This window comes from Neoarius graeffei, chromosome 18, assembly GCF_027579695.1.
Source record: "Neoarius graeffei isolate fNeoGra1 chromosome 18, fNeoGra1.pri, whole genome shotgun sequence".
NCBI classification, from domain to species: Eukaryota; Metazoa; Chordata; class Actinopteri; order Siluriformes; family Ariidae; genus Neoarius; species Neoarius graeffei.
This window is the reverse complement of record NC_083586.1, coordinates 6568465-6640553: the sequence shown is the minus strand read 5'-3', so window position 1 is coordinate 6640553 and position 72089 is coordinate 6568465. Positions and strand designations below refer to the sequence as shown.

The 72089-nt window shown below is 42.6% G+C and overlaps 6 protein-coding genes across 7 annotated transcripts; 3 read left to right on the top strand and 3 right to left on the bottom strand.

Annotated features, from left to right (window-relative positions):
* Positions 1 to 32327: 32327 nt before the first annotated feature.
* LOC132865881 (histone H1-like) lies at positions 32328 to 32954 on the top strand. The gene has a single exon (XM_060898394.1). It carries the CDS (start codon positions 32328 to 32330, stop codon positions 32913 to 32915), a length of 588 nt encoding a protein of 195 aa, XP_060754377.1. The 3' UTR covers positions 32916 to 32954.
* A 361-nt stretch (positions 32955 to 33315) lies between these two features.
* Positions 33316 to 33887, top strand: LOC132865902 (histone H2A-like). Its single transcript, XM_060898411.1, has one exon. The coding sequence runs from the start codon at positions 33413 to 33415 to the stop codon at positions 33794 to 33796; it is 384 nt and encodes a 127-aa protein (XP_060754394.1). The 5' UTR covers positions 33316 to 33412; the 3' UTR covers positions 33797 to 33887.
* A 373-nt stretch (positions 33888 to 34260) lies between these two features.
* LOC132865893 (histone H3) lies at positions 34261 to 35154 on the top strand. Its single transcript, XM_060898403.1, has one exon. The coding sequence runs from the start codon at positions 34361 to 34363 to the stop codon at positions 34769 to 34771; it is 411 nt and encodes a 136-aa protein (XP_060754386.1). The 5' UTR covers positions 34261 to 34360; the 3' UTR covers positions 34772 to 35154.
* A 263-nt stretch (positions 35155 to 35417) lies between these two features.
* LOC132866573 (histone H2B-like) lies at positions 35418 to 35898 on the bottom strand. Its single transcript, XM_060899389.1, has one exon. It carries the CDS (start codon positions 35877 to 35879, stop codon positions 35505 to 35507), a length of 375 nt encoding a protein of 124 aa, XP_060755372.1. The 5' UTR covers positions 35880 to 35898; the 3' UTR covers positions 35418 to 35504.
* Positions 35899 to 36413: 515 nt separating this feature from the next.
* LOC132865922 (histone H4) lies at positions 36414 to 36820 on the bottom strand. Its single transcript, XM_060898427.1, has one exon. The coding sequence runs from the start codon at positions 36800 to 36802 to the stop codon at positions 36491 to 36493; it is 312 nt and encodes a 103-aa protein (XP_060754410.1). The 5' UTR covers positions 36803 to 36820; the 3' UTR covers positions 36414 to 36490.
* Positions 36821 to 56547: 19727 nt separating this feature from the next.
* On the bottom strand, positions 56548 to 58032 carry LOC132866572 (THAP domain-containing protein 1-like). 2 transcript variants are annotated; one of them, XM_060899386.1, is made up of 2 exons: positions 57812 to 58032; positions 56548 to 57007 (listed from the first exon to the last, which is right to left on the bottom strand). In XM_060899386.1, exons 1-2 carry the CDS (start codon positions 57987 to 57989, stop codon positions 56673 to 56675), a joined length of 513 nt encoding a protein of 170 aa, XP_060755369.1. In that variant the 5' UTR covers positions 57990 to 58032; the 3' UTR covers positions 56548 to 56672. The 2 variants fall into 2 exon arrangements, with proteins under 2 accessions (XP_060755369.1, XP_060755371.1); XM_060899388.1 differs by having other exon boundaries at positions 56548 to 56977.
* Positions 58033 to 72089: the final 14057 nt, after the last annotated feature.

The following is a 72089-nucleotide window of genomic DNA, read 5'->3' as shown; positions in this document are numbered from 1 at the left end:
TGAAGTTAACTTGACTCACTTTGTGCAGCTGTGAAGCTATCATGAATCATTTTGGGCAGCTATGAAGCTAACATGAATCACTTTTGGCAGCTATGAAGCTAAAATGAATCACTTTGTGCAGCTATGAAGCTATCATGAATCATTTTGGGCAGCTATGAAGCTAACATGAATCACTTTGTGCAGCTATGAAGCTAACATGAATCACTTTGTGCAGCTATGAAGCTATCATGAATCATTTTGGGCAGCTATGAATCTAACATGAATCACTTTGGGCAGCTATGAAGCTAACATGAATCACTTTGGGCAGCTTTCACCCAAAAACAAATCACTTTGTGCAGTCATGAAGCTAACATGAATCACTTTGTGCAGCCATGAAGCTAAGATGAATCACTTTGTGCAGCTGTTAAGCTAACATGAATCACTTTTGGCAGCTATGAAGCTAACATGATTCACTTTGTGCAGCTATAAAGCTAACATGAATCACTTTTGGCAGCTATGAAGTTAACATGATTCACTTTGGGCAGCTATGAAGGTAACATGAATCACTTTGTGCAGCTATGAAGCTAACATGATTCACTTTGTGCAGCTATGAAGTTAACATGATTCACTTTGGGCAGCTATGCAGGTAACATGATTCACTTTGGGCAGCTATGAAGCTAACATGAATCACTTTGGGCAGCTATTAAGCTAACATTAATCACTTTGTGCAACTATGAAGCTAACATGAATCACTTTAAGCAGCTATAAAGCTAACATGAATCACTTTGGGCAGCTATGAAGCTAACATGAATCACTTTGGGCAGCTATGAAGCTAACATGAGTCACTTTGTGCAGCTATCACCCAAATAAGAAACACTTTGTGCAGCTATGAAGTTAACATGATTCACGTTGTGCAGCGATGAAGCCAACATGAATCACTCTGTGCAGCTATGAAGCTAACACGGATCACTTTGTGCAGCTATGAAGCTAACATGAATCACTTTGTGCAGCTATGAAGCTCACATGAATCACTTTGTGCAGCTATGAAGCTATCATGAATCATTTTGGGCAGCTATGACTCTAACATGAATCACTTTTGGCAGCTATGAAGTTAACATGAATCACTTTGTGCAGCTATGAAGTTAACTTGAATCACTTTGTGCAGCTATGAAGCTATCATGAATCATTTTGGGCAGCTATGAAGCTAACATGAATCACTTTTGGCAGCTATGAAGCTAACATGAATCACTTTGTGCAGCTATGAAGCTATCATGAATCATTTTGGGCAGCTATGAAGCTAACATGAATCACTTTGTGCAGCTATGAAGCTAACATGAATCACTTTGTGCAGCTATGAAGCTATCATGAATCATTTTGGGCAGCTATGAATCTAACATGAATCACTTTGGGCAGCTATGAAGCTAACATGAATCACTTTGTGCAGCTGTGAAGCTAACATGAATCACTTTTGGCAGCTATGAAGCTAACATGATTCACTTTGTGCAGCTATGAAGCTAACATGAATCACTTTTGGCAGCTCTGAAGTTAACATGATTCACTTTGGGCAGCTATGAAGGTAACATGAATCACTATGGGCAGCTATGAAGCTAACATGAATCACTTTGGGCAGCTATTAAGCTAACATGAATCACTTTGTGCAGCTATGAAGCTAACATGAATCACTTTGTGCAGCTATGAATCTAACATGAATCACATTGTGCAGCTATGAAGCTAACATGAATCACTTTGTGCAGCTATGAAGCTAACATGAATCACTTTTGGCAGCTATTAAGCTAACATGATTCAATTTGTGCAGTTATGAATCTAACATGAATCACATTGTGCAGCTATGAAGCTAACATGAATCACTTTGTGCAGCTATGAAGGTAACATGAATCACTATGGGCAGCTATGAAGCTAACATGATTCAATTTGTGCAGTTATGAAGCTAACATGAATCACTTTGTGCAGCTATGAAGCTAACATGATTCACTTTGTTCAGCTATGAAGCTAACATGAATCACTTTGGGCAGCTATGAAGCTAACATGAATCACTTTGTGCAGCTATGAAGCTAACATGAATCACTTTGGGCAGCTATTAAGCTAACATTCATCACTTTGTGCAACTATGAAGCTAACATGAATCACTTTTTGCAGCTATAAAGCTAACATGATTCACTTTGTTCAGCTTTGAAGCTAACATGAATCACTTTGGGCAGCTATGAAGATAACATGAATCACTTTGGGCAGCTATGAAGCTAGCATGATTCACTTTGTGCAGCTATGAAGCTAACATGAATCACTTTGGCAGCTATGAAGCTAACATGAATGACTCTGTGCAGCTATGAAGCAAACATGAATCACTATGTGCAGCTATGAATCTAAAATGAATCACTCTGTGGAGCTATGAAGCTAACATGATTCACTTTGGGCAGCTATGAAGCTAACATGAATCACTTTGTGCAGCTATGAAGCTAACATGATTCAATTTGTGCAGTTATGAAGCTAACATGAATCACTTTGTGCAGCTATGAAGCTAACATGATTCACTTTGTTCAGCTATGAAGCTAACATGAATCACTTTGGGCAGCTATGAAGCTAACATGAATCACTTTGTGCAGCTATGAAGCTAACATGAATCACTTTGGGCAGCTATTAAGCTAACATTCATCACTTTGTGCAAATATGAAGCTAACATGAATCACTTTTTGCAGCTATAAAGCTAACATGAATCACTTTGTGCAGCTATGAAGCTAACATGATTCACTTTGTTCAGCTTTGAAGCTAACATGAATCACTTTGGGCAGCTATGAAGATAACATGAATCACTTTGGGCAGCTATGAAGCTAACATGATTCACTTTGTGCAGCTATGAAGCTAACATGAATCACTTTGGCAGCTATGAAGCTAACATGAATGACTCTGTGCAGCTATGAAGCAAACATGAATCACTTTGTGCAGCTATGAAGCTAACATGAATCACTTTGTGCAGCTATGAAGCTAACATGAATCACTCTGTGCAGCTATGAAGCTAACATGAATCACTTTGGGCAGCTATGAAGCTAACATGAATCACTTTGTGCAGCTATGAAGCTAACATGAATCACTTTGGGCAGCTATATGGCTTACATGAATCACTTTGGGCAGCTATGAAGCTAACATGAATCACTTTGTGCAGCTATGAAGCTAACATGAATCACTTTGGGCAGCTGTGAAGATAACATGAATCACTTTGGGCAGCTATGAAGCTAACATGAATCACTTTCGGCTGCTATGAAGCTAACATGAATCACTTTGGGCAGCTATGAAGCTAACATGAATCACTTTGGGCAGCTATTAAGCTAACATGAATCACTTTGTGCAGCTATGAAGCTAACATGAATCACTCTGTGCAGCTATGAAGCTAACATGAATCACTTTGGGCAGCTATATGGCTTACATGAATCACTTTGGGCAGCTATGAAGTTAACATGAATCACTTTGTGCAGCTATGAAGCTAACATGAATCACTTTGGGCAGCTGTGAAGATAACATGAATCACTTTGGGCAGCTATGAAGCTAACATGAATCACTTTCGGCTGCTATGAAGCTAACATGAATCACTTTGGGCAGCTATGAAGCTAACATGAATCACTTTGGGCAGCTATTAAGCTAACATGAATCACTTTGTGCAGCTATGAAGCTAACATGAATCACTTTGTGCAGCTATGAAGCTAACATGAATCACTCGGTGCAGCTATGAAGCTAACATGAATCACTTTCTGCAGCTATGAAGCTAACATGAATCACTTTCTGCAGCTATGAAGGTGACATGAATCACTTTTTGCATTTATGAATCACTTTGTGCAGCTATGAATCACTTTGTGCAGCCTTGAATCACTCGGTGCAGCTATGAAGTTAACATGAATCACTTTTTGGCAGCTATGAAGGTAACATGAATCACTCTGTGCAGCTATGAAGCTAACATGAATCACTTTGTGCAGCTTTGAAGTTAACATGATTCACTTTGGGCAGCTATGAAGGTTACATGAATCACTTTGTGCAGCTATGAAGCTAACATGATTCACTTTGGGCAGCTATGAAGGTAACATGAATCACTTTGGGCAGCTATGAAGCTAACATGAATCATTTTGTGCAGCTACGACGCTAACATGAATCACTTTGGGCATCTATTAAGCTAACATTAATCACTTTGTGCAACTATGAAGCTAACATGAATCACTTTGTGCAGCTATCACCCAAATACGAATCACTTTGTGCAGCTATGAAGTTAACATGATTCACGTTGTGCAGCTATGAAGCCAACATGAATCACTCTGTGCAGCTATGAAGCTAACATGAATCACTTTGTGCAGCTATGAATCTAACATGAATCACTTTGTGCAGCTATGAATCTAACACGAATCACTTTGTGCTGCTATGAATCTAACATGAATCACTTTGTGCAGCTATGAATCTAACATGAATCACTTTGTGCAGCTATGAAGCTAACATGAATCACTTTGGGCAGCTATGAAGCTAACATGAATCACTTTGGGCAGCTATGACGCTTACATGAATCACTTTGTGCAGCTATGAAGCTAACATGAGTCACTTTGTGCAGCTATGAAGCTAACATGACTCACTTTGTGCAGGTATGAAGCCAACATGAATCACTCTGTGCAGCTATGAAGCTAACATGAATCACTTTGTGCAGCAATGAAGCAAACATGAGTCACTTTGTGCAGCTATCACCCAAATACGAATCACTTTGTGCAGCTATGAAGTTAACATGATTCACTTTGTGCAGCTATGAAGCTATCATGAATCATTTTGGGCAGCTATGAAGCTAACACGGATCACTTTGTGCAGCTATGAAGCTAACATGAATCACTTTGTGCAGCTATGAAGCTATCATGAATCATTTTGGGCAGCTATGAATCTAACATGAATCACTTTTGGCAGCTATGAAGTTAACATGAATCACTTTGTGCAGCTATGAAGTTAACTTGACTCACTTTGTGCAGCTGTGAAGCTATCATGAATCATTTTGGGCAGCTATGAAGCTAACATGAATCACTTTGTGCAGCTATGAAGCTAACATGAATCACTTTGTGCAGCTATGAAGCTATCATGAATCATTTTGGGCAGCTATGAATCTAACATGAATCACTTTGGGCAGCTATGAAGCTAACATGAATCACTTTGGGCAGCTTTCACCCAAAAACAAATCACTTTGTGCAGTCATGAAGCTAACATGAATCACTTTGTGCAGCCATGAAGCTAAGATGAATCACTTTGTGCAGCTGTGAAGCTAACATGAATCACTTTTGGCAGCTATGAAGCTAACATGATTCACTTTGTGCAGCTATAAAGCTAACATGAATCACTTTTGGCAGCTATGAAGTTAACATGATTCACTTTGGGCAGCTATGAAGGTAACATGAATCACTTTGTGCAGCTATGAAGCTAACATGAATCACTTTGGGCAGCTATGAAGCTAACATGAATCACTTTGGGCAGCTATGACGCTTACATGAATCACTTTGTGCAGCTATGAAGCTAACATGAGTCACTTTGTGCAGCTATGAAGCTAACATGACTCACTTTGTGCAGGTATGAAGCCAACATGAATCACTCTGTGCAGCTATGAAGCTAACATGAATCACTTTGTGCAGCAATGAAGCAAACATGAGTCACTTTGTGCAGCTATCACCCAAATACGAATCACTTTGTGCAGCTATGAAGTTAACATGATTCACTTTGTGCAGCTATGAAGCTATCATGAATCATTTTGGGCAGCTATGAAGCTAACACGGATCACTTTGTGCAGCTATGAAGCTAACATGAATCACTTTGTGCAGCTATGAAGCTATCATGAATCATTTTGGGCAGCTATGAATCTAACATGAATCACTTTTGGCAGCTATGAAGTTAACATGAATCACTTTGTGCAGCTATGAAGTTAACTTGACTCACTTTGTGCAGCTGTGAAGCTATCATGAATCATTTTGGGCAGCTATGAAGCTAACATGAATCACTTTTGGCAGCTATGAAGCTAACATGAATCACTTTGTGCAGCTATGAAGCTATCATGAATCATTTTGGGCAGCTATGAAGCTAACATGAATCACTTTGTGCAGCTATGAAGCTAACATGAATCACTTTGTGCAGCTATGAAGCTATCATGAATCATTTTGGGCAGCTATGAATCTAACATGAATCACTTTGGGCAGCTATGAAGCTAACATGAATCACTTTGGGCAGCTTTCACCCAAAAACAAATCACTTTGTGCAGTCATGAAGCTAACATGAATCACTTTGTGCAGCCATGAAGCTAAGATGAATCACTTTGTGCAGCTGTTAAGCTAACATGAATCACTTTTGGCAGCTATGAAGCTAACATGATTCACTTTGTGCAGCTATAAAGCTAACATGAATCACTTTTGGCAGCTACGAAGTTAACATGATTCACTTTGGGCAGCTATGAAGGTAACATGAATCACTTTGTGCAGCTATGAAGCTAACATGATTCACTTTGTGCAGCTATGAAGTTAACATGATTCACTTTGGGCAGCTATGCAGGTAACATGATTCACTTTGGGCAGCTATGAAGCTAACATGAATCACTTTGGGCAGCTATTAAGCTAACATTAATCACTTTGTGCAACTATGAAGCTAACATGAATCACTTTAAGCAGCTATAAAGCTAACATGAATCACTTTGGGCAGCTATGAAGCTAACATGAATCACTTTGGGCAGCTATGAAGCTAACATGAGTCACTTTGTGCAGCTATCACCCAAATACGAATCACTTTGTGCAGCTATGAAGTTAACATGATTCACGTTGTGCAGCGATGAAGCCAACATGAATCACTCTGTGCAGCTATGAAGCTAACACGGATCACTTTGTGCAGCTATGAAGCTAACATGAATCACTTTGTGCAGCTATGAAGCTCACATGAATCACTTTGTGCAGCTATGAAGCTATCATGAATCATTTTGGGCAGCTATGACTCTAACATGAATCACTTTTGGCAGCTATGAAGTTAACATGAATCACTTTGTGCAGCTATGAAGTTAACTTGAATCACTTTGTGCAGCTATGAAGCTATCATGAATCATTTTGGGCAGCTATGAAGCTAACATGAATCACTTTTGGCAGCTATGAAGCTAACATGAATCACTTTGTGCAGCTATGAAGCTATCATGAATCATTTTGGGCAGCTATGAAGCTAACATGAATCACTTTGTGCAGCTATGAAGCTAACATGAATCACTTTGTGCAGCTATGAAGCTATCATGAATCATTTTGGGCAGCTATGAATCTAACATGACTCACTTTGGGCAGCTATGAAGCTAACATGAATCACTTTGTGCAGCTGTGAAGCTAACATGAATCACTTTTGGCAGCTATGAAGCTAACATGATTCACTTTGTGCAGCTATGAAGCTAACATGAATCACTTTTGGCAGCTCTGAAGTTAACATGATTCACTTTGGGCAGCTATGAAGGTAACATGAATCACTATGGGCAGCTATGAAGCTAACATGAATCACTTTGGGCAGCTATTAAGCTAACATGAATCACTTTGTGCAGCTATGAAGCTAACATGAATCACTTTGTGCAGCTATGAATCTAACATGAATCACATTGTGCAGCTATGAAGCTAACATGAATCACTTTGTGCAGCTATGAAGCTAACATGAATCACTTTTGGCAGCTATTAAGCTAACATGATTCAATTTGTGCAGTTATGAATCTAACATGAATCACATTGTGCAGCTATGAAGCTAACATGAATCACTTTGTGCAGCTATGAAGGTAACATGAATCACTATGGGCAGCTATGAAGCTAACATGATTCAATTTGTGCAGTTATGAAGCTAACATGAATCACTTTGTGCAGCTATGAAGCTAACATGATTCACTTTGTTCAGCTATGAAGCTAACATGAATCACTTTGGGCAGCTATGAAGCTAACATGAATCACTTTGTGCAGCTATGAAGCTAACATGAATCACTTTGGGCAGCTATTAAGCTAACATTCATCACTTTGTGCAACTATGAAGCTAACATGAATCACTTTTTGCAGCTATAAAGCTAACATGATTCACTTTGTTCAGCTTTGAAGCTAACATGAATCACTTTGGGCAGCTATGAAGATAACATGAATCACTTTGGGCAGCTATGAAGCTAGCATGATTCACTTTGTGCAGCTATGAAGCTAACATGAATCACTTTGGCAGCTATGAAGCTAACATGAATGACTCTGTGCAGCTATGAAGCAAACATGAATCACTATGTGCAGCTATGAATCTAAAATGAATCACTCTGTGGAGCTATGAAGCTAACATGATTCACTTTGGGCAGCTATGAAGCTAACATGAATCACTTTGTGCAGCTATGAAGGTAACATGAATCACTCTGTGCAGCTTTGAAGCAAACATGAATCACTATGTGCGGCTATGAATCTAACATGTATCACTCTGTGCAGCTATGAAGCTAACATGATTCACTTTGTGCAGCTATGAAGCTAACATGAATCACTTTGGGCAGCTATGAAGCCAACATGAATCACTCTGTGCAGCTATGAAGCAAACATGAATCACTATGTGCAGCTATGAATCTAACATGAATCACTCTGTGCAGCTATGAAGCTAACATGAATCACTTTGTGCAGCTATAAAGCAAACATGAATTACTTTGTGCAACTATGAAGCTAACATGAATCACTCTGTGCAGCTATGATGCAACCATGAATCACTCTGTGCAGCTATGAAGCAAACATGAATCACTTTGTGCAGCTATGAAGCTAACATGAATCACTTTGTGCAGCTATGAAGCTAACATGAATCACTTTTGGCAGCTATGAGGCTAACATGATTCACTTTGTGCAGCTATGAAGCTAACATGAATCACTTTGGGCAGCTATGAAGCTAACATGAATCACTTTGTGCCGCTATGATGCTAACATGAATCACTTTTGGCAGCTATGAGGCTAACATGATTCACTTTGTGCAGCTATGAAGCTAACATGAATCACTTTGGGCAGCTAGGAAGCTAACATGAATCACTTTGGGCAGCTATGAAGCTAACATGAATCACTTTGTGCAGCTATGAAGCAAACATGAATCACTTTGTGCAGCTATGAAGCTAACATGAATCACTTTGTGCAGCTATGAAGCTAACATGAATCACTTTGTGCAGCTATGAAGGAAACATGAATCACTTTGTGCAGCTATGAAGCTAACATGAATCACTTTGTGCAGCTATGAAACTCACATGAATCACTTTGGGCAGCTATGAAGCTAACATGAATCACTTTGTGCAGCTATGAAGCTAACATGAATCACTTTTGGCACCTATGAGGCTAACATGATTCACTTTGTGCAGCTATGAAGCTAACATGAATCACTTTGGGCAGCTATGAAGCTAACATGAATCACATTGTGCAGCTATGAAGCTAACATGAATCACTCTGTGCAGCTATGAAGCAAACATGAATCACTATGTGCAGCTATGAATCTAAAATGAATCACTCTGTGGAGCTATGAAGCTAACATGATTCACTTTGTGCAGCTATGAAGCTAACATGAATCACTTTGGGCAGCTATGAAGCTAACATGAATCACTATGTGCAGCTATGTATCTAACATGAATCACTCTCTGCAGCTATGAAGCTAACATGAATCACTCTGTGCAGCTATGAAGTAAGCATGAATCACTCTGTGCAGCTATGACTCTAACATGAATCACTCTGTGCAGCTATGAAGCTAACATGAATCACTTTGTGCAGCTATAAAGCAAACATGAATTACTTTGTGCAGCTATGAAGCTAACATGACTCACAATGTGCAGCTATTAAGCCAACATGAATCACTTTGTGCAGCTATGAAGCTAACACGGATCACTTTCTGCAGCTATGAAGCTAATATGAATCACTTTGGGCAGCTATGAAGCTAACATGAATCACTCTGTGCAGCTATGATGCTAACATGAATCACTCTGTGCAGCTATGAAGCTAACATGAATCACTTTGTGCAGCTATAAAGCAAACATGAATTACTTTGTGCAGCTATGAAGCTAACATGAATCACTCTGTGCAGCTATGAAGCTAACATGAATCACTTTCTGCAGCTATGAAGCTAACACGGATCACTTTGTGCAGCTATGAAGCTAACACGGATCACTTTGTGCAGCTATGAAGCTAACATGAATCACTATGTGCAGCTATGAATCTAACATGAATCACTCTGTGCAGCTATGAAGCTAACATGAATCACTTTGTGCAGCTATAAAGCAAAAATGAATTACTTTGTGCAGCTATGAAGCTAACATGAATCACTTTGTGCAGCTATGAAGCTAACATGACTAACTTTGTGCAGCTATGAAGCTAACACGAATCACTTTGTGCAGCTGTGAAGCTAACATTACTCACTTTGGGCAGCTATGAAGCTAACATGAATCACTTTGTGCAGCTATGAAGCTAACATGAATCACTTTGTGCAGCAATCACCCAAATACGATTCACTTTGTGCAGCTATGAAGCTAACATGAATCACTTTGTGCAGCTATGAAGCTAACATGAATCACTTTGTGCAGCTATGAAGCTAACATGAATCACTCGGTGCAGCTATGAAGCTAACATGAATCACTTTGTGCAGCTTTCACCCAAATACGAATCATTTTGTGCAGCTATGAAGCTAACATGAGTCACTTTGTGCAGCTATGAAGCTAACATGAATCACTTTGTGCAGCTATGAAGCTAACATGAATCACTTTGTGCAGCTATGAAGCTAACATGAATCACTTTGTGCAGCTATGAAGCTAACATGACTAACTTTGTGCAGCTATGAAGCTAACACGAATCACTTTGTGCAGCTGTGAAGCTAACATTACTCACTTTGGGCAGCTATGAAGCTAACATGAATCACTTTGTGCAGCTATGAAGCTAACATGAATCACTTTGTGCAGCAATCACCCAAATACGATTCACTTTGTGCAGCTATGAAGCTAACATGAATCACTTTGTGCAGCTATGAAGCTAACATGAATCACTTTGTGCAGCTATGAAGCTAACATGAATCACTCGGTGCAGCTATGAAGCTAACATGAATCACTTTGTGCAGCTTTCACCCAAATACGAATCATTTTGTGCAGCTATGAAGCTAACATGAGTCACTTTGTGCAGCTTTCACCCAAATACAAATCACTTTGTGCAGTTATGAAGCTAACGTGAATTACTCTGTGCAGCTATGAAGCTAACATGAATCACTCGGTGCAGCTATGAAGCTAACATGAATCACTTTCTGCAGCTATGAAGCTAACATGAATCACTTTCTGCAGCCATGAATCACTTTGTGCAGCTATGAATCACTTTGTGCAGCCGTGAATCACTCGGTGCAGCTATGAAGTTAACATGATTCACTTTGTGCAGCTTTGAAGCTAACATGAATTACTTTTTGCAGCTATGAAGTTAACATGATTCACTTTGTGCAGCTATGAAGCTAACATGAATCACTTTGGGCAGCTATGAAGCTAACATGATTCACTTTGGGCAGCTATGAAGCTAACATGATTCACTTTGTGCAGCTATGAAGCTAACATGAATCACTTTTGGCAGCTATGAAGCTAACATGATTCACTTTGGGCAGCTATGAAGCTAACATGAATCACTTTGGGCAGCTATGAAGCTAACATGATTCACTTTGGGCAGCTATGAAGCTAACATGATTCACTTTGTGCAGCTATGAAGCTAACATGAATCACTTTGGGCATTTATGAAGCTAACTTGAATCACTTTGGGCATCTATGAAGCTAACATGAATCACTTTGTGCAGCCATGAAGCTAACATGAATCACTTTGGGCAGCTATGAAGCTATCATGCATCACTTTGTTCAGCTTTGAAGCTAACATGAATCACTTTGGGCAGCTATGAAGATAACATGAATCACTTTGGGCAGCTATGAAGCTAACATGATTCACTTTGTGCAGCTATGAAGCTAACATGAATCACTTTGGGCAGCTATGAAGCTAACATGAATGACTCTGTGCAGCTATGAAGCAAACATGAATCACTATGTGCAGCTATGAATCTAACATGAATCACTCTGTGCAGCTATGAAGCTAACATGAGTCACTTTGTGCAGCTATGAAGCTAACATGATTCACTTTGGGCAGCTATGAAGCTAACATGAATCACTCTGTGCAGCTATGAAGCTAACATGAATCAGTAGAGTCGCAGGGTTTGGTAGCTCACAGCCTTGCCGCCGGTTCGCGGTGAACCCGGGGGAAAGTTTGGGGGAGGAGTTCGGGCAAAGTTCTTGTCAAGTACAGGTTGCTCACCTGACTTCCTCGAGGTGTGGGAAAAATTGTGCCATTATCCCGTGGAAAGCGTATATCTGACGCACATGATCAGTGTGTGTTCAGTGAGTCTGGAGTGTGTGAGACTTGCATTTTACGAGTTTCCTGCGCTACGAGTTCGGGCCGCACTTGTGAAGCGTGTGTGATGCATGTGATTAGCACGTTACAATCACTCATAACTTGCATGTGATACAAGCCAGGAGTGGGTATAAAACCAGCGTGTCTGCAGCATTCTGTATCTGTCTTTCGACTGAAGAACATTGAATAATTTGTGGGAATTTTTTTTTTAATTCAGTTTAACGTTTAGAAAATGGGACCCAAGAAGCAGCGAGCAAAAGTGAAATAACCCAGCCTGAAACATCAGAGGGGGAGGAGGAGGAAGAATTTGATGATGATGGTAGCAGCACTGGCGAGCCCTGCACGGACAGGGAGAAGTTTGCCTTCAAGCCGGCAGAAGGCACAGCACCCCGCCAGAGGGATTTTCACAGGTAAATACACATGTTTTAAAATTCATTTCAGTATCTATATGCTTATGTAATTAATATTATATATGCTGATTTTCATGTATGCTTCTGCTAACGATGCCCAGAAGTGAGGACACTGCAATCCCATCATCGCTGTCAGGCCATTGTGCCATGCTCAGTGATGAGGATCAGGACATCCCGACACCCCGTCCCACCACTCAGCAGGAGCAGGACAGCAGCTCAGAGTCAAGGTGTGTTTCAGTGCTCAAACTGTTGGGCTATTTAGTTGGGATTTTTTACAATGTAATAAAATGTGTTATTCCCTTATACTCATGTTTTATTATTTGAGGTTTGCATGGTAAATTAACATATACTCAAATAAAAACAGCAAATAAGGTGGTCTTCTTCCTTTCAACAATGCTACGCGCTACATCAGGGGTGGGGAACGTCCGGCCTCCGGGCAGTATACGGCCCACGAGACCGTTTGATCTGGCCCGCAAGATGATTTCATAATTACTTACAGGCTCACACACACACACACACACACACACACACACACACACACAAAAAAAAAAAAAAAAAAAAAAAAAAAAAAAAAAAATATATATATATATATATATATATATATATATATATATATATATATAATCAGAAAAAAATGAGACTACAATTAATAAAATTGGTGAGTGGTTGTCTTTCCAGGCCAAGGACAGGGTTCTGAACCCCACATGAACAGTTCGGGATCATGCACGGTCACGTCATTTAGCGGGCATAGACAGACTGTTTAACGATTTCACCAAAACGCACCATGGCAAGTCTGAAGAAGAGAAAGGTAGATGCAGAATGTCGTGCTTTTCAGGAAAAATGGACAAAAGATTATTTTTTTGTGTAAGTAAAAGGCAAGTCAGTTTGCTTAGTTTGTGGGGAAGCACTTGCTGTGATGAAAAAGGCTAATCTGGAGCATCATTACACCACCAAACACACCAAGCTGGACGAGCTGAAAGGACAAGTGCATGTGGATAAAATTAATGCTCTTTGGTGGAGTTTGGGCGCCCAACAAGCAACATTCACAAGACCTCAAGGTAACCAAGAAAACGTTACACAGGCTAGTTTTGTGGTAAGTGAGCTAATCACTAAGAAACTGAAACCACATTCAGAAGGGGAGTTTGTGAAGGAATGCCTTGTCGCTGCGGCGGAACTGCTCGCACCAGACAAAGTGACACTTTTCCAAAGTGTCAGTTTGTCTCGAAGAACTGTCTCCGACTGGATTACTGACAATGGCACAAGACATTGAGAAAACACTGAAGGATACCACAAGGGATTTTCAGTTTTTCTCATTCGCCTGCGACAAGACAACAGACATCACATATACCGCCCAACTCGCCATTTTTGTGTGTGGGATTACAGCTGAGTTTGATACATGGGAGGAAATGCTGTCTTTGCAAGCCATGCATGGCACTACCAAAGGTGAGGATTTGTTTGAGCAAGTTCTTTTGGTTATGAACAATTCGACCTGCAGTTTGACAAGCTAAGTGGACTGGTTGGTGCGCAGAAAGGATTGACTGCATTGGTTAAAAAAGAAATGAGTCATCTCAGTCTGGATCCAAATGAGTTGATTGTGTGCCACTGTATCATACACCAAGAGAGCCTGTATGCGCATTCCCTGAAGCTCAATAATGTGATGACTACAGTTGTTTTCACCATCAACTTCATTAAAAGCAGAAGACTTAACAGTCTCCAGTTTAAAGAGCTACTGAGTGAGCTTGAGTCAGAGTATGGAGACCTGGTTTACCATTGTGAGGTGCGGTGGCTGAGTCCTGCAGATATGCTTGCACACTTTTACAACTTGACGGTAGAAGTAAAGCAGTTCATGGAGATGAAGGGCAAACCAGTCGCTGAACTCAGTGATAGCAAGTGGCTGTGTGGTTTGGCTTTCATGGTGGACATTACCAGATACCTCTCCGAACTGAATGTTAAAGCATATATGCAGAGCCATGGCCTCACTTTCATTTATAAATGCCTTGAGACCTCAAGAATGGCACAGGAATAGTTTTAAGTGTTAACAATAAATCTAATATCGTAATTTTTATGATTAAAGTGATTTATATTGGTTGCGGTCTGAGTGAATGACCTTGACGTCCGTAATGTCACAACAGGAAGTCTATCGGTTTCATCACCATTTCCGCTATACTGAAACACAGAGCTGACTGCAACTCCGATCATCCATTTTGAGCTAATTTATCGCCATGCCACGTATGGTAGATGTGTTTTTGGCTGGTGCAGCAACATGACAGAAGGTGGATTTACGTTGCATTCATGGCCCAAGAATGTTCAAACTACAAAGATTTGTACGCGTTTTGTGAGAAGTTCACGGGCACATTGGGCGACTACGAAGTGGTCTCTCCTCTGCTCTGCACATTTTACTGAAGACTCGTACGAGACCTCTGATCTGTTGAGGAGCATTGGCTATAAGCCCGTATTGAAAGAGGGTGCAGTCCCAACAATTACAGAAAACTATGAGAAAAGGAAAGTATTTTATTTATTTATTTATTTATTTATTCATTAAAAGGAATGTGAGTTTAGTTGCACCAGTCCTCCCGGAGTGAGCCGAGGGTTGTTGCTAAAACCCAGGACGGAACGGGACGGGACATATCACTCGGGCAGTGACCTCCCCGTGGTTGTTGCTAAAACCGCTGACGTCCCACTCCGTCCCAGGTTTTAGTAATTGCCTGAGCCGAGCAGTAATGGCGGAGTACTCAGTATGAAGAAAAGTGAAAGAGTGGATCAGCCGTCTGATTTCTAAACTGGATATTGCTGCCATCTCGCCCTTACATGGAAGAAGTGAATGAACGGAGAACTGAACAAACAACTGAAAGTCAGATTGTTTCAAAAACAGTCAGCCACAAGATCAGCCTTCAAGAAGCGAGAACACAGACGGGTAAGCTACGACTCATTTGGATAAAAAAAAACAAACAAAAAAAAAACCCACGTTGTTTACCTGCATTTAGATTAATACATGTAACTTGTATTGTGTGTTTAAGTTAGCGGTATAAAATTATTTAATTTGCTTCAGAATGTGATTGTCTCAGTTTCTCTGATTCTTTAATTGGCCTTTTACATTTTATCAGTGAAAATGCATGCATGTACATGTATGTTGCATAAGTTATAACACCTATCCTGTTTTAATGAGAGTCAACCCACAATCAATGAAGTCAAATCAGTCTTAGTTGAGCAAGTCGGTAACGGTATTTCTTACTTTCATCATAAATTTTTATTTATATGACTTTGGTCTATAGCTGTAAAAGGCCTCGGCCTTAAAACCGGTTCCTGCTGTGATGCACCCAGGGCTGGCTGGCTCAGCGGGGCAGCTCCAATGACAACTTTGCAGTCGATTTTCACTCTCAAAAAAAAAAAAAAAATTTTTTTTTTATTCCCATTTATGCAGCATACAAGAGTCAAGGATGGAGATACTATCCACTCAGAAATGTATTTAAAAATAAAGGCTCTGCGTATCTCCTTTAAGCTCCAAGGTCCCAACCAGCTTTTCAGCTCACGGTTTTCAAATGTGAAATCATTTGAAGCTAAACTGAAGCTGTGGCAAGTGCAACTGGAAAGGGGAAACACTGTGCACTTTCCTACTTTGCAAGAACAAAAGCCTGCTGTGACATCTGAATATGCTGAGGAGTGTGCAAAACTACTCCAGGCCTTTGGAGAGAGGTTCCAGCTGATGAGAAGTTACAAGAAGGACCTGAACATATTTGCAACACCATTCAATGTGGAATCAGCTGATGTGCCTGACAATCTACAGCACAAAATAATTGAGCTGCAAAGCAACAATGAGCTCAAAGCTAGGTACAACTACCTTCCTCTGCTTGAGTTCTGCAAACTGTATGTGCGTCCTGAGGATTTTCCCACTCTGAGGAGACATGCACTGAAGTTTGCGTCACTGTTTGGGACAACTGACTGCTGTGAGCAGTTCTTCTCAAAACTGACCCTTGCAAAGAATCGCTTCCGCTCAAGACTGACTGACCCAAACCTGGAAAACCAGCATCGTCATCTGTACCATCTGACATCAGATGCCTCACCAAAGAGAAGCAGTTCCAGCCTTCACATTAGGTCAGCCAGATATAATAATAAAAAATTGTTAAAATATTATTATATTGTAGCATCTTCATTACATAAAATGCTCAAAGTGCTTTACATCAGTACATATAAAATCAATAAGAACACAAGACTAGAAACAGAGCATTAAAACAATAAGAGGTGGATAAAATTTAAAAAGAAAATGGGAAGATTAAAAAGGGATAAAATAGAAAGTTACACCAATAAAGTTGCTTTATTTGAATAGCATGAAAGAAAGCTAAAATAAATGGGCTGCATCTTAATTTTCAGCAGAGGTTATGGGTTAAAAAATGTAGTTTGGCCCCCACAGAATGTTATAAAACTCAAAATGGCCCTTGATAGGAAAAAAGTTCCCCACCCCTGCACTACATGATCGGTTCCTTGGTTCCTCTCCATTATATATACCCAGAGTCTTGCCCCTTGTGTCGCGTGTGCTGCATGTGGGTAGCGTGCGCTGTGTGCATGCCACACATGGGGTAGAAAGTGAGATGCACTTCTGTCTTGCGGGCCACACAAATAGCAAGTGTGGAATACCTGTGTAATACTTCTGAGGCACGTCACTCATACAATGGCCGTGCGTCACTCATGCGTCTTACTGTCATCGCAAAAAGCCCCTACTAGCCGTGCTGCTGACTTGGTTCAGGTCAAGTCAAGTTTATCTGTATAGCGCTTTTAACAATAAACATTGTCGCAAAGCAGCTTTACAGAATTTGAACGACTTAAAACATGAGCTAATTTTATCCCTAATCTATCCCCAATGAGCAAGCCTGTGGTGACAGTGGCAAGGAAAAACTCCCTCAGACAACATGAGGAAGAAACCTCGAGAGGAACCAGACTCAAAAGGGAACCCATCCCCATCCGGGCAACAACAGACAACATGACTATAACATTAACAGTACTAACATAAAGTCAGCTTCGTTGATGCTATAAACCTCCCACCGATGGAAACCCGAGCACAAAACCGTTCACGACAAACGTAGTCCTAAAGTCAGCAAGTCAACTGCAGTCCCCAGCCACAAAAGCACCACTGCAAGAGTCCAGAGCATCCTCCAGGCATGACCCCTAACTGTCCACGTGTGGCCGTCCTCCACAGGAGCGATGCGATGAGACTCCAACCAGACACAGGGCACCAGGATGGATCAGGCAGGTCCGAGGAACAGAAGAGGTCAGCATCTCCATCCCAGGACCAAAATGTAAATCAGAGGGACAGAGTTGGTGGGAGGGGGGAGAGAAAACACAGGTTGTTAGGTATGCCCAATGTCACCTGAATAAGTAGGAACAGTATACATATTGCACTGAGTACAAGTAGGGACTCCGGCAACTCAGAGGCTGTCCACATGGCAACAGATTCAGGTGAATCTGATAAAATTGTTTATCGTTTCGGCCTGGCGTCCACACGGCACCAGCGTTTTGGGTGCCCCAAAACGAGAACGGGTTCCAGAGTGGAAAAATCTGGCAATGGCGCCATTGCGAAGTTGTCTGGATGAGTAGAACGGATTTGTTTACGATGATGTCACAACCACATGACTAGAACAAGCAGCACTCTCGCTGTTTTGTATGAACCACTGCATTGCATTCACTTTTGTATACAGCTTTTCTTTTAAATAAACAAGTAACTAAACCATTTCTTGAATTTCTTTTTTTTATTGGATAAGACTGCTTTTCAAAATGTTCACACACAATATAAAAAGTTATATAAATTATATAAAAATGCTTTTCAAAATGTTCACACACAATAAGAAAATTAAGTTATATAAAACTATGCACACTAATAAAACTAATTTGTACACACAGAAGGCACGATTTCCTCGCGTAGTTGCAGCCATCTTCTTGTTATTGTTGTGTGTTTGTTCCTGAGTGCTTCACGCTGGGTGGAAGAAGGGGTTTATGTGCATGCGTCCTACTTCTTCTATTGTTCTGGTGTCTCCGATGGGACCGTCTTACAGTACAGCGCACGTAGAGGTGTGGCATGTGTATTGCATCGTTTTCAGCAAGCGTTGCGTTGCCATATGTACCTGATATTTCACTGAATCGTTGCCCATGTGGACGCAATATTTTTTTTAATAAAATCTCGTTGCCGTTGTCGTGTGGTTGTAGCCTAACTATGACAGCATAACTAAAAGGGGAGAGCCAGAAGGTAACACAGGCATGAAGGGCCCTGGGACATAAAGCAGCCACCACTACACCGTCAACAAACTCGAGTGAGGAAGCGAGTGGGGACTGACAGCATCCATACATCCCAGTTTACCAAAACACTGTCTGAGGACCCTCCAGATCTACACCTTTACCTCATAAACACCATTAACAAAAGGCTTGACTAAACAGATATGTTTTCAGCCAAGACTTAAACACTGAGACTGTGTCTGATTCCCGAACACTACTTGGAAGGCTGTTCCATAACTGTGGGGCTTTGTAAGAAAAGGCTCTAGGCCAATTTATGCTGACAACCCAGTCCTCGCAGATGGCATCGCAGATGGTGTCTGCGAAGCCCCCCCCTTTGCAGATGCTCTGCGTGCACCTCCAAAAAATTGTGACCACCGCAGACAGCCTCGCAGACAGCGTCGCAGACAAGAGGGCTCTGATTGGTCCACTCTACATCCGCTGTACACGCACTTCCGCTTCCCTACTTTCCCGGTTTGGTTTGTTTTCACGACCGCCATTTTTAAAAACACGAGCGAAGATGGAGCAGTACGAAGAGCGGTTGATCGAGAAAGTGAGGAACTACGTACATCTATACGACTCCAGTTCTAGTCATTATAAGTAACCGGAGGATAAACACTCCACTAACCACACCCACCAACTACTCCTAGCGATTTCGCGACTTCACGCCCCCTTGCGTTGTGGCGGTGAATAACATCGCACACGCCTATTACTCCCTGCTCAACGATAAATTACAACTGTCTGTGAAAAGCTATCTGTGAAAGCCTTGTCGCAAGAGCACGCAAAGGCCTTCTGCCCCCTGATTCAGCCTTCACTATACGAGGTACCAGCAGATAGCCTGTACCTTTTGATCTAAGTAGGCATGGTGGGTCATAGAGGACCAGAAGTTCACTCAGGTACTGTTGTGCGAGACCATTCAGTGCTTTAAAGGTCAATAGTCGTCCTTCATAATCAATACAAAATTTGATTGGGAGCCAATGCAGTGTGGATAAGACAGGGGTGATGGGGTCATATTTTCTAGTTCTAGTAAGGACTCTTGCTGCTTCATTTTGAACTAACTGGAGCTTGTTTATGCACTTATTAAGGATCAAAAACAGCCTTTCAGCCAACGATCCGGCATCAGTGTGGACAGGCCTGAAGAATATCACTAACTACAGGAGACCATCCCCCTACACTGCAATGAACCATCAACTGGCTGACGAGTTGAATGTGTTCTATTCCAGATTCGACAAATTCACACCTCTCCCCCCCTCAGACATTAAAGACCCATTCACACCCCCTGCTATTCTGCCTCCTCTCGCCTCTGACCCCACACCAGCACTCAAGATCTGTGAAGAGGATGTTTGTCAGCTTTTTCACAGACAGAAGATCAGGAAGGCACCTGGCCCAGATGGTGTGTCACACTCCTGTCTGAAGGTCTGTGCTGATCAACTGGCTCCCATCTTCACCCAGAGCTTCAATAGATCCCTGGAGCTGTGTGAAGTCCCCTCATGCTTCAAATGCTCCACAATAATCCTGGTTCCCAAGAAAACCACCATCACAGGACTGAATGACTACAGGCCTGTAGCTCTCACATCTGTAGTCATGAAGTCCTTCGAGAGACTGGTGTTGTCACACCTGAAGGACATCACAGACCCCCTGCTGGACCCCCTGCAGTTTGCCTACTGGGCAAACAGGTGTTAGGACTAGGACTGTTTTGGCCTCTAGAGGCCGCTGTTATTTCCTTTTCATGTCGTGTTTATTTTGGCCTCTAGAGGCCGCCACTGTTCCTGTGTCTTGTGTTTGTGTTAATTGCCTAATTATCTTCACCTGTGTCCTTAATTAGTTTGTCTATTTATACCCCTGAGTTCAGTCCTCTTGTCACGGAGTCTTTGTGCTGTTATGTTTATCTCCAGTTTCCTTTGTACTGTGTTTTTTGATCTTCTTAGCTTTTGAATTTTTGCACTTTGCTTTTCTTTTGGATTATACTCTTTGGTTTTTTTTTTGTCTTTTGTTTTGCCCTGTATATAGTGTATATAGTTTAAATAAACCTTTTGATTCTTTTTCTACTTCCGCCTCACGCCTCTGCATTTGAGTCATCCCCCTGGTGGCCTAGTGGGGGTTTGCTGGATTATCACACCAACGAACCAGGTTCGAATCCCAGCAAAACCCTAACAGAAAGACTCCGTCATGACCGACTCAGCAGAGGCTGCTTCAACTGTCTACCCGGCCAACCTTCAGGGAATTATGGCAGCTTTGACACGCTTCGGAGCGACCATGGACGCTCATGGACGTACGCTCACCAGCCAACGTGAGGCCCTCGCTCGCCACGAGGAACTGCTTCAGCAAATTGGGAAAACCCTGGCACAGCTGACATCTCTGCCTGCATCTCCTGCTCCTGATCCAGTTCCTGCTCCTGATCCAGCTCCCACTCCTGCTCCAGTGCCTCCTGCAATGCTGCCTTCTTCACCTCGCGAACCCAGCCTTCCTGCACCACAGAGGTATGACGGCAAGCACAGTGAGTGCCGAGAGTTCCTTACCCAGTGTCAACTCACCTTTGAGCTTCAGCCTACCACCTACACTACGGATCGCCGCAAGATTGCCTTTGTGATCACCTTATTAGCTGGTAAGGCGCGAGCCTGGGCTACTGCTATCTGGCAAAGACAGGGACCTGAGTGCTTTGATTTCCAGCTGTTTTCTGAAGAGATGCTTCGGGTCTTCGATCAGGCAGACATCAGTACCGACGCAGCCCGAAAGCTCATGTCCATCTGGCAAGGAGGAAGCGTCGCAGATTACGCCATCTCGTTCCGAACACTCGCAGCAGTAAGTGGATGGAACGAGACTGCCCTGGTGTCAGCCTTCCACCATGGTCTGTCTGACCCCATCAAGGACGGTCTGGCCTCTATTGGATGCCCAAGTGACCTCGAAACCCTCATCTCACATGCTATTCGTCTGGACAACAGGATGAGAGAACGCCACCAAGCCTTGAGCCCCCCCAGCCTCCCTACCTCTACCTGGAGACCGTCTACCTCCTTCAGTGACTGTCCAGAACCCATGCAAGTGGGTCGTACTCGCCTCTCCGCATCTGAGAGGGAGCGCAGAAGGAGGGACAAGTGCTGCATCTACTGTGGCAAGCCTGGTCACTTCCGAGCATCATGTCCCGAACTCTTGGGAAAAGGACCGCCCCGTCCAGCCGAGGGAGGGTTGTGACGGGGCCTACCCTCTCTCCCGGACTCCCTGGCCAAGGAATCTACATCCCGGTCTCCATCTCCTGGGGTGAGTCTGTCCACTCTTGTCAAGCTTTGATAGACTCAGGGGCGGCTGGGAACTTTATGGATATTCACTTCGCCCAAAGCATCAATATACCTACTGCACCTCTTGAAGTCCCTCTGTCTGTGTCTGCCCTCGATGGCCAAGCGTTAGGTGATGGAAGAGTCACTCAAGTTACTTCTCCAGTCTTCCTCCAGTCTCAAGGTCACAAGGAAGAAATATCCCTGCACCTGATTCCTTCACCTGAGTTCCCAGTTATTCTAGGCCTTCCTTGGCTTACTCACCACAACCCTCGCATAGACTGGGTAACAAGCCAGGTTGTGGAATGGGGCCCTGCATGCCATACCTCTTGTCTGCTCTCTAGCTCTCCTGTGTCTCCTGCCGAGCCCCCTGATCTCACCGAGTTATCTCAAGTTCCCACAGAGTACTGGGATCTCAAGGAGGTATTCAGCAAGAGCAGGGCCGCCGTTCTTCCTCCGCACCGGGCCTACGACTGTGCCATCGACTTGCTCCCTGGGACTACCCCTCCTCGTGGCAGACTGTTTTCACTCTCTCAGCCAGAACGCAAGGCCATGGAGGAATACCTCAAAGATGCCCTGGTCTCTGGGTTTATTCGACCCTCCACTTCACCTGCTGGAGCCGGCTTCTTCTTTGTCGGCAAGAAGGATGGGGGGCTCCGACCATGTATTGATTACAGGGGCCTGAATAAGATCACTGTGCGCAACCGATATCCCCTTCCGCTGATGTCCACAGCTTTCGACCTGCTCCAAGGCGCCACCGTCTTCACCAAGTTGGACCTACGGAACGCATACCACCTCATCCGTATCCGACAGGGAGACGAGTGGAAGACTGCCTTTAACACCCCGTCTGGGCACTACGAATACCAGGTGATGCCCTTCGGACTCACCAACGCACCAGCTGTTTTTCAGGCCCTAATCAACGACGTCTTAAGGGACATGATTAACCTATACGTTTTTGTCTACCTCGACGACATCCTTATCTTTTCCAAGACCGTGCAGGAGCACCGCCACCATGTCCGCCAGGTTCTCCAGAGGCTGCTACAGAATAATCTGTTCGCCAAGGCCCAGAAATGCGAATTTCATGTTCCCGAGGTCTCCTTTCTGGGATTTATTGTACAGACAGGCCAACTCCAAATGGACCCTGCCAAGACCCTGGCCGTCCGGGATTGGCCTACTCCCAAGTCCGTTAAGGAGGTTCAGCGGTTCTTAGGATTCGCTAACTTCTACCGCAAGTTCATCAGGAACTTCAGTTCTGTGGCAGCACCCATGTCAGACCTCACCAAAGGGACAGGTGGATCTTATGGCTGGTCTCCTCAGGCAGAAAAGGCGTTCAAAGACCTCAAGGACCGCTTCTGCACGGCACCCATTCTGGTTCTCCCGGACACCTCCCAACCATTCATCGTGGAGGTGGACGCCTCGGACAGTGGTGTCGGCGCGGTGCTCTCTCAACGTTCGGAAGGAAAGCTGCACCCCTGCGCTTACTTCTCCCACCGCCTGAGTCCTGCTGAGTCCCGGTACGATGTGGGGGATCGAGAACTGCTAGCGGTCAAACTGGCCCTTGAGGAGTGGAGGCACTGGCTGGAGGGAGCACAACATCCATTCCTGGTTTGGACTGACCACAAGAACCTGGAGTACCTCCAGCAAGCCAAGAGACTGAACCCTCGACAGGCTAGGTGGGCCCTGTTTTTCAGTCGGTTTGACTTCACCCTCTCATACCGCCCCGGCTCCAAGAACACCAAACCTGACGCACTGTCCAGACTGTTCTCTGCCACTAACAGGGAGAATGAAGTCGGGCCTATTATCCCTGTGTCCCGGATTGTGGCCCCTGTCCGCTGGGGTATTGAGGAGGCTGTCCGACGAGCCCAACGCCAGGACCCCGGTCCTGGGACGGGGCCACCAGGCCTCTTGTACGTCCCACATCAAGCCCGGGCCAAGGTTCTCCAGTGGGGTCACTCTTCCCCTCTCACCGCCCACCCGGGAGCTCGGAGGACCCTGGACTTCCTGAAAAGACGCTTCTGGTGGCCTAACATGGAGAAGGAAGTAAGGTCATTTGTCCTGTCCTGTGAGGTTTGCACCAGAACCAAGAACCCACGACAGCGTCCCCAGGGTCTCCTGCATCCTCTGACCATTCCCCGGCGTCCCTGGTCCCACGTGGCAGTCGACTTTATCACGGGTCTCCCTGAGTCACAAGGTAACACGGTCATTTTGGTCTTAGTTGACAGATTCTCCAAGGCCTGCCGCTTCATACCACTGTGCAAACTCCCCTCTGCTCTTGAAACTGCGAAACTTTTGTTTAATCATGTCTTCCGAGTCTTTGGTCTTCCACAGGACATCGTCTCAGACCGAGGGCCCCAGTTCTCCTCCCGAGTGTGGCACGGGTTCTGCAAGGTCATCGGAGCCACTGCCAGCCTCTCCTCTGGGTTTCACCCACAGTCCAATGGTCAGACGGAGAGGCTCAACCAGGACCTGGAAACCACCCTGCGAGGCCTGGCTATGGATAACCCGACATCGTGGAGCACCTGGCTGCCATGGGCGGAGTACGCCCACAACACCCTGCAGTCATCGGCCACCAAGCTGTCGCCATTCCAGTGCCAATTCGGGTTCCAGCCACCTCTGTTCCCGGACCAGGAGGAGGACGCGGGGGTGCCCTCGGTCAACCAATATGTGAGATGGTGTCGCAAGACCTGGAGCAAGGTCAGGAAGACCCTCATACAGACCTCCAGAACCAACCAGACTCAGGCCAACCGCCATAGAAGACCTGCACACGCTTTCCGCCCTGGGCAGCGTGTTTGGCTGTCCACTAAGGACCTTCCACTGCGGGTGGAGAACCGCAAGCTTGCTCCTCGCTACATTGGCCCCTTCAAGGTGGTGCGCAGGGTGAACCCTGTCTCCTACCGGCTCCAGTTGCCCCGGACTCTGAGGATCAACCCCACTTTCCATGTTTCCCTGTTACGGCCCGTACTGACGTCTACGTATGCCCCTGCCCCTAGGAACCCCCCACCCCCCCGCATCTTCCAGGGGCAGACTGTGTTCACTGTGAATCGCCTGCTTGACTCCCGCCGGGTCCGCGGCGGGTTGCAATATCTGGTGGACTGGGAGGGCTATGGTCCTGAGGAGCACTGCTGGGTTCCTGCTCGGGATGTCCTTGATAAAGAACTATGTTGGGACTTCCATTCGGCCCATCCGGATCGCCCTGGGAACGTCAGGAGACGCTCCTAGAGGGGGGGGTCCTGTTAGGACTAGGACTGTTTTGGCCTCTAGAGGCCGCTGTTATTTCCTTTTCATGTCGTGTTTATTTTGGCCTCTAGAGGCCGCCACTGTTCCTGTGTCTTGTGTTTGTGTTAATTGCCTAATTATCTTCACCTGTGTCCTTAATTAGTTTGTCTATTTATACCCCTGAGTTCAGTCCTCTTGTCACGGAGTCTTTGTGCTGTTATGTTTATCTCCAGTTTCCTTTGTACTGTGTTTTTTGATCTTCTTAGCTTTTGAATTTTTGCACTTTGCTTTTCTTTTGGATTATACTCTTTGGTTTTTTTTTTGTCTTTTGTTTTGCCCTGTATATAGTGTATATAGTTTAAATAAACCTTTTGATTCTTTTTCTACTTCCGCCTCACGCCTCTGCATTTGAGTCATCCCCCTGGTGGCCTAGTGGGGGTTTGCTGGATTATCACACCAACGAACCAGGTTCGAATCCCAGCAAAACCCTAACAACAGGTCAGCGGATGATGCAATCAATATGGGACTGCACTACATCCTGCAACACCTTGACTCTGCAGGGACATACGCCAGGATTCTGTTCATGGACTTCAGTTCAGCATTCAACACCATTGTTCCAGACATCCTCCACACCAAGCTCACCCAGCTCACTGTGCCCTCCTCCACCTGTCAGTGGATTACAAACTTCCTGACTGACAGGAAGCAGCAGGTGAGGATGGGGAGCATCATATCCAGCACTCAGACTGTCAGCACTGGCGCCCCCCAAGGGTGTGTGCTCTCCCCACTGCTCTTCTCCCTTTATGGACCCTTTTCAGTCACGTGACCTTCGTAAACGCGACCGCCATTTTGGACATGTAGTGAACTTCGGCTCAAATCGGTTTGAATGCGAGGAAGGCGACAAACATAAAAGAAAAAGGAGCGAGATGCAGAAAACTGTATTTACTAGTTTACTGTAATTATGATCTGGCAGCTATTTACACCGGATCCAGTGTAAATAGCTGCCGGAGCCAAGGTCCGGCCGGGCCGCGAGCGCGCACACGCCGGCTCCGCGGCCGGGCCGCGAGCGAGCGCGCGCCGGCTCCGCGGCTGCCGGTTCCGGCCGGGCCGCGAGCGCGCGCCGGCTCCGCGGCCGCCGGCTCCGGCCGGGCCGCGAGCGAGCGCCAGCTCCGCGGCCGCCGGCTCCGGCCGGGCCGCAAGCGAGCGCGCTCCAGAACCTCGGACGTTGGATCCGGCGGCTATTTACACTGGATCCGGTGTAAATAGCTGCCGGATCATAATTACAGTAAACTAGAATGGAATGTTAACAGCAATGTAATGCCTTTTCTGGTTAATTTTATTCGTCTTACCTCCAACAAAGTGGTCACTACACAAGGGTTGGTATGCCGCTATCCATCTTCTCCGTCGGTCAGCATCTACCGGGATCCGATAAAATGATAACCCTTGCCTTGTTTGTTGATGGTTACTACATCCAGGTGCACAACAATATAGTGGCATGATGGAAGTCTTGCTGAAAATAAACACTTTCTTTGCTGCCGTTCCTCAATGCTGGCTGTGGTAAACTACTGGTAGTACACATCCAAAATGGCGGCCGCATTTGTCGTGACGTCACGTGAAAAGGGTCCATACCAATGACTGCACCTCAAGAGACCCGTCTGTTAAACTCCTGAAATTTGCAGACGATACAATGGTCATCGGCTTCATCCGGGATGGTGACAAGTCTACATACAGATGGGAGGTTGAACGGCTGGTCTGGTGGTGCAGTCAGAACAATCTGGAGATGAACATGCTCAAAACTGTGGAGATGACAGTGGACTTTAGGAGGAGGCCCCCCACTCTGCTGCCCATCACCATCACCAACAACACTGTGACTGCCATTGAAAGCTTCAGGTTTCTGGGTTCCATAATCTCTCAGGACTTGAAGTGGGAGACAAACACAGTCACTATCATCAAAAAGGCTCAGCAGAGGTTGTACTTTCTGCGCCAGCTCAGGAAGCTCAACCTGCCTAAGGAGCTGCTGACACAATTCTACTCTGCCATCATTCAGTCTGTTCTTTGCTCTTCCATCACTGTTTGGTTTGGATCGGTCACCAAACAGGAGAAGAACAGACTGCAATGGACAATAAGGTCTGCAGAGAAAATTATTGGTGTCACCCTGCCCTCCATCCAAGACTTATACTTGTCCAGAGTCAGGAAACGAGCAAGTAACATCTCTGCGGACCCATCACACCCTGGTCACAATCTGTTTAATTTTCTCCCCTCAGGGAGGCTATATAGATCACTGTATGCAAAAACAACCAGACACAAGAACAGTTTCTTCCCTCAGGCTGTCTCTGTGATGAACAGCTAAAATCCAGATTCATATATCAGTAATATCACTTGCAAAATATCTGCACACTCATACTGTCATTCTGTGCTCACTGTTACTTATATATTTTTTTTTACTTATTTAAATTTACTATTCATCTTTGCACTAGGGGTGGCACAGTGGTGTAGTGGTTAGCGCTGTCGCTGCACAGCAAGAAGGTCCAGGTTCGAGCCCCGTGGCCGCTGAGGGCCTTTCTGTGTGGAGTTTGCATGTTCTCCCCGTGTCCGCGTGGGTTTCCTCCGGGTGCTCCGGTTTCCCCCACAGTCCAAAGACATGCAGGTTAGGTTAACTGGTGACTCTAAATTGACCGTGAGTGTGAATGGTTGTCTGTGTCTATGTGTCAGCCCTGTGATGACCTGGCGACTTGTCCAGGGTGTACCCCGCCTTTCACCTGTAGTCAGCTGAGGTTAGGCTCCAGCTTGCCTGCGACCCTGTAGAACAGGATAAAGCGGCTAGAGATAATGAGATGAGATGTAGTGACATTAAATTTCTTATCTTAGCAATATTTCTGAGATGAAAGAAAGCTTTCCGGGTGATTTTATCAATGTGAGTTTCGAATGAAAGACTGGGGTCGATAATCACTCCGAGGTCTTTTACTGCTGCACGTGAAGAAACAGGAAGGCCATCCAGAGTTACTGTGGAATCAGAAAACTTACTTCTAGCTGCATGTGGTCCAAGTACAAGTGCTTCAGTCTTGTCAGAGTTAAGCAGAAGGAAATTAATAAGCATTGTTTATTGTTTATTTGCACATAAAAGAAACACGTCATTTTGTTAAAACAGAGAAAAAAGAACATGCAGGGAAAGACCAGAAACCTCCAAGGGTTTTCAAGGGTTTTCCCCTATTGAGGTATTTCACTCACGTGACCAAGTCATCGAATCAGTTTGAATGTGAGGAAGGCGACAAATGAAAAACATAAAAGAAAAAGGAGCAAGATGCAGAAAACACCTTCACTATCCAGTGATGTAGGGCATTTACAGGGCGAGCAGAGGGAGAGGTATTTGCAAAAATTGAGGTTAGCAGGCTTAGAGAACGACGTTTACTTGCTTCCACCAGGATTGTTCAGTGACGTACGGAAGTACACGAAGCCCTCGTCTTTACCTGACTTCGGCCCACATGATCTGTATACCTATGTCGTTAAAAACCCATCGCCATACACAGGTATTGATCTGAAAGCGTATAAGAGTTTGGATGCCTACAAATATTTTGTGTCAGGCTGGGTAACATGCCTACATCAGTGGGTCGTCCCTGGAGCCGGTGGTAGCCATCTGATTACAGCTAAGGTTTGTTCACATTTTCATTTACTTTCGGTCCTCAGGATAAACAAAATGTTATTAAATGTCATTGAAATAACTTCTTAGTCTGTTGAGACATGGCCCGTTATAAATTTGCTGTTACCAGGCAATGACTAAGAACTGTATTATTAGGGTCGGTGTAGTTGTAGCAGTGTATTAGCAACTAGCTGTTAGCACTAGCTAATGTCAACAACATTGTAGCTGGTATGTTACTGTAGCAATGTTTACGTTCAGTCATTTGGATGACTGTTAAAACCTTTCAGTCTCAAGTTTTTCCTTTACTGTATTTACTAGTTTACTGAGCTAGCGCGCTCGGCCGAGCCGGGAGCCATCGCGCGCTCTCCGGCCGAGCCGGGAGCCATCGCGCGCTCCCCGGCCGAGCCGGGAGCCATCGCGCGCTCCCCGGCCGAGCCGGGAGCCATCGCGCGCTCCCCGGCCGAGCCGGGAGCCATCGCGCGCTCCCCGGCCGAGCCGGGAGCCATCGCGCGCTAGCTCAGTAAACTAGTAAATCCAGTAAAGGAAAAACTTGAGACTGAAAGGTTTTAACAGTCATCCAAATGAATGAACGTAAATATTGCTACAGTAACATACTAGCTACTGTTGTTGACATTAGCTAGCTTGCCGTCCAAAATGGTGGACACCGGGGCGTCACGTGACCCTGTGACGTCAGGTGAAATACCTCAATACTATGATTAATTACTGTATGGTCATAACAACTTCTGTGATTATAACATACATACATACATACATACATACATACATACATACATACATACATACATAAATAAGATCAAACAAAAGAAAAAAGTAAATCATTATTGAAATACAAGAAAATAAGGAAAAACTAATAAACTAACTAACTTATGAGATAATAAAATCAAATAACATATCAAATTAAACAGAAGTTAAAGAAAACCAAATACACAATTTAAACTAATAAGTAATAAATCATAAGTACATAGTAGAAAAAGTAAAAAAAAAAGTAAATACCAAATCTTTACGTATATAAGTAAACATAAAAAACAAGAAAAACAAACAAATCAGGAGGGGGTAGTTGGCTTGTCTATGATGTCATTTTTTATATATTTTTTGAAAGTGGGTAGGGACAAACAATTTCTTAGGGATTGACTTAAACTGTTCCATATGGAGGGGCCTCTAAACATTATTGTGAATTGCCTTAGATTAGATTTTGTCATTATTGGCCTTAAATTGTTTTGCTGTCTGGTACTATGACTATGGATATCTAAATTGAATTTGAATAAATCCTTGTAATGCTCTGGTAAATAAGAACTTTTATGGATTACTTTATAAACGAAAATGGCTGTTTGAAGTTTGTTTATGTCATATACTGTCAAGACTTTCAGATCGTAAAATAGAGTCGCTGAGTTTGCTAAGAAAGGGACATTTGATGCAATTCTCACAAAGCGCTTTTGTAACTGGTACAGTGGTTTGATGGAAGTAGTATAAGTATTTGCCCAGATAATATTGCAATATGTTAAACATGGGTATATCAAGCTGTAATACAAAGTCATAAATATTTTACGTGAAAGGCAACTTGCAACTTTTCTTATGATTCCAATATTCTTGTAAATCTGTTTGCAAATATGATCAATATGAAACTTCCATGTGAGTTTTTCAACTATAATGACTCCAAGAAAATGTGTATTAATTACCTGTTTAATGGGTTTGTCATCTATGAATCTTAGCCATTTCTATACTGTATTTCTTATTTTTTCCTGTAAAGATTATGAAATTTGTTTTATCTATATTGATGGACAACTTATTTGCCTTGAACCAGCAATTTAGCTTGCCTAGTTCAACATTTATCGTTGTTATAAATGTATCAAAATTTTTATGAGACATGAATAGATTAGTATCGTCTGCAAATAGTAATGTAAAGAGTTTGTCTGATACCAAGGCGAGGTCATTCACATAAATCAAGAACAAAAGAGGACCAAGTATGGATCCTTGAGGGACTCCACATGTTACAGTTTTATGGAATGAGACAAAACTATTACTAAAAACATATTGCTTTCTATATGACAGATGATCTTTTAACCATTGGAAGGCAAAACCTTTAAAACCATAGGAGTTTAGTTTATTGAGTAGTATATTGTGATCTACGGTGTCAAAAGCTTTAGATAAGTCGAGAAAAATTCCGACGGTAAATTCGTTATTTTCCAGCATCCAGTGTCTAATGTCCTTACAGCTGCCCAAAGTAATTTGTGTTAGGGTTATAGCTGCGCAAAGTGATAATTTTTATGGTTATAGCTGCGCAAAGTGATAATTTTTAGGGTTGTAGCTGCGCAAAGTGATAATTTTTAGGGTTGTAGCTTCACAACATGATTCGTGTTAGGATTAAAGCATCAGGAAGGAATTCCACAGTAGGGTTCACATCTCTTTTGATGTTGTCCGAGTAGAGCTCCAGGAGTGTGGAATAAAATAACCAAAAGGCTGCAGCAGAGTCTCCGCCTGGCCTAGTCTTCCTGTTGGCACATCAAATTCCACCAAATCCAACACCACAACTCGCCCACATAGACACACACACACACACACCTGACACACACACCCCTGGCCCGCAGGCGCGCGCACACTCACTCCAAAGCTGTGCTTTCCACAGCACAAAAGCGGCTCCGTTTCCAAAACTGCACACTACACTCGGACAGTGGAAATCCATCAGGGTCATTGACAGGGCTCTCCTTCCTTCCACTCAGCCCAGAGCGCTTACAGCGGCCACGCCGTTTCTCAGCCCGTTTTTACACACGGCATCGCACAAAGCGCGCAGCCCGCCGGCTCGAGCCGCACCGTGCTGTTTTATGGCCACTGCGCGACACGCTCGGTCTGTACCTGGGCCTGCTGGAGCTCGGGAGGAACGAGAAAGCCCGTTCTCGCTAAACGTGTGCTCGATCGCTTTGGATCTTGTCTTCCGAGTCTTATTTTCGCCGAGAAACGCCGTGAGAAAACACAAGTGCGAGTGTGTGACGGCAACGCGCTCACTCAGCGGCAGCGCGGTTGAGTCTCAAACGTTCTCATGAGCGCTTTTAAGCCCCGCCCCTGGCCTCCGTTTCCCACACAGCGTTTCACTCGCTTCCGTTCCGGAGCTCCGAGACAGATGGCAGAAGTCGCTCCCGCCGCCGCGCCGGCCAAAGCGCCCAAGAAGAAAGCAGCTTCAAAGAAAGCAGCTTCAAAGAGCAAGAGATCAGGCCCGAGCGTCGGCGAGCTCATCATCAAAGCGGTTTCTGCGTCGCAGGAGAGGAGCGGCGTGTCCCTCTCCGCCTTGAAGAAAGCTTTACAGGCCGCCGGATACGATGTGGAGAAGAACAACTCCCGCGTTAAAATCGCCGTCAGGAACCTTGTGAGGAAAAGCGTCCTGGTGCAGACCAAAGGGACCGGTGCGTCTGGCTCTTTCAAGCTGAACAAGACGCAGACCGAAGGCAAGAAAGCCGCGCCCAAAGCCAGAAAGGCGGCCGCTAAGAAGCCCAAGAAGATAGCGGCCAAGAAACCCGCCGCCAAGAAGTCTCCTAAGAAGGCGAAGCCCCCCGCCGCCGCCAAGAAATCCACCAAGAGCCCGAAGAAGGCGAAAAAACCGTCGACCCCCAAAAAGGCTGCCAAGAGCGCGAAGAAAACAAAAACTGCCAAGCCCAAAGCCGTAAAGCCCAAAACGGCCAAGGCGAAAAAGGCGGCCCCCAAAAAGAAGTAAACATGCTTGTTTGACTGTTTTCTTTCCCTAAACGGCTCTTTTAAGAGCCACCCATGTTTTCGTTGAAAGAGCACTATTCCATATTCACTCGTGATATCAGATGCTGCTGATTGTTGTGGTGGAGTTGATTCCTGCTTTACAAAACGGTGACAGGAGGGCGCTGGGAGAACATGAACTGAGTCAGGGCTGATGGAAATAATAACAATTTACATTTCTATACATCGATATATAAACTTTATAATATATATGCCTATATTCCCTTCTTTCCTTTTTCATCTCTCTCTCTCACACACACACACACACACACACACACACACACCCGTGGGATGATTGTCACGCAGGCTGACGCTGGAATTTGACAGCATGTTTGTGATTGGTTTTTCAGCCACAACGATCTTAACCAATCAGAGAAGAGCCGTGTTGTCTTTATCACAGAGGGCTCGCGCTGTAGCGATTTTTATTTCAGAGTTGTTCCTGTAACAGATCTGAGCAGCAGAATGAGTGGAAGAGGAAAGACCGGCAAGGCTCGAGCCAAGGCCAAGAGTCGTTCATCCAGAGCCGGACTCCAGTTTCCCGTGGGCCGTGTCCACAGGCTCCTGCGGAAAGGTAACTATGCCGAGCGTGTCGGCGCCGGCGCTCCAGTTTATCTGGCCGCCGTGCTGGAGTACCTGACTGCTGAGATCCTGGAGTTGGCCGGTAACGCCGCTCGTGACAACAAGAAGACTCGCATCATTCCCCGCCACTTACAGCTCGCTGTGCGCAACGACGAGGAGCTGAACAAACTGCTCGGCGGAGTGACCATCGCTCAGGGTGGTGTGCTGCCGAACATTCAGGCGGTGCTTTTGCCCAAAAAGACCGAGAAGGCCGTCAAGACCAAATAAACTCCCCCACTGCTGCATTCGTCAGTCCCCAAAGGCTCTTTTAAGAGCCACCCATCTATGCTCAAAAAGCGCACTTTTTTAAATCCTTTCCCAGGTTTTGGGGTATTTCATAGCTCTAGCATAGAAGGAGTTCATAAGCAATATAATCATGTGGTGTTAGTAGTAATGATGCATTTTATTTATAAAGCATTTTAGTCGTAATAGTATAACACTAATAATAACAGTAGTGTGCTGGCTATAAAGGAAGGCTGATGGGTGAAAATAGATTATGGCGGCGCTGTCCGTGCGGCGATTGAACCTACAAAACGCGCTAAGCTGCGCTGTTGGCTCTGCGGAGCTGCGCGAGCGGCGATAAATTAGGGACGGGTGTGGCTGTGTTTCAAACTGTGTCGGCGGGAAAAGACGGTCCAATAGCGAATAGGTGACGCAGCGCGTTCTCTCCAATGACAGGCGACCGCGTTCAAGACGCCCAATGAGCGCAGGGCGCTGTTAGAGTTGAAAAAGCCAGCGTCCGCCGGTGCCGTTTATTCTGTTTCTCATCTGTGAAGTGCAGAGCTCACCGCCATGGCAAGAACCAAGCAGACGGCCCGTAAATCCACTGGTGGCAAGGCGCCCAGGAAGCAGCTTGCCACGAAGGCTGCCCGCAAGAGCGCCCCCGCTACCGGCGGCGTGAAGAAGCCTCACCGTTACAGGCCCGGCACCGTGGCTCTGAGGGAGATCCGCCGTTATCAGAAATCTACTGAGCTGCTCATCCGTAAGCTGCCCTTCCAGCGCCTGGTAAGAGAAATCGCTCAGGACTTTAAGACCGATTTGCGCTTCCAGAGCTCGGCTGTCATGGCACTGCAGGAGGCGAGCGAGGCATACTTGGTCGGCCTGTTCGAGGACACTAACCTGTGTGCCATCCACGCCAAGAGAGTGACCATCATGCCCAAGGACATTCAGCTGGCACGCCGTATTCGCGGAGAGCGCGCTTAAACGCGGACTCCGTCTAACGCACACAAAGGCTCTTTTAAGAGCCACCTCACTGTCTCACAGAAACGAGCCCGTCTCCATCCCCTGCACGGAGCACCGTTCTGTTTGAGCTCACGGTTCGAGTGGAGTCGGAGCAGTGAAACAGAACAGCTGTTAAGACACAGTGGCCAGAGTTCTAGAACTCCTCGCCGTTTGACTGACAGGTTTTTGTACCCGTCCTTTTAGATATTGTGGTGTCTGAGCGCCGCTTCAGTAATCAGAAGAGAAGCAGAAAGTTTTCTCCGCTGCTTGGAAATGAGCAAAGGTAATGTTGTATTTAATAATTGGTCTATGTGTATCAAGGACAAAACCTTGTACTTATTTCAATACATTTCTCACTTTACACGTTTTGTGTTTTTAACAATGGACATTGTCACAAGTCAGATTTCCATTTATCCGCAGATACAAATAAAACATTTTAAATAACTCAGTGCAGCACCCATATAATTTTTACTCGGTTATTTTCGCTTTGTAAGTAAAATAGCTCCTTTCATACTCATTGATGGAGGTCGGTTTTCCTGATGTGGCAACTTTTCTCGCTGTATCTCCCGTAAATATATTTTTATTCAATTCTGCATTTATTATAAAACAAGGGAACAGCACACAGAGAGAGAGACACGAATTTGCTCTTCTATGAGAAAGTGGGTGGCTCTTAAAAGAGCCGTTGGGTTGCTGAAGGCGGCAGCAGCAGCGCGCTTTACTTGGAGCTGGTGTACTTGGTGACGGCCTTTGTGCCCTCGGACACGGCGTGCTTGGCCAGCTCGCCAGGCATTAAAAGGCGCACAGCGGTCTGGATCTCTCTGGAGGTGATGGTGGAGCGCTTGTTGTAGTGAGCCAGACGAGAGGACTCACCGGCGATACGCTCGAAAATGTCATTGACGAAGGAGTTCATGATGCCCATAGCCTTAGACGAGATGCCGGTGTCGGGATGAACCTGCTTCAGAACCTTGTACACGTAGATAGCGTAGCTCTCCTTCCTGGACTTTCTGCGCTTCTTGCCTCCTTTACCAGCCGCCTTGGTCACGGCTTTCTTGGAGCCCTTCTTGGGCGCGCTTTTAGGTGGCTCGGGCATGGCGCTGCTCCTCGGCTAAACTGTAAGAGAATGAATAAGGCCCGCCTCGCGGCCGCTCTATTTACAGGTCCGCAGTGTAATTAGACACGAGGCAGGAACATATTTTATTGGCCAGAGTTCCAAACCTCCTCATACGGGGCGCCTCCTACCGCTCCGCCCACTTCCTTCCCCTCCGCCTCGCTTTGTCTCCCTTCCCGCCGTTTTATATTCACAGCACTGATGGAAGAATTTTATAGATAAGAATTAATTCCATTCTTATATTTCTATTACCACCATCTGAAGCGTTTCTCTCTCACACACAGCTTTCATATAGAAACGGTTAAGTATTACTGATGTTACTCGTGTCTGTACTTTTCTGTTCTCTGCTTCATTTTAAATAGACTTTATTTTCATTCAGATTTGCATCAAACAATACACATTAGAACGAGATTTCGTTGCTGTGGCTCAGTGTAGTGCAGAACGAAACAGCAAGTATATTACCTGAGAATTAAAAAAAAAAAATAAACACACACAAAGCTTTTCTTTTTTCCCCTCTCTCATACACTCTCACGGAGAAAAAGCTCTTTGTGGATGTTTGGGTGGCTCTTAAAAGAGCCGTTGTGTCGGAGCGTTTAACCGCCGAAGCCGTACAGAGTGCGTCCCTGGCGTTTCAGGGCGTACACCACATCCATAGCGGTGACGGTCTTTCTCTTGGCATGCTCCGTGTAAGTGACGGCGTCGCGGATCACGTTCTCCAGGAACACTTTCAGCACACCGCGGGTCTCTTCGTAGATCAGGCCAGAAATGCGCTTCACACCGCCACGGCGAGCCAGACGGCGAATAGCCGGCTTGGTGATTCCCTGGATGTTGTCGCGAAGAACTTTCCGGTGCCGCTTAGCGCCTCCTTTTCCGAGCCCTTTGCCGCCCTTTCCTCTGCCAGACATCGCGCTGCTCTCTCCAAGTCAAGCCGCTCAGTTCATGTCACTGCGCAGCGCCCACAGCCTTTATATACTCTCTACAAGACCGAGTTGAGACCCGGAGTGGGCGGGCCTCAGGCCTAAGAACAACGGTCCCGCAGTAAAACACATTCAAAAAGAAACAGAACGCCACAGCTTTTCACTGGCGAGCGCATTCTTCATCCTTTCTGTGCACAGAAACATTATCATTCACATTATTTTTTACGCCGTTTTGATCGGCTGAGCGAACTGCAAACAACTGCCGACAGATCATGGTCTGCTCATGCGCAGTTACTCCCTGTCAACAAACAAACAAACAGCCATCACTGTAATGAGGTTAGTAAAAGCACTCTGTGTTTGTGCAACATTGGCGTTCCCTTTTGAGCCCGTCTGTGGCTTCAAGGCCCGGATTCTAAACTCCTCGGTCCACTACAGCTACAGGTCACAGAACGCAGAACATCGCCTTATTACTCGGCCCGGCACTCAGCTCTGATCCACACCGATGTCTGTGTACACTGTTAACAGAACCGATGCTTCACCACACAAGTACCCTCGAAAAAACGCTGCCTTGTTTTTCTTCCTCCCCCAACCTAAACGCTGGGTCGAGGCTGTGGGGTCATATTCTTGGGTTATTTTAACTCATTCTGAGTTGCTTTCTATAACCCAGCTGCTGGCTTAGTGGTTGAGGACAGTCAGATATGATGCAATCTACCCAGCAGCTGCGTCCATTTAAATCGGTCGTTATAGTATTTGTGCTACATTACAATTTAAAAAAAAAAAAGCTATTCTTCCAACTGTCCTGTCCAGTATCTTTCAAAATGCACTGGAAAAGGGCTGATTTTGGAGGGCAGTAAACAAAGTGCTTTCAGCGGATCAGCAGAGTGGCGATCCACAGGCAGAAGGGAACCGACAGGGAAGGGAATGGACAGTCAATGGGACAAGGAGCCGCAAGCCATAACCTGCTGTTTCTAAACTCTTTCCCCTGCTGATTTTCAGCGATGATTGTGAATGATCTGATTAATTAATGTAAACAAATAATGGTTTGTTTGTGACGACCATGTTGTGTAGTTTTAACAGCTAGGCATTGTCCAGTGTGCTCAGGCACGGTCACTTCTAATCTTGCACAGCTGTTGGGCTGCTGTTGAGTCGAAACACCCCAGCCGCTGGGTCACACTACATTTAAAAGCACTGTTTTTTCCCCCAATGAACAGTCTTTGTGCCCGGGAAGACGGCGACTGGCAAGGGGGCAGTTTAAAGCTACACAGGTTAAGGGTTGTAATATTATGATGTGCTTATGCAAACTCTCCCTGCTGTAAAGGCAGCAAAATTACATGGAAAAATTTATTCACAGTTAGCCAGTTTGCATGGTGATAGAGGTGGTGAATGTCAATCCTTATTCGTATTGACACAGATATCATCAAATATTACGACATGTTGCTGCTGCTTTTCTTCATTGAGACAGACATGTTGATTTTGTTTTTGACAGATGTGTGTTTTTCCTGCAGCCTTTGTATGCATATAAACGGACAGCTGTGTCAAAAACAAACTTGCAAAATAGGAGCTTCATGAGCTCACAGATGGTTTTGGAGGTAAGCGTGTAATTGTTGGAAGTTTCTGCAATGGAAAACTACAATACTTACATTTAATAACAATAGTATACCATATAATACACAGTAAAATGTGTACTGTGTGTCTGTGGATAAGGGCTGGGATGGCAGTGGGTTAGCTGTATAATTTGTGCCATTATAAGACCCACAACATACAACTACTGTTTTCTGTGTTTCAGGTGAGGCAGTAGATGAGAGTTTTCTTCTTTTAGATGAGGGCCCCATTGCGAGTCTCATTCCCAAAATTGGCCTCCGATCACAATTTCTAAAACATTACAGAGAATTAGTCAGTAACTAATGTCACCACAGCAAATAGCTCTACTGAATATGTGAATAAAACAGCATATGTTGGTTTTCGCTGCAAAACACGGATGTGCGGTGCACAGTGCCAATTAGGCATCTGAATATTTTCAGTGTTGTGAAAATGGCTGTACCAGAACTTTTACATTGATTAGGTTGTCCAGAAGACACCTTCTTAAGCATCATTCTCAAACTGAACACTGTCTTCATAGGATATCAAATGATCCAGTATCGCCATTTCAGCTCCATGATACTGAGGGTATATACTCCTGTGTTTAGCCAAAATGGGGGAGGGGGTGTCCCTGACACAGATGCCCTGATACAAGGGATTGCACTCGGCTATTCAACCCTGCACATGTGACGTAGTCAGACGGCAATCATAACATGCCAATTTCAGTTTCCAAGTGGTGCCGTCCCGCCTGGGACTCGATGCAGCATGCGTTATATGAAATGGAGAGAACTGTTTCTCCAGCGGTTACAATCCTGCATGCGTCCCTACAGGCCTGTACAAACCAGCCATCAAAAAAAAAAAATTGGAAAGGCCCATTTGTATGTGTTTAATATTCTGTTATTGATTTTAATGTACTTTTTGAAACTGTACTTTTAATATACTCTTCTGTTTTATCTAAATGTTCTGTTGTGAATCTGGTACAATAAAATTAATATCCTGCACAATGTGGTCAGATCATTATGGGATTTTGGCACAGGCCAGAGTCTCCAATATAGCTGTAAACACATACAGATTGAACACGTTTCATTTGCTAGTGACTGTTAATAATGTATTATTTATTATTAATGATTGTTTAATTATGATTAATCAATAAACAGTGAGAAGAAAATAAGCCAATAATAAATAACTCATTAATTGGCTAATTTTAACTCAGTACTGCAGTCAATATAACCAACATATTGGGTTGAAACAAGAACCCAACCAGGATGTAAATTTAACCTAATGGTCTTTGTTCAAGTAACCCGACATTTCGGTTAAATCTTTAACGCAGCCTGACGGGTTAAATGCATAACACAGCATTGTGTCGGTACAGTATTTACCCAGTGGCTGTGGTAAAACCAGGGTTGTTGTTTTTTTAAATGTGTGTTTTGTGTTTTTTTTTTTTTTTTTTTTTTTTTTTTTTTTTTTTTAGTACATGTCACTCAGAAATGCTACTGCCTTGTCTAAGGTACAAGCTGGTGTATCTGTATCAAAGACAAAATATTACCCTTTCTTTATTTTGGTACATTTTTCTCATATATTTATTTTATTTATTTGTTTGGCATTTATGACATTGTTATAAGGGACATTTATATCAAAATATTCAAACATTTTTATGTAATAATAATAATAATAATAATAGGTCAATTAAATAAATCATTGGAGGAAGATTAAAAAATAATGAATTAAATAAATCTTTTTTTGTTTTGTTTTGTTTTTGGGAGTTTACAGGGAATTTGCTTTGGTGGTTGGTGCTTGAATGGTTAAGATAAAATAATTTAAAAATAGACAAAATAGTTATATAAATGTCAGTGAACATGCCACTAATTTATCTAAGTTACCAGCAGCAGCACAGAAAGGAATGCAATAACAAATATCAGACCTTACTTTATCAGCTCTCACAAATGCAACATTTAATACAGAATCTATAAAGTTCTAAATTCGCTGCATTTTCACCAACACTAACCTCATTCTTACACTCCAAGTTTCATTTACAGGGAAATCTTATTCATTTCACCAGTTGGGCAAAATAAACCGACATGCAGAACATCAAACCCATCTATCAAAATAAAGCCAGCGCTCTAATGAACACACTCAGCACTGTCTACTGCCAGGCCTTTTCTTCTCTATAAACACAATGCTCACAGTAAATGGGGGTTTAAGGCCCATCATCTTCCCAATCTGGGTTACAGTAAATGTATATACAGCTACACTCTGTTTTGACCAGATCGATGTATTTATTTAGTTTTGTGATTATTTATTTTGATTATTTTTGATCTAACTACTTAATTTATTACATGTCTACAGTATTCCTCAATTCACACTCCAGTGTTGATCAAACTGCCATGCAGTACAGTGGGTTGAACGCAGGCCTTAATACACAATGGTGACAAATAAACGCACGCTCTTCACATCTCTCATGGATGGATGGGAGCGGCATGCATCCATATCCTACATTACAATTATTGGATCATTTCATTATTTCAACTGATTTATTGACTGAAAATGCAGCGAGTCAAGTTTCCAAATGTGGCCACATGAGGGAAACCAACAGCCATCCAGTACAAAATCAGTTATTATTATCTCATCTCATTATCTCTAGCCGCTTTATCCTTCTACAGGGTCGCAGGCAAGCTGGAGCCTATCCCAGCTGACTACGGGCGAAAGGCGGGGTACACCCTGGACAAGTCGCCAGGTCATCACAGGGCTGACACATAGACACAGACAACCATTCACACTCACATTCACACCTACGGTCAATTTAGAGTCACCAGTTAACCTAACCTGCATGTCTTTGGACTGTGGGGGAAACCGGAGCACCCGGAGGAAACCCACGCGGACACGGGGAGAACATGCAAACTCCACACAGAAAGGCCCTTGCCGGCCCCGGGGCTCGAACCCAGGACCTTCTTGCTGTGAGGCGACAGCGCTAACCACTACACCACCGTGCCGCCCGTTATTATTATTATTAAATACATTTTCTAACAGGCAACAAGCCTCGCACTGATAAGCCCCCCCCTCAGCTATTTCCTACAGATTTATTGATGAAACGCTGACTTTAATCAACAAAGGGAACGTGCACTTCCTAAACTTGGCCACACGATGGCAGTCAAGAGCCATGCAAACAAACAGCGCTAACACACCCATTATTATTTACATTATTCATCAATCTTTAGGGGGCGGCACGGTGGTGTAGTGGTTAGCGCTGTCGCCTCACAGCAAGAAGGTCCGGGTTCGAGCCCCAGGGCCGGCGAGGGCCTTTCTGTGTGGAGTTTGCATGTTCTCCCCGTGTCCGCGTGGGTTTCCTCCGGGTGCTCCGGTTTCCCCCACAGTCCAAAGACATGCAGGTTAGGTTAACTGGTGACTCTAAATTGACCGTAGGTGTGAATGTGAGTGTAAATGGTTGTCTGTGTCTATGCGTCAGCCCTGTGATGACCTGGCAACTTGTCCAGGGTGTACCCCGCCTTTCGCCCGTAGTCAGCTGGGATAGGCTCCAGCTTGCCTGCGACCCTGTAGAAAGATAAAGCGGCTAGAGATAATGAGATGAATGAATAATCAATCTTTAGCATTTCTCCTAGTATTTCCCTACTTAGTTAATTTATTATTATTATTGTTATTATAATTATTATTAGATGTGTTTCTACATTTCTCAGTATATAGATGTTAAACCAGATTTGTCCTCAGGAGCGAGCTACAACTAGTAGCCGAAGGTCCAAAATAATTTAATTGTTTCTTCATAAGCATCATTTTCATTTTTCCAAAACTTTCCACAATATTCTCACTGTTCCTAACAAGGCAGTCTTTTGGAGATGTTCTATTTTAATACTCATGTCGATCTTTTTCATCCATTGTCCTAACTTATTCAGTTCATTCTATAATTAGGGGTACATGTCATGTCCACAGGTTGTATTTATCAATTTTATGAAATATTCAGGGCGGCACGGTGGTGTAGTGGTTAGCGCTGTCGCCTCACAGCAAGAAGGTCCTGGGTTCAAGCCCCGGGGCCGGCGAGGGCCTTTCTGTGCGGAGTTTGCATGTTCTCCCCGTGTCCGCGTGGGTTTCCTCCGGGTGCTCCGGTTTCCCCCACAGTCCAAAGACATGCAGGTTAGGTTAACTGGTGACTCTAAAATTGACCGTGAGTGTGAATGGTTGTCTGTGTCTATGTGTCAGCCCTGTGATGACCTGGCGACTTGTCCAGGGTGTACCCCGCCTTTCACCCGTAGTCAGCTGGGATAGGCTCCAGCTTGCCTGCGACCCTGTAGAAGGATAAAGCGGCTAGAGATAATGAGATGAGATGAGATGAAATATTCACTTCAAAAAATTTTCAATTTTACATTGGTACACATTCTTTTTTAATTTAATATAAAACGTCAGCAAGTTCCACCGTTTATTTTGCAGAAATTGCGTACACTACATTGGAATTTTTTTTTGTGCTGTCCGATTTGTTAAAGGTCAAGGTTTGCTCTCCAAATTAACAGTAGGATGCATGTTTTTGTATATTATTTTCATCATTTTTTGTTGAAAATAACCATTAAAACATGATAAAGGTGTATTTGACTCATGACTATATATTCAATTTGCATGTGTCTGAGAAATCTCTGTCAACGGTGTTAGCCATTGGCAAAACCCCTTTAACTCAGCAATGGTTTGCTCCAAAGTCACCTGTCCAACAGCACGTGATGTCACTTCCTTCAGTGGAGGAAATTTTAACTTTGCGTGGTCCGTCTTTTCTCCTCCTCCTCAATATTTCATCAATATTATTGTCTGCACATAGAGTGGGTTAATTGCTCAACAACTGTGTTATCAACATGTTCATGTGCACTTCATTTAGATATTATATTTACAACACTGTAGAGAAAGATTGTTTAAACAGATGTTGATCAAGGTCATGAGGTGACATGTTAGCACGGGTGCAGATAGAGGGTGGGACAGGTGGGATTCGTCCCACCCAGATTTAAATTCACCTCGTTCGGTCCCCCCCACTTATAGGGAGGAAAAAACGTCTATGCTGTCTTTCTTTGCATAAGGTAAACCTCACGGAAAAATCAAAAGACTAATTAATTACCATTCGGTTTATTGAGGTGCACAGCAGTACATACATAGTTGCAACAACTCACATAAAACAAAACAAAGACTGATATTTGGTTGGTTGAGCTGCACAGACTGCACAGGTTGCGAGCTCAAGCTTGGTTGCTATGGTTACCCACAACAAGTTTGACAGGCATATCGGGGACAGCTCCTAGTTCAGGACCCCAACACGGCATGATGAAGGGTGCCAAACCAAAAAGGCAGAAAACGATTGCATCGTTTTTTCAAAAAACAACGACTGTAAGTAAACTGTGCCTTACTTTATCATATCACCTTGCAATTTTTTGATAGTCTGTTCAAAGTAATGTCGTAGTGAAAGTAAAATCGTACGGAGTAGAGATGCCTTTCTGGTAGCCTCCTCCTTTCAGTGGTAGCCTGTAGATACAGTGCTCAGAAGGCAGTTTTAAGGGCATCAGAGTATATTCCTCGCACAACACATGTTGGGGTTGGGGGTGGGGTTGGGGTTGGTTTGCTGGCAGATTTGTCCCCCCCCAGTTCAAAGAACGTATCTGCGCCCCTGCATGTTAGCACCTAGCAGCTAGCACAAGGGCCTAAAATGAAAGAAATGTCGTGTTACCCATCAAGTGTCGGTGGAGTGGAAGAACATGTCTGCTTTGGCACAATCAGCTCATCAAAAGAAAAGGGCCCCGCAGCCATATGGACCCATCTATCCCCAATACTTGACCTGGTCAAGGCTTCCTCTCCCAATGGGACTGTGGTACACAGTCAGTTTTTCACAGTTTACTTAGTTTCATTGAACTGCTATTTATTTTACTACACGAACTATGTTCAGAACACTCGTGTTTTTTTCTGCTTGTTTGGGGACTTCTGTTCGCACTCATATTGGGGCAGCTGGCATATAGCCATGGGGCTATTGTTTACACCAGGGAACCGCTGCTAGCACTAAGTAACACCGGATGCTCTTACATGCACAAAAAAAACGCACACCAACATCTGGCTCATAGACACTCCTGCTCTGCAGCTCAGCATTTAATCCACTGTTTGTTTTGGGTTTTTTTTGTGGCTACTGCCTCATAAAGGCGAAGCGAGGCAGTAGCCACTATGTCATCGTGCTGTAAGAATGAGTGTAACAATAGCAAAACTTCGTAACCAATCAGCACTTATCCTGATCAAGTTCGATTACCCGTTCTACTTCTTGATAAACTTAAGAACCAATCAGAACCAGAAACGGAATAAGAGAAACCTCGTCATAACTTCGTAGTGTCATAAGATAATCGGCAGGTAAAAAGATAAACAAAATTCACCTCGTGGTTCACCAAGGCTACTGATTCAATATCGAGTAAGTGGTGTTCATTTTAAGAAAATTTACCTTTTTGATTAACACGGCTTTTGTTTGGTCCTTCTGAAAAGTCAAATGACAGGTTTTGTAAGTTTTTTTGAGCTTTTTGGCAGATAGATTGAGAAGGCGATATCAAACTTCTGCTATTTGCTTTAATTTGTTAATTGTATTTTTTATTTCAGTCTTTACACTCCACTTGTGAAACAAAATGTGCTCAATAGTTCTAAATAATTCTTTGAAGACAATTCATGAACAAGTGCTTTCGTACTATTTTGAAAATAGATCAAGTTCACAGCACTGTATTTAGAACAAAATACACTAAACAAAATTGGTAACCAAAACACTCCAAGCCCTGATGCTGCTCACAGCTTGGTGATGCTTTCAAGAGATGAGGCGAGTAGAATTGATAACATGTATTGAGGTATTTCACCCACGTGACCAAGTCATGTGATGCAGCCATTTTGGACGGCACGCTTAAGTCCTTCAGTGCAAGGTGGTATGAGATGGTGGAGACCTTTGCACATTTTAACAAGAAAGTAAGCTGTGATTCGTGTTAAATGGGATCTGTCTTTTATCACAAACACTGTACCCAGCCTTGGTATGGAGCCAAGGTTGTCGACAGAAGTCAACAATTTGATGAAGGATGACCCCAGCATTTTGAAACGGTACAAGGTAGGCTATGTTCACAACACTGTCTTGTTACTCGGGGGATCCGAGATCCCCTGAAACAGACATGAGATCCCTTGAAAACATGATTTGAGAAATGTTGGGGGGTCTCTAAAATATTGGCAAAATGATGTTTATTGACATAGCAATCGTGTGTAACGGGAAGCATTTGCATATCCGAAGTGTTGTGTTTACATGACAATGACTGCTGCAGCCAGGTTGGTTGATGAGTAGCCTGACTGTTTTTTTTTTTTCTTTGCGTGTGGTATCATTGTTGATGCGAGGTTGTTTTTGGAACATGCCAATGCGGACACGATTTCCCCTGATGAGTTATGACATCAGACGCGATGCGTGTGTGGAGGTGTGGAGTCCGGGTGATATGTGCGTAAGATAGACTTCTCATGAGTTTGGAGATCCGTGCTCTGAGACAAGCGCAAGCACCCCCCCCCCCAAGGGAAAAAAAGGGACCCCCCGACAATATCGGCATAGTTCGAACAGGGTAAACAGAGAAAACAGAAAAAATTAAATGATTTATTTTAGGGGGCTCATTCGTCATAAAAAAGATACAATATTTTGTTTTTCAATTTACTGGTGATTTCTGGTGCATTACTGACTTCATCTGCAGTATATTATTTACATTCGTAACAAGAAATTGTACTTGAAAAAAATTGGTACAACAGGGAGAATGCAGAGAATTTTTTTTTTTTAAAGTTGTTTGGACACCATGCAGTAGGTGGGTGTGGGGGTTGTTGGTTAGAGACATATAATTTCCAGTGTACTTTAATGTCTAATTAATCATAATATTTTAAGGGCACCATTTATTCTTCTGTAATGTTATTTTATGTTGTAGGAGAAGTTGAGAGAGTGGGGAATTGATGACCCCTACCTCTTTCCTCCTGGAGTCTTCACTGATATGCTGAAGTGTAAACAGGTGCCTGACTTTCAGTACCATGATTTATACCACTATGTGGTTTTCAACCCTTCACCATATTCAGGCCAGGCCATGAAAGCATACAGAAGCCTGGATGCCTACAGCTATTTTGTAGCTGGCTGGGTTACAGGACTCCAGCAGTGGATTGTGCCTGGCAATGGAGTACACCTTGTTCATGCCAAAGTAAGTGACAAGTACTTGTATACTATCTATCTCTTGTCTTGGGTTAAATGTGTAATGTTTTATTGTTTTTTATACTGTTTTAGTGGATGGATGATGGATGGATATTGAATGTGTTTGTTTTTTTCTGGAATTTTAAATTACAACACTTGCTGCTTTGCCTTATTATTCTAGATCAGGCCCTAGTTATCAATAATTTAAATATTTGAAAATAATTTCTAAAGTTTGTCATGATTCATGTGTGTCTATTTAATTAACTGATAAATTGCTATGAAATATTTTACATTTATAGGTGACTCATTCACAAAGACTATCAGAACCACCTCTTCTTCCATGGATTGCCATGCAGAATGATGGGCAGGTTATCTTTGGCCACTGCACATGTAAAGCAGGACTTGGAGAAGTTTGTTCTCATGTCGCAGCCACCCTGTTTGCATTGGAATCAGCTGTCAAACACCTGAAGAACAGAACCTGCACTGATGGTCCCAGACAATGGGGACAATCTTCAGATGTCACAGGTGGGAGAGCGATATTCAGTTCAGGATGTAATATTGACTTCACCAGTCCTGAGAGGAAGCGGAAACAGGCCTGTATGGAGTTATACAATTCCAGACTACCACCCCCTTCAAAGTCTAAGAAGACATCTTCCATCCCACTCATGACACAGGATGAAAAGGAGAACTTTTTAAAGAGGTTGTCCAAGTCTGGTACCAAGAGTGCTAGACTGTCACTGGAGGCAGGCTTTAATGACAGTTTAATACCAAGGACACTACAGCTCAATCTTCCCAAACCCCTATCTGAGCTGTATGATCCAGTCTGTCTAGGCCTGTCATATCCTGATCTGTTGTTGGAATGTGAGGCAGCATTTCAAGTGCTGAACATAGATGAAAATCAGGTATGTTTAACATAAAATTTGTAAATATGTGTATCTGGAATTTAAAAGTCCAGTTATTATTTATAAGGTGGGAGGTATGAGATTTCGAAACTACATTGCATTGGTTAATACCTTCCCCCTCCCCTCCACATGCACACCAGCATCAAAATGGATGGATAATACCCCCACCCTTTTAAAGTTATGAATAATTATGTCCAAAATGATTTTGACAAGGGATAATAAAGTGTCAATGAATTCTATATCAAATAATATGTATAATATGATACTATTTTCAGGCATCTTCCGTTGAAGAAGAGACTAGAAAACAAGCCAAATCCAAGCTGTGGTTCCAAATGCGTGCTGGCCGAGTTACAGCTTCCAGGTTCAAGGCAGCTGCAAGAACAGATCCAGCCAACCCATCCAAGTCTCTCATCAAGCAAATCTGCTATCCACAGGCCTATAAGTTCACTTCTGCAGCAACTGAGTATGTTTCAGTATTTTCTATTTTATTTTTGTCTAATTACTTTTAATGTTTGAAATTGTTTGAAGATGCTAAATACAAATGTATATCCTGATGTATATCCTTTCTTTTTTCGGAAGAACCCCGAGACCGGAAGCTTTCTTTTTTTCTCCTCCACAAGCGGAGGCCATCTGATCTGCTTTAATATCAACAGATCTTCATTTAAGGGTACGTGAATCTTTTCATCATGGCACACCTTCAGCCTGTTCAGTGTGCTGAGTGCAGGATGTTTAGTCATTCTTCCTCTGTCACTAGCGATAGCTTTATTAGCTTTACTTGTGATAAGTGCAGATTAGTTAGCTCTCTGACGGAGAAGATTTCAGTGCTAGAAGCGCGTGTCCAGGCTTTAGAGCAGGTTAGTGAGCGTCAGAACAGTGTAGTTTCTGTTAGGGAAAGTCTGGACGCCCTAGGTGGAGTTAGCAATCCCCCAACTCCGGCATTAGAGCCCTTACAGCGGGGCGAATGGGTGACGGCTCGGCGGCATAAGCGTAGAGCCAAAGCTACCGCTGAGGCTCGCCCACGGGAGCACCACTCCTCTCTGCGTCACGTGCCGAACAGGTTTGCTCTCCTTAGTGATGCACCCACTGAGAAACCTGAAAGAGCTCTGGTTATAGGGGACTCTATCATACGGCATGTGAAATTAGCTCAGCCTTTAGGGGCACCAGCAGCTTTAGTCAGGTGTATACCGGGAGCCAGGGCGCCGGACATAGCAGGTAATCTTAGGGTCCTAGGCAAGCACAGGTTCTCAAAGATAGTTATCCATGCAGGAGCTAATGATATACGCCTTCGTCAGTCTGAGGTTACTAAGAGTAACTTTGTAGAGGTGTTTAAATTAGCGAAGGCGATGTCCGATGCTGTAGTATGCTCTGGCCCCATCCCAATGCGGCGTGGCGATGTAGCTTACAGCAGGTTATGGTCGCTGAACTGCTGGCTGTCCAGGTGGTGCTCTGAAAACAGTGTGGGCTTTATAGATAATTGGGCTAATTTTGAGGGCACTGCTGGCCTGTTAGGGCGGGACGGTATCCATCCCACTCGGGAAGGTGCTGCTCTCATTTCCTGCAGCATAGGTCATAGTCTCAGAACAGGCCTAGTTAATTTCTGACAATCCAGAGCCAAGGCCAGGGAGCAGACGAACAGGCTAAACCGACTGTCTGCTAGCTGCACAGAGTCGTCACTCAGGGCCCACTACATCGAGACTGTGTCTGTTCCCCGAGCTCAACAAAAAGGTAGAAATTTTCAGAGAGTTTGTTCCAGTAACCTAATCAATATAAAATTAGATCAGACTGACTGTACAGCTGCTGCCAGCACCTTTGATCTAAAGGTGGGGCTATTAAATATTAGATCTCTTACATCTAAAGCGCTAATGGTTAATGAACTCATTACTGATCAGGAGTTTAATGTACTGTGTTTAACAGAAACATGGATTAAGCCAAATGAATATATAGCATTAAATGAAGCGAGTCCTCCTGGATACAGTTATATACACCAGCCTCGTCTAACTGGCAGAGGAGGAGGCGTCGCGGTTATTTATAACGATTATCTAGGTGTAACACACAAACCTGGTTATAAATTTAATACATTTGAAGTTCTTCATACTCATATAATGTATGTAGCCTCAAAAAATAAGTCTACCCAGTTAATTCCATTGCTTATTATTTACAGGCCCCCGGGGCCATATTCTGAGTTTCTTTCTGAATTTGCAGATTTTATCTCAGATTTGGTTATTTCCTTAGACAAAGCTTTAGTTGTCGGAGATTTTAATATTCACTTTGATAACCCAGAAGACCCTTTAAAAACAGCGTTTGTGTCCATCTTAGATTCAGTCGGGATTAAGCAGAATGTCATAGGACCGACCCATAATGGTGGTCACACCCTTGATCTAATACTAACATTCAGATTAAACGTAGACAATATAGTCATACTTCCACAGTCTGAAGTTATCTCAGATCATTGTCTCATCTCATTCAAAATATGTCTGAGTAATAATATATGCACCTCACCACGCTACTGTATTAAACGTACTTTCACGTCAACTACTGCACAGAGCTTTATAAATGATCTCCCAGAGCTGTCAACTTTGATTGGGTCACTGTCAGCCCCTGCAGAACTCGATCAGGCAACTGAATGCTTAGAGTCAACATTCCGCCATACTTTAGATAATGTAGCTCCTCTAAAAAGGAAAATGGTCAGAGACAAAAAATTAGCACCCTGGTATAATGATGACACTCGCACATTAAAACAGACCACTCGAAAATTGGAACGTAAATGGCGTCAAACAAAATTGGTAGTGTTCAAATTGGCGTGGAAGGAGAGCTTCCTGAAGTATAAAAAAGCTCTTAGTGCTGCGAGATCAACATATCTCTCCTCCCTAATAGAAGATAACAAAAATAATCCTAGATTCCTATTTAATACTGTAGCAAAATTAACCAGGAATAAGTCCACTATCAACACATGCACACCTGCAGTATGTAGTAGCAACGACTTCATGAATTTTTTTAATGACAAAATTGAGAATATCCGACAAAAAATTCAAACTACTAATTTAAGGTTAGACAATGAAAGTGACCTTGTAGTTAACAATATAACTGTATCAGATCATCAGTTAGAATGTTTTACTCCCCTAAAAGAAACTGAATTACTCTCATTAATCTCTACATCAAAAGCCTCAACTTGCGTACTAGATCCCTTACCGACACATCTATTCAAACAGATAATGCCTGGAGTAATTGAACCGCTTCTAAAAATAATAAATTCTTCTCTTATGATTGGCTATGTACCCAAATCCTTTAAACTAGCAGTTATCAAACCCCTGATTAAAAAACCTGACCTTGATCCCTGTCAGCTGTCCAATTATCGGCCAATATCAAACCTCCCCTTTATCTCCAAGATCCTTGAAAAAGCTGTGGCACAGCAGTTATGCTCATATTTACATAGGAATAACATCCATGAAATGTATCAGTCAGGATTTAGACCTCATCATAGCACAGAGACAGCACTGGTTAAAGTAGTAAACGACCTACTGTTGGCGTCTGATCAGGGCTGTGTCTCGCTACTTGTGTTGCTTGACCTTAGTGCAGCATTTGATACCATTGATCATTCCATTCTTCTGGATAGACTAGAAAATGTTGTGGGAGTTAAGGGAATGGCCCTCTCCTGGCTCAGGTCTTATCTAACTGATCGTTATCAGTATGTCGATATAAATGGTGATATTTCTAGACGTACCGAGGTAAAGTTTGGTGTTCCACAAGGTTCTGTCTTGGGTCCACTGCTTTTTTCTCTATATATGTTACCTCTGGGCGATATTATTCGTAAACATTGTATTAGTTTCCATTGTTATGCTGATGACACACAGTTGTATGTCTCTGCAAAACCTGATGAGAGACACCAGCTTAATAGAATTGAGGAATGTGTTAAGGACATTAGACACTGGATGCTCGTTAATTTCCTTCTGCTTAACTCTGACAAGACTGAAGTACTTGTGCTAGGACCACATACAGCTAGAAGTAAGTTTTCTGATTACACAGTAACTCTGGATGGCCTTTCTTTTTCTTCACGTGCAGCAGTAAAAGACCTCGGAGTGATTATTGACCCCAGTCTTTCATTCGAAACTCACATTGATAACATCACCCGGATAGCTTTCTTTCATCTCAGAAATATTGCAAAGATAAGAAATTTAATGTCATTGCATGATGCAGAAAAACTAGTTCATGCTTTCGTTACCTCCAGGTTGGATTATTGTAATGCCTTACTGTCTGGATGTTCCAATAAGTGCATAAACAAGCTCCAGTTAGTTCAAAATGCCGCAGCAAGAGTCCTTACTAGAACTAGAAAATATGACCACATCACGCCTGTCTTATCCACACTGCATTGGCTCCCAATCAAATTTCGTATTGATTATAAAATACTACTATTGACCTTTAAAGCACTAAATGGTCTCGCACCACAGTACCTGAGTGAACTTCTGCTCCTCTATGACCCGCCACGCCTACTTAGATCAAAAGGTGCAGGCTATCTGCTGGTACCTCGTATATTGAAGGCTACATCAGGGGGCAGAGCCTTTTCTTACAAAGCCCCACTGTTATGGAACAGCCTTCCAAGTAATGTTCGGGAATCAGACACAGTCTCAGCATTTAAGTCTAGGCTGAAAACATATCTGTTTAGTCAAGCCTTTTGTTAATGGTGTTTATGAGGTAAAGGAGTAGATCTGGAGGGTCCTCAGACATAGAGTGTTTTGGTAAACTGGGATGTATGGATGCTGTCAGTCCCCACTCGCTTGCTCACTCGAGTTTGTTGACGGTGCAGTGGCTGGCTGCTTTATGTCCCGGGGCTCCCTCATGCCTGTGTTACCTTCTGGCTCTCTCCTTTTAGTTATGCTGTCATAGTTAGTTGCCGGAGTCCCTGCTTGTACTCGGTGCAATATGTATACTGTTCCTACTTATTCAGGTGACATTGGGCATACCTAACCACCTGTGTTTTCTTTCTCTCCCCCCCCCACCCCCACCCCAAATCTGTCCCTCTGAGTTACATGGAGTCAACAGGAAATCTTTTGGTGGAGACGGTGGGGACCTCGACTGGCTATCGTAGCCTGCAGGGAATCGGCCGTCAGACATTCTGTCGCATGTCCCAGACCCGGTGAAATGTAACTGAATTGTCTTGGCCAGGCCTAAGAGTCCCATCTGCATCTCATCATTGCTGAGGAGTGTGCTCCCATCACCCAATCAAGCATCCAGCCAGAGCAGGTCATGATATATTTTTTACCATATTAACATGCCATTGTGCGTCATGCCTGATGTAAAGACTCTCGTCTCTGCGAGCCTACCACACAGATTTAATACTTGTCATTTTTAGGGCATACCTAACAACGTGTTTTCTTCCCCCCCTCCCCCATCTGTCCCTCTGAGTTACATGTTGATCCTGGGATTGAGATGCTGGCCTCTTCTGCCCCTCGGACCTGCTTGATCCATCCTGGTGCCCTGTGTCTGGTCGGAGTTTTATCGCCCCACTCCTGTGAAGGACGGCCCCATGAGGACAGTTGAGGGTTATACCTGTTAAAACTGTTAATATTATAGTCAGGCTGTCTGTTGTTGCCCAAATGAGGATGGGTTCCCTTTTGAGTCTGGTTCCTCTCGAGGTTTCTTCCTCATGTCGTCTGAGGGAGTTTTTCCTTGCCACCGTCGCCACAGGCTTGCTCATTGGGGATAGATTAGGGATAAAATCAGCTCATGTTTTAAGTCGTTCAAATTCTGTAAAGCTGCTTTGCGACAATGTTTATTGTTAAAAGCGCTGTACAAATAAACTTGATTTGATTTGATTTGAAATGTATAGGTTTTTGTTCTGTTTTACAGAATAACAAATGTAATGGATTATGAATGGGACACAGGAAAAAAGGTTGTATTGTATACTGTTTTGGTCATAGTGGATATTTCAGTTTTAAATGTTTGTATTCCCAGTATAAATATGGTTGGCGTGGGCACAGACCAGATGAATTTTTTTCCCTCACAATCAGTATAAATGTATTTTGACCAAAAATTTTCAATATTTTGGACTCTCTTCCCTCCTGTAAAAATAGGAACTGGTTTGCACCCCCACACCATGCATATTTGTAGAAATACCTTTAGAGCTTGCAATTATTCTGTGTAGTGGCTAATTTTTGTTGTTAGTTATTCTACGGCCATGCTCAATCAATTGTATGTTTATATACAGGTATTTTTGTTCCATGTTTAATAGAGAGTGGCCTATATATCTTTTAACATTAGAATGTGCTTATGCTTTGCTTAAAAAGCCAGTCCTTTCTGTTTTCTGCTTTTGTCTATTTAATCTGAATATAGCTCATTAAACATGTAGCCTAAGAAATTGTATTAAACAAATTGTACATATAATGCAAATATATCTAAATTACTGATGTAATATGCATTCATTCATGCTCCTAGTTTTTGTGTGGAATGAATTAAACCATATCACTTTCATAACATGGCTCTTCATATTGACTGAGAGAATTATGGTGGGACTGAACTAAAATTTGATTCATATTGTTACAGATGGGGATGCCAGCATGAAAACGAGGCCAGGAATGTCTACAAAGCACATGTAGCCATGCAGCACAGAGACTTCATGGTGGAAGACTCAGGACTCATCATCAATCCTGATTATCCTCACCTTGGTGCCTCTCCAGATGGGAAGATAAAGTGTTCCTGCTGTGGGATGGGGATTTTAGAAATAAAATGCCCTTATTGCAAACGTGGTGACACGCTTGAACAAGAAGCAGAGGACAAGGATTTTTGCCTTCAAAATATGGGTGGACAGATATCTCTAAAGAGAAACCACATGTATTTTTACCAAGTTCAGGCTCAACTTAATATCAGTAGCAGTGAATATTGTGACTTTGTGGTTTTGACACAAGACAATACATTATTTATAGAAAGAATTGTGAAGGATGCTGATTTTTTTCCAACAGGCTTTAGAGAATGTCACTTCTTTTTTTCAAATTGGGAGTATTGCCAGAATTACTGGCAAAATGGTACACCAGGTCCACTGATCTCCCTGCCCCCACACCTGGTCCTAGCGCCACCAAGCATGTGTATTATTGCCAAGAACCTGAACAGCGTACAATGCTGAAGTGTCAGTCAGGATATTGTAATGTAGAAGTTTTCCACTTAAAGTGTTTGGGGTTAAAAGGCCTTCCCAAACGGAAATGGTTGTGTCCACACTGTAGAAAGGTAGCAAAAGTCAGTAAGCCCAAGGCACTGAGATAAATCAAATTCATAGGAAATGCAATGTCTGTATTATTTTCTAATTTAATATGAATAAATTGACTTGTTTATATAATATTCATGCCAATAAGCGTAATCTGCTATTAATCTAAACAAACATTGATTTTATTTCTGAGCCTGAAGAACATGAATTTGAGACTTGTAGTGCATACACTATTCACAGACCTTGAAACTGTCACAAGACAGCTGGTGTCTGTCTCGATCCTGTCAGCTGTGACATATGATAGCTACAACTGTGGTTTCTTATCTTTCTTGTATACATAAACTCTGACATGAAATACCAGTAGTTAAATGTGATAAGTTAACTAAGAACAGATTTATTTTAGGTCTATTAAGGCAAAGGTGTAGTATTATGATTCCTATGAACCACATTAATTATTAATATACTGTACAGTTATATACAAAACTAATGGTTATTTACATCTCAGGAATAAATTAACATTTCATTGCCAATGCAGGTTTATATACAAAACCAGTCTATTCACAACTGAAGTGTTTTACATGAATAATTATACATTTTTTTTTTTTTTACAAATGCATTCAATTTTATATTAATATGTGTATATACAACAAATTTTCACTACATATAATTTAAACCATCTTTATTTGAACATTAGCCACACACCCTTATGACCAGTCTTAGTTTCTAGTGCAGGACATATATACAGTAGATATAAATTTCAGCAAACATTTGTATTTTTTACATAAGTGACCAATTACATACAGGATGTACAGTCTTAAAATACTTGGTCAAGAATGTGTTCCAACCACTGACAGTGCTACATGTATCTGGAGATATAATTAATTTTCCTTTGTTGAAAGATACAATCACACATAATGGGTTGGGATATATTACACAACATTTAACATTAATTTTAAGAAATTTAATGAAATTTTTATAACAATACTGAAAACATGGCGTGTACTGTCATAATACCACTGTAACTGTTCTTTAAATGGCACCATTACATTTTTCTGCCTAATCAAAGGGAACTACAGATTCACTGCCATTTACCATAGCACAGGCTACCCTAACTATTTTGTCCAATGTTGTTAGGTTTACCTCTGGGTCATTCTGAAGAAGTGTTATGGGAATAGTTCCCTGCAACATGGTATACTTTTGTCGGGCAACACCAATAACTCTCTCTACATGAATACGAACTGCAGCTAATCCCCTAGTTTTCTCAAGGTCCACAGATGCTAACTGTTTTTTACCACTGGTAAAAGCTGGAATCTCCAGTTTAGCACAATACAACCCCACCTGATCCTCAACATCAAACCCCCTGTCTGCTAGCACTAAATCTCCAGGTAACAAATTCTGTAGAAACTCACTATTGCCAGTAATATGTACATCTGATGTACGCCCACCCCAACCCTTTGATATAAATGTAATAACCCCTTGTGGTGCAATAGCTATAAGATATTTCATTGTATTGTGTGACTTGTATGAGGAATATGTTTGTGCCCTTGCCTTTAAATCCCTTGGTTGTTCAATCAAAACAATCAATAATACATACACAGTGCTTAAAAGTTTGACGAAATGTCATTGGAAGGGTTTTGCGCAGTTGCTCACGTTCAGGCCATGATACCATTAATGGGACTAACCTCACATTCATAATATTAATAACATTCATGAACACACGAGATACAGTTGAGGTGCTGACACCAAACATGTAACCTAAAAACTGTACTGTTAAGTTTAACCTGAGCCACATGCATGCAAGAAGAAATTATTGAAAACACATCATTGTAGGGATATCTTTTAAACAAACTTTGACATCATAAAATATCATTAGAACAGTGAAAGAAGGCAACCCTGTAAACACCCTGACTTTCTCATCATTGTTTTCAAAGGAAGGCTTTTGTAGAAACTGTCTTGACTTGTCGGCCATTATGGCTCTAGTTTCATCCCTCAAGTTTTGGAGCTCAAGTTCCATAGCAGAAATATGGTCCATGGACAAGTCAGTCTGTGTGCATACACTGAGGTTTCAAATGTTCGTTCAACATCTGCCTCAGTAGTATTCTCTAATTCCAAGTCCTTTACTGGAATGTTCAGGCCTGAGGTTAGATCCAGGAGAGCTTGTGCAGCTGATCTACGGGATTCTTCCTCTCTCTTTCTGGACTTCATGGCCTGTCGACGCTGAAATGACTCCAGAGACTGCTGCCCTTTTCGCTTCACAGGTGATGAGGTGTGTTGGAAGACACTGGGAACAAAATCTGGGGAGAGGGGGTGGTTACTCCTTGCTCCTAAAATTAACAAAATAAATCTTAAACATAAGATTACCATAAAATAAAAACATTTTTCATTCAAGATCAATGCTGGAATAATTCAAGTGAATTCCAAAATAATTATAATGTACTTAAAATGAGTAATTGTAATGATTGTTTTCTCTACAAATAATTTCTTTGCATGTAAGTAAATATACAAACAAGATAAAGCTGACATTTAAACAACATATTACTTTATATGTTTCTCCCTGAATACTTTTACTCTCCTCTTGTTCAAAATTTGGAGAAATTTGCCTATTTTCATTTTTTTGGGGGAATGTTGATTTTCTTCCAGTTATGAATAAATTGACAAGTCTTACAGTTTTTTCCACCGGTGCATATTAATATTTCTTTCAACTTAATAACATGTATTTGCATTTATATGCATGTCTTATTATCAGTGAAATATATATATTTTTTAAATATAAAAAAATTCAACTAAGATAAAATATTTCTTCCCTTCCTAATGATTTTATTCAACAGGTCATGTTATGAAAAACTTTTTGTAAGGCTGACTTAATTAAAGGATTACAAGACAAACAAGTTGGGCTGCTTTTTGAATTTATCAAAACTTTCAAAAGTAAGTGATACAAGTAGTATTTATAAACTTTATTCATCAAAAGGAAAATAATACATGACAAACAGGAGAACAAAATGTCTGCTACATGCAACCCTAGACAAATTAACACTGCCTTGTTTCACTGCTCAGATGGGTTAACAAACACTGACCCATTTACTTTTTGCTATATATTTTATCAAAATTGCGTTGACTGATAAACTAACCTGAAATGAAATGATCACTGCAAAGTCTGGAGTACTCTGTTGGCTCCCAATCCTGTCTATTCACAGCTGCAATCCATTTGGCCCTCTTGTCTGGGTCAGTAGGAAACCGGTAAAAGGAGCGTCCTGCATGCTGTCCCTGTCTGTTGTGGCAGCCCACAGCACAACAAGCAAACACCATGGTTATTTATAGAGTGCTTACTGACAAATTAATCTATTCTAGGTGTCTGTAACATTTTTTTCCAAGCTGGTTCTCTCTCTCTGTCTGCAGCATTAGTATGTAGCTTGACCTCCAAAATGGTGGACACCGGGGCGTCACGTGACCCTGTGACATCAGGTGAAAAACCTCAATATATGCTATATTTACTGTATGGACATGGGATCAGAAAACTATTTTATTTGTAAGCAGTAGCCACATGGACCTATAGGGTACCTATTTTTTTCTTCCCCATTATGGTTTGCAATGTGTTTCCTTGTCGAAACACATCACAATGAGTCATGTTATTGGTCGCATTTGAAGCAGGAAATTTTACATCCAATCACAATAACGATATTAACACATAAATCAGACAGTGCACAGGAATTTTAGTGAAATCCCCAGAGTTGTGGTCTTGACCAGTCTTGAGATAACATCTCGAGTCCTCCGTGTCTGAGACCAAGACAAGATTGAGTAAAAATGTGGTCAATTCCGAGATGTGACCGAAACCTTCAAAAAGTGGTCTTGAGATCAGTCTCGAGTTCTACAACACTAGATTAAACCATAGGTTCATAAAATGTTTCTAAATCTTCGGTGTTGCATTTATATTTTTGTTCACTAGAGAAACAGAAAGTTCTTTGAAACTGTTTCCATCTCTCCTGGTAATTGTAGAGCATTGTGTAACCAACAGATGGCAGCAGATGGAGTTGGGTAGAGAAAATAGATTGAATATAAGATCAAGTCCCTCTTTAAATGATTGAGGAGAGAAACATAACATGACTGCACTTTCAGTGGCCACTGGGATAGAAAACAACTGTGTGCTTGCATTAGTGCAACAACACGATTGGTTTAATATGATTCCCAGTTCGGTAAGACGATTGGTTTTTGGGGACAGGGGAAAAAATACCAGAAGGTTTGTCAGGTTCTCGGTTGTTCCAAAAGTCACAGACAGAGCAGTGACGACAGTCACTGACAATGTTTATTTACTTCTCAGTCCAAGAAATCAAGCACCGTTTCTGCCTGGTTTCAAACAGGACCCTTTCACGTGTGAGACAAATGTGATAACCACTGCACTACAGTAACTGCAGCAAGCATGCTGATTTGCTGTTGCCTGGGCCACAACACTAGAAGCAATCCCACTTAAGCACTTGTCCCCAGTGTAAGTGTTGGCTGGATTGTGATTAGTGTAGCCGCCTTCCAAGCGGGTAACCTGGGTTTGATTCCTGGCCAAGGCATGTCCTTTCATGCCAATATTTCATTGCTGCAATGAAAGGCACTGGGACAAAACACTGGGAAGGAATCAGTTGCCTGTCACTACCTTGTTTGGATGTGACTGAGGGCTGCTCCTTCTGCTTTCCACTAGCAGTGTCAGCAGCTGTTCACAGGGCTGAATGATGTCAGTTTTCACCTGGGCCAACTTGTCCTGTGAAAAAACATGAAGTCCACGAGCATGATTTTCTTTTGTTGGTGACATGCTACTTTTTCCACAAACGGGAAACTGTACAGTCACTGTTTTAGATTTAACAAGCAAAAAAGTGTCTACATGTTGGATGGTCTAAAGCAAAAAAAAAAAAGTCAGTGCCATTTTGCTGAGTTCTGATGCTGTGTGCAGCCCTGTTGACTTGACACCGCTCCATAAATGAGGAAGGACGTTGTATTTGAGAATACCACCTCCTTATGAAGAATTGCAATTTCCATGCTTCCGCAGCCAGCGGAAATGTAGAGAATGCTTGTTTGTTTTTTTTACAGCAGCTGTTATCTCCCTTGAAGGAAAACCAGAAAGGCAGGGAAATCATTCCAACCAGGTTTTGTCCTGATGACCGTTTGCACGGAGAACATGACAACTGCTAATCTACCAAAAGTTGTCCAGTCCTGACAAGGGTCGGTCTTTCTGGCTGTTTTGAGAGTACCCGATTTCAAGACACCTGGACATTTATGAAAGCAAAGCACGGACCTGCCAGGTTTCTCAGGCACCTCCGTTCGCTTGTTAGGGGAAAGGGATAACCACAACAGAGCAGAAAATACCTGAAGGTTTTTCAGGTTGTTCTAAAAGTCACGGGCTGAGCGGAGATGACAGCTCGATGTTTATTCACTTCTCAGTCCAAGAAAACAAGCACTGGTTTTGCCCCAGGGACCTTTCGCATGTTCGCCAAACGTGATATCCACTATGCTACAGAAACCACAAAAGGAGTGTTTAGCTCCTGTTGCCTGGGCCTTGAGAAAAGCAAAGCTCATGCTTAAATGTTTGGCACCAGGACGGGGGCATGGCCTCAATGGTATGGCGGCAAACAGATAGTCGAGCGTAACAATGACGAGGTTCAGCATTGAAAAGCACTTGAGCAACCGTCGGAATGTCTTCACCATCTATCCTGAATCTGAAGCGGTCCTGAACTTTGTCTGTCTTTCTTTAAAACCAGGCTGCTAGACGGATGGCTTAAACTTCATCTTCAACCATGTCATCAGTCTGCCAATGTCCTCCAGCATCCATCTTCCTTCAGGAACAGACTTTGTTGTAATAGTCATGTCATCCATGAAGGCTCTGAAGTCATCCATGAAAAACATAATTCAAATTCAAGTCCTTGAATTACAAAATAATTCATTTCTTTGTGTTGAGATCAAAAAAGAAAAAAATCATTTAAATTCTAAACTGTATGAGGTTCAGTGTGGTGAATAGGCAGTTGTACACAAATAGGCCAGCAATGTCATGCTCAGGCCATGATTTACGACGACCAAAATAATTCCATTTACTATATTCTACAAAAATCAAACAGATGCTCAAAACATTCAGAAAAAATGGGGAAATAAAATACCCTCAAAAATAATTTTTGATGTGTCCAGCCTTATCCTTCCCGACCTGGCCACATACATTTGCATAAAGCTAGCATATTTGTACACTCCCACTTCCCAAAGTGTTTATCCAACAATACATCATTAAAATCATCTTTTCTCAGAACATATTCACTGGGATTAATTTGCACTGAATAATATGATGTGTAGTCATTTTTCATAGTCAGTGAATTCTATTGCCCCTTCGTTTTATAAGTAGTGTTGTAAACAATGAAAAAGTGGTAGTAAGTTGCCTTTTATGAGTTATACAGAGACAACTGTTGGTTTGTATCCTTGAATTGTGCTGTTGAACAAAAAATAAGGGACAAATGCCCTATTGTTTATTTTGGAAGCAAAAAATATGAATAAGTTTTCAACGGCTGCAATTCCAAGACGAGATGTCTGATCCAATGCAGAGAACAAAATTTGTCATTTCAGCATTTCTTTAAACTGAATGAAATTTGATTGTTTTACTGAATTCTTCAGTCAAGAGCTTCGGTTACTTGGTGCTGATTAATTTTCTATAACAGCAGCTCTGACAACTGCAAGGCAACTCACAGGTTTCTGTACAACACTGGTACCAAAAACTTGGAACGCTTTGTAAAATGTTCATAAAAACAGGATGCAAAATTTTGCAAATCACAGAAACAATATAATTCATTGAAAATAGTACAAAGACAACATGTCTCATCTCATTATCTCTAGCTGCTTTATCCTTCTACAGGGTCGCAGGCAAGCTGGAGCCTATCCCAGCTGACTACAGGTGAAAGGCGGGGTACACCCTGGACAAGTCGCCAGGTCATCGCAGGGCCGACACATAGACACAGACAACCATTCACACTCACACCTACGGTCAATTTAGAGTCACCAGTTAACCTAACCTGCATGTCCTTGGACTGTGGGGGAAACCGGAGCACCTGGAGGAAACCCACGTGGACAACATGCAAACTCCACACAGAAAGGCCCTCGCCGGCCATGGGGCTCGAACCCGGACCTTCTTGCTATGAGACGACAGCGTTAACCACTACACCACCGTGCCGCCCTCAAAGACAACATGTAAAATATTGAAATTGTATTATTGTATTTTTTTTTAAATCATGATCATTTTGAATGGAAAGTCAACAACGCAATTCAAACAAAGTTGAGATTGTGTAACAAAAGAATGGAAAAATTGTGTAATGCTGAAAAAAACTGCTGGCACATCTCACAACTAATTAGGTTAACTGGAAACAGGTGGGTATTAAAGTGGGTATTAAAAGAGCATACCAGAAAGGCCGAGTCTCTCAGAAATAAAGATGGGGAGGGGTTCGCCAGTCTGTGAAAGACAAATAGTGCTACAATAACTTTCAATATAAAATTGCAAAGAATTTAGTGATCACATCATTTACTGGACATAATGTCATTAAAAGATTCAGAGAATCCAAAGTAATCTCTGTATGCACGGGACAAGGACAATAACTAATCATGGATGCTCCATGACCCTTGAGCCCTCAGGTGGCACTGCATTAAAAACAGACATGATTCTGTAGTGAAAATCACTACATGGGCTCAGGAACACTTCTGAAAACCACTGTCTGAACATAGTTCATCAATGCATCCATGAATGGAAGTTAAAACCATATACAGTGTGGCAAAAAAGTATTTAGTCAGTCACCAATTGTGCAAGTTCTCCCACTTAAAAAGATGAGAGAGGCCTGTAATTTTCATCATAGGTATACCTCAACTATGAGAGACAAAATGAGAAAAAAAAATCCAGAAAATCACATTGTCTGATTTTTAAAGAATTTATTTGCAAATTATGGTGGAAAATAAGTATTTGGTCAATAACAAAAGTTCATCTCAATACTTTGTTATATACCCTTTGTTGGCAATGACAGAGGTCAAATGTTTTCTGTAAGTCTTCACAAGGTTTTCACACACTGTTGCTGGTATTTTGGCCCATTCCTCCATGCAGATCTCCTCTAGAGCAGTGATGTTTTGGGGCCGTCGCTAGGCAACACAGACTTTCAACTCCCTCCAAAGATTTTCTATGGGGTTGAGATCTGGAGACTGGCTAGGCCACTCCAGGACCTTGAAATGCTTCTTATGAAGCCACTTCTTCGTTGCCCGGGCAGTGTGTTTGGGATCATTGTCATGCTGAAAGACCCAGCCACGTTTCCTCTTCAATGCCCTTGCTGATGGAAGGAGGTTTTCACTCAAAATCTCACGATGCATGGCCCCATTCATTCTTTCCTTTACACGGATCAGTCGTCCTGGTCCCTTTGCAGAAAAACAGACCCAAAGCATGATGTTTCCACCCCCATGCTTCACAGTAGGTATGGTGTTCTTTGGATGCAACTCAGCATTCTTTCTCCTCCAAACACGACAAGTTGAGTTTTTACCAAAATGTTCTATTTTGGTTTCATCTGACCACATGACATTCTCCCAATCCTCTTCTGGATCATCCAAATGCTCTCTAGCAAACTTCAGACGGGCCTGGACATGTACTGGCTTAAGCAGGGGGACACGTCTGGCACTGCAGGATTTGAGTCCCTGGCGGCGTAGTGTGTCACTGATGGTAGCCTTTGTTACTTTGGTCCCAGCTCTCTGTAGGTCATTCACTAGGTCCCCCCATGTGGTTCTGGGATTTTTGCTCACCGTTCTTGTGATCATTTTGACCCCATGGGGTGAGATCTTGCGTGGAGCCCCAGATCGAGGGAGATTATCAGTGGTCTTGTATGTCTTCCATTTTCTAATAATTGCTCCCACAGTTGATTTATTCACACCAAGCTGCTTACCTATTGCAGATTCAGTCTCCCCAGCCTGGTGCAGGTCTACAGTTTTGTTTCTGGTGTCCTTTGACAGCTCTTTGGTCTTGGCCATAGTGGAGTTTGGAGTGTGACTGTTTGAGGTTGTGGACAGGTGTCTTTTATACTGATAACCAGTTCAAACAGGTGTCATTAATACAGGTAACGAGTGGAGGACAGAGGAGCCTCTTAAAGAAGTTACAGGTCTGTGAGAGCCAGAAATCTTGCTTGTTTGTAGGTGACCAAATAATTATTTTACCGAGGAATTTACCAATTAATTCATTAAAAATCCTACAATGTGATTTCCTGGATTCTTTCCCCCATTCTGTCTCTCATAGTTGAAGTGTACCTACAGGTATGATGAAAATTACAGACCTCTCTCATCTTTTTAAGTGGGAGAACTTGTACAATTGGTGGCTGACTAAATACTTTTTTGCCCCACTGTATAAACAATATTCAGACCCACCACCACCTTCTCTGTACCTGAGCTCATTTACAATGGACTGAGGCGAAGTGGAAAACTGTCCTGTGGTCTGATGAATCAAAATGCAAAATTATTTTTGCTGCATCCTCCAGGCTAAAGATGAGATGGACCATCTATCCAGTTTGTTAATAGCACAAAGTTCAATAGGCAGCATCTGTGATGGTGGGGGGGGGCACATTCGTGCACATGGCATAGGTAGCTTGCACATCTGGGAAGGCAGCATTAACACTGAATGACATATACAGGTTTTAGGGCAACACACTACCAATGTCTTGTTCAGGGAAGGCCTTACTTATTTTAGCAAGACAATGTCAAACTGCATTCTGCACACATTACAACTATATGGCTCTGTAATAAAAGAGTCGTGTTGCTAAACTGGCCTGCTTGTAGTCCAGACCTGTCTCCCAATGAAAACAGTTGGTGCACTATGAAATGCAAAATACGATAAAGGAGACTCCAAACTCTTGAGCAACTGAAATCCTATAATCAGGCAAGAATGGGACAACATTTCTCTTTCAAAACTATAGCACTTGGTCTCCTCAGTTCTCAAACATTTACAGAGTGATTTTAAAAGTAGAGGTGATGCAGCACAGTGGTAAACATGCCCGTCCCAACTTTCTGAAATGTGTTCCTGGCATTGAATTTAAAATTAGCATATATTTTTCAAACAACAATAAAATTTCTCAGTTTCAACATTTGATATGTTGTCTTTGGACTGTTTTCAATGAAAGAGAGGGTTTCCATGATTTAAAAACCAACACATTCTATTTTTATTTATATTTTACACAGTGTCCTCACCAGAATTATTATAGTTTTGAAATTTTCATTATTTTTTTGTTTTTTAGTTGTTAAGTTTTTTTTTAATTTCAGCTGAGTTTCTGATTCATTTTACAAGTGTATCAGTAGGTTTAGCTTCATTTTATGGAATTTTGGTTTAGTTTTTAATTAGCTTTAGTTTTTCAGGTACAGTCACAGATATCCCATAATAACTAGATAAGCCACAAGCTATTTACTGTTTAGCTGCTACTTACATTGTGTTCTCAACTACATCAATGAAAATAGGAATGAAATGAAAGTAGGTGTTTTAACACCGAAATAATGCTTAGCAGTAATGAAAAATGTGACAAAGAGAGTTTGTGATCACACTCAATATGTCAAATGGAAGTGTCAATGAGCATATATATATATATATATATATATATATATATATATATATATATACACACACACACACACCACTGGCGGCTCATTAATAGGGGCGATTTGGGCGACGCACTCCCAAACAGGGAGGGAGATTTTTTTTTTTTTAATCTACTCCTACTACCACGGCAACAGTAATGTCATTGTCCAATCAGGCTAAGGTCACGCCTGGTGTAGCCACGCCCTTTTGGGGCGATTTCTGTCAGGTTCAGATTTGCCCCAAAATCTCCCATTGACACTAATGGTACGTACGTTTTTTTCAAAAATCATGCTCCCAATGCATTTTCTATTAGGTTTTATGTGCTCACACAAGCAATGTGCTTACGTCATACGCCTACGTCATACGCCTGTTGCACCACGCAAATGTTGCCAGATTGGGCAGTTTTAAGTGCTTTTTGGCGGGTTTTGAACATAATCTTGGGCTGGAAAACGCAACTTGCACGGGAAACGTGTGAAAATTCTATGAAAAAGATGGCGAGCGTTGAGTGCAACAATACAATAGCATCTCTGAAAGAAGTTCCCTTTAGTCGTCGTACCAATGAGGAGAAAACGGCAATCAAACAGCTAGGACCTCCTAGACCGAATTTAAACATCAAGCAAGTGTCTACGAAGGGGGAGAAGACCTACTCAAGAGGTTTTAACAAGAACTGGTACCACCGGAAAACTTGGCTAGCTGGCTGTGATGTAGTCAGTGCTCTTTTTTGCTACCCTTGCATTCTCTTCCACCCTGGAAGTAGCACAGCAGATGGTACAGTGATATCTGATATTTGAATTTACTAGGCAAAAGTTGTGTGTGTGTGTGTGTGTGTGTGTTACCAATGGCAGTTGTTTTACCAATGGCAGTTTAACATTGCCATGCTTAGAATATTTCAGTAGCCTCAAGTTCTCTCTGACTTGGTGTAAATTAAGCATATTTTCAGTTTTTATATATTGTACAGTATGTGTTCATTGGAGCCAGCAGCACCTTACCTTTTTTACAACTTGTTAAGCCAAGTTGCACTGACTACAAAACCTTGTGTAACCTTGGGTGTATATAGCTAAATAACTAAAGCCTTTTGTGTTCATTGACATGCTTGTAATACTTTAAATTTCCTTTTAAGGCATGGCTTTCTGGAGGAATTCTTGGGGAAAAAAACTGCAGAATTTATTTAGAATTATTATTTGTTGTTAAAATGGTGTAATTCCATATAAAAAAACAATTAAGCTGCACATGTTTGTTTAATGGTTATGCTTTTCTTCATCTTTTTCAAAACTTAAATAAACACTTGTTTTGGATTTATATCCTGCCACTTTAATTGCATTCTTTAGAATGAAGAAATTAGAATATGTTTATAATTAAGAATTTGTGTCTACTTATTATAGAATACTGGAAAAATATGAGAAAATAAATGAGTAATGTAATAATTGATTGTGATGCCAAATGTTTTGCTTTGAAGGCTTCACAATGAATCTTCCTTAGTTTTAGCCTGGCAAGCCAGACTAAATGTGAATATTTGCCACTCGTAGGCAAAAATATTTTTGGCCGCTAGGCGGGTGGGTCTAGTTTACTAGGCTACCTTAGTTTGCCACCTTTAACTTGTTTAGTGTTGCCACCTAGTGGAGAGAAGAGATATTGTCTATATTGATATCTGAATTTACCAGGCAAAAACAAGTTCGGCCAATTGATTTGCTACCTAGGTCAATTTACTTCAGTCCTGTGGACATTTATGGTCCATGTAGACATAACGGGGGATAATTGCCCCCCCTGAAAAAAAATTCAGGAGCCGCCACTGATATATATATATATATATTTTTTAGAGACAACATGAAAGAAATCCGTGTTTGTCCAACTCAATGAAACTGGATATCATGACAGATCAGCCTGTCATGTGTTTTACTGTCGGTCTTTCTGATCCATAATTCTCCTTTGTTCCTCACAAATCTAAGCTTTATTTATATTTTTAAATGTCACTACGTATTGCTCAATTTAAAATAATTATAAATAAATGGTGTTTGCATTTCGCAGTAATAGACCCGAACTGGTCTTGGCCATCATGTGGGTGCCCACGAAAGAAAGAAATGATAAAGGTATAATTTGTTCAAAGATTCCACGTATGACACATAGATGTAGAAAAGTTTGAGATCGGTATTGAAAGGATGACTAACAGTGAATTTGCGGACATTTTGCTGCAAAGAGAGCTAGCATGTAGTGATCATCTGCTTTCAAAACAAAACAATACAACAACAAATTGGATTTTGGGAAGAGTGAGCTGGCCCCTTTAATCATTTCCTTTAAACAGATCAACAAAATTAAGTAGAGTCTGCTTCTTTCAGCTGCCCCCATTAGGGGTCACCCCAGCAGATCAGTTTAGGAGCCTCATATTTCATTCAGCATAACTTCCCCCCCAACACCAGATGCAACCCTCCTCATTATACCCAGGGTTGGGACAAGCACTAAATATGCACTGGCTTATGCAACACCATCGGCTGATTATTATTACCTCATCTGCATGTCTTTGAACTGTGGAAGGAAACTGAAGCACCCAGAGGAATTCCACACAGACAACATGCAAACTTCACACAGAAAGTCCCCCGCTAGCCATGAAGTTTGAACCTGTAACCATTTTGCTGTGTGGCAACAGTGCTCACTACTACACCACCACACAACTCTCAAAGCTGCTTATATCATAGTGCTGCTCAGAATGTAGTACTTCATTTTTGATAGTAACAGCTCTGACAGTATTTCCAGCTGCAAAGCCAAAAGTACTGGAACAGCAAGGCCAATTCTGTTGCTTTTTTGCCACACACTGAAGACATTTGTGTTTGAGGTCAAAATATGAAGATATGATAGGTCAAAATTTCAGCTTTTATTTCCTGATATTTATGGTACATCTAGATGTGTTAACAGAATGGTGTTGGGCTTTTTGCACAGTCAAATGCAGGGACTTTCAGGTGGATGATGACTATCCAGGATTTTGACAAGCTCCTGCAAAACATAAGATTGCTCTGCTAACAATTCTTTCACCGAATTCCCCTTTATAACTTAACAAGCTAGCATAATAGGGGACGTCATGGCCCAATGGTTAGAGAGGCAACTTTGGAACGAAAAGGTTGCTGGTTTGGGTCTCTGTATCAGCAGGAATGGCTGAAGTACCCTTAAGCAAGGCACCAAACCCCCAGCTGCTTTCCTGGATCTGTTATATGTCACCCTGGATAAAAGTGGCTCTTTCATGTAATATGTTTTCAAAATTTGTCCATTGGGATTGTTGAAAATAAAATGCCTCAAAATACTGCTGGAAAAGTTTTCAGAACACAGGTTTCAGTGGGCTGGCTGAATCATGTCCTAGATTGGGAATGTTTGAACCATAGACTATTTTGTTGAAGTATTGTACTTGCATTCTTTTCAAAGAACACTTTTGACCATGCCATCAAAATCGAACCAATTTTCTAACCTTTCCTCAAAACAGACTCTCTGTACTTGAGCATGTCACAACGAAAGGATGATTTGAAGCAGCGGCTGGATCAGAGAAGGTGAATGCCTTCTAATCGGGTTTTCAGCTAAGTTTTTACTTTTCCATCCAAGAAGGCAATGGATGAGAAGTCTAATGCTCTCCTGACTGAACTATTCAGATGCTAAACTTTACTTTAAAAAAAAAAGAAAAAAACACTATTGATGATAAATCAGTCACCATGAACCCTTTTTGGCTGTGTTGTTTCCAGTACAATATAGTAAATGGAATTATTGCAGTAGTCGTAAATCATGGCCTGAGTATGACATTGCTGGCCTATATGTGTACAACTGCTTCTTCACCACACTGAACCTCATACAGTTTAGAATTTAAATTATTATTATTTTAATTTTGATCACAACACAAAGAAATGAAAACTCACTTGGGAATTTTTGGATCCAGCTGGATCCTTTTTCAGCTGTGATGAACTGGGCTAAGAAGTGATGTCAGTGCACACATGCGCTCTGACAAGCTTAGAGTAGCTCTCCGGAAGTTGGTATCTCCTCCCCCTCTCTACTGAGGGTCAGCTGCAGGACATGGATGTAGAGTGCCTTCTTAACACCACGCTCAAACCACCTGGGGTCCGTGTCTAGCACTTTAACGTCCTCAATGTTGACACTGTGATCAGGACAAGTCTTGTGTATGTGGTATGACATCTCAGAGGAGTTGACTGAGCTAGGATGCCTATGCTCCCTGAACCCCTGTTTGAGGTGCCATACTACATACTCAAGGCCTGTACTGACCACAGTGTCAACATTGAGGACGTTAAAGTGCTAGACAGAGACCCCAGGTGGTTTGAGTGTGGTGTTAAGGAGGCAATCTACATCCGTGCCCTGCAGCCTACATTTTATATAAATCCTTTATGTCACTATTTGTGTCACATGATGGGCAATCAGTGGAAAAGTTGGTTTTTGAGGGTACCCTGTTTTGAGGGTTCAAAGGAAAGGTATATTAAGACATTTTTGAATGTGACAAACACCAGACGGTATGAGCAGGGCATTAATTGAATCAAAGGAACCTGTTGAAAATGTGTGTCCAAAGTCCTGACATGCTTTGACTCTTAAAGAAACAGAAGAGTGGAGCCTGGAAAGCTCAGACAGGAGCACATCAGTGTTTTAATCTGATGGTCCAATGATGAATTCTGTCTTTGTCAGAGGAACAGACTTGTTTATTAGTCAATTGGTCTCCTTGTTCCAATACTGCCTCGCTTTGCCTCTTTGAGGCAGTGGCCACAAAAAAAACCAAAAACAAACAAACAGTGGATTATACGCTGAGCTGCAGAGCAGGACTGTGTATGAGCCAGATGTTGGTTTGTGTTTTTTATGCGTGTATGAGTGTGAAACTCACGCGCCATCTGGACTTGTTCATCTACAGGACATGATTCCAACATGTAGATGGTCAGCCTTTTCCCAGCAGATGGTGATGTGGGTCCATCCTGGACACAGAGGAACTCATTCTTCTTCTTCTTTTATTATTATTACTACGACTCATTACTCGTGTTTTGTTCTTACTGTTGTGTCCTTGTCTGGCTGAACTTCACTCACAGGTGACACAGCTGTAGGAGGCACTGCATCAGTTGTAGATGGAAGTTCTTTTGCAGCTGAAACTGGAACCACAACTGGACTGCTGTCCCCAACTGCAGCTGTCTCAACAGCTGGGACGCTTTCCAGTGCTCGCTCAGCTGAAGGAACGAAAACACATCACAGCTCATTCATTTCAGTGAAAAAAACATTATCGGTATCAATTATACTATGTGCATGCAGTCAGATTCAGATGTATTGGCATCCTTGGTAAAGATGGGTCAGAAAGGTTATGAAAATTTGATTTTATATATATATATATATATATATATATATATATATATATATATATATATATATATATATATATATTTCCTGAGTCACTAGCCATTCAGCCTTTTCACTAGCCACAATTTTGTTGCCAGGAAATCGAAGTTTTTTATTCATCATAATATGTTAAAGTTCAGAAGATCTAGATTTAATTATGAATGGCAGCGTATAATGTATCTTTACAGTAGCACTCAAGTATTCAGTGCTGTTAAGGTCGCTCCCTATATGAAAACATGCAACCAATTCAGACAAAAATATAAACAGAGTATTCTGTTTATTGAACTCAAATTCAAGCCCCTTACAATATGAAATATCGTATGATATGAAAAATAACATTCAGTACAACTGAACTGATTCTAATATTAAAAGTCCAATTCAAAACATTTATCATTGAAAAACATTTGATGTTTTGATATGCAAGTATTATGTGTATTATCAAGTATTATTATGTACCATCTATTAATAGTGTGTGTGTGTGTGTGTGTGAACATGTGTAGAGAGAAACATTAAATGTCCTCATTACATTCATCATCAGATGAGTCTGAATGGTCCATGAAAAATGGTCTTCATGACCTGAGGCTTCCAGCAGGCCATAAGTTGATAGCTAGGGTGTAGGGGTCGACCGATAATCGGCCTGGCATTCTGCATTTTTAGGGTTATCGGTATCGGCCATAATTTCCACCGATATGCCGATAACATGCCTTTTTGCAGCCATTTCGTTCCTAACATGACTGTCACTGCACGTCCTTTCCTGCACTCACCTCTCTGAGTTCAAGAACACGGTCCCGTCCACCACAACATCTGATTTGTTGTGAACTGTTTCAAGGCAGCCATATGGGCACTCGAGATACAGCCAATCAACACGCGTAGCTAACCGCTGTGAACCATTTCAAGGCGGCCGTATGGGCACTCGAGATACAGCCAATCAACACGCGTAGCTAACCGCTGTGAACCATTTCAAGGCGGCCGTATGGGCACTTGGGCAGAAGCAGATCCCACTTCAAGGTAAAGACACTCTGCTTTTGCCGCAATAAGTCACAAACACACAAGTTGCAAAAGCACAACATCATTATATGTTTACATTCTTCATCTACTACTCGTTAAAATTGTCCATTTGCATGTGTAGCCAGGCAAACTTAGCTTACGGAAGGAAGCACTTGAATTAGCCTACAACCAACTAGTCTCGCTGAAACTACATGTAATGTTGTCCATAGTAAGCAGTCCCCAGCATAACGTAGGCTGCAGTCATTTTTAAATCCCCGTCTGGAAACGTTGTGAATGTGTCAGTAGTTCTACTCGAACAGTAGAATGACAGCCATACAGAGAGGTGGTCAAGGGAAGACGAAATAAAACGTAGTGTTTGTGTTCTGTAGGCTAGTGCAAGCCTACTGGCTGTTTGTTATGGTGATGAGTAAACTTCATGACGTGACTCGTGCTCAGAAAGCGCATTG

Bases quoted from the DNA above. Each gene is read 5' to 3' on its own strand.
- LOC132865881 (XM_060898394.1), top strand. From the start codon at position 32,328: ATGGCAGAAGTCGCTCCCGCCGCCGCGCCGGCCAAAGCGCCCAAGAAG.
- LOC132865902 (XM_060898411.1), top strand. From the start codon at position 33,413: ATGAGTGGAAGAGGAAAGACCGGCAAGGCTCGAGCCAAGGCCAAGAGT.
- LOC132865893 (XM_060898403.1), top strand. From the start codon at position 34,361: ATGGCAAGAACCAAGCAGACGGCCCGTAAATCCACTGGTGGCAAGGCG.
- LOC132866573 (XM_060899389.1), bottom strand. From the start codon at position 35,879: ATGCCCGAGCCACCTAAAAGCGCGCCCAAGAAGGGCTCCAAGAAAGCC.
- LOC132865922 (XM_060898427.1), bottom strand. From the start codon at position 36,802: ATGTCTGGCAGAGGAAAGGGCGGCAAAGGGCTCGGAAAAGGAGGCGCT.
- LOC132866572 (XM_060899386.1), bottom strand. From the start codon at position 57,989: ATGGTGTTTGCTTGTTGTGCTGTGGGCTGCCACAACAGACAGGGACAG. The intron at 57,008-57,811 runs GTTAGTTTATCA...TGTTAATTTTAG, and splicing joins CAGTGATCATTTCATTTCAG to GAGCAAGGAGTAACCACCCC.